The sequence below is a fragment of the Bos grunniens genome, chromosome 19 (genome assembly GCF_055505025.1).
Source record: "Bos grunniens cultivar Pamir isolate PY7600 chromosome 19, Bosgru_T2T1.0, whole genome shotgun sequence".
NCBI lineage: Eukaryota > Metazoa > Chordata > Mammalia > Artiodactyla > Bovidae > Bos > Bos grunniens.
The window spans coordinates 63,471,463-63,543,551 of NC_141183.1; the positions used below are offsets into that span (position 1 = coordinate 63,471,463).

The window sequence follows — 72,089 nt, forward strand, 5'->3', positions numbered from 1 at the left end:
GCATTTTTTCATGTGTTTGTTAGCCATCTGTATGTCTTCTTTGGAGAAATGTCTATTTAGTTATTTGGCCCATTTTTTGATTGGGTCATTTATTTTTCTGGAGTTGAGCTGCAGGAGTTGCTTGTATATTTTTGAGATTAGTTGTTTGTCAGTTGCTTCATTTGCTATTATTTTCTCCCATTCTGAAAGCTGTCTTTTCACCCTGCTTATAGTTTCCTTTGTTGTGCAGAAGCTTTTAAGTTTAATTTGGTCCCATTTGTTTATTTGTGCTTTTATTTCCAATATTCTGGGAGCTGGGTCACAAGGATCCTGCTGTGATGTATGTTGGAGAGTGTTTTGCCTATGTTCTCCTTTAGGAGTTTTATAGTTTCTGGTCTTACGTTTAGATCATACACATCACAAGCACGGAAAATGAAACTGTAATCAGAAATCTTCCAGCAAACAAAAGCCCAGGTCTGGACGACTTTAAAGCTGAATTCTACCAAAAATTTGGAGAAGAGCTAACACCTATCCTACTCAAACTCTTCCAGAAAATTGCAGAGGAAGGTAAACTTGCTAACTCATTCTATGAGGTCACCATCACCCTAATACCAAAACCTGACAAAGATGCCACCAAAAAAGAAAACTACAGGCCAATATCACTGACGAACATAGATGCAAAAATCCTTAACAAAATTCTAGCAATCAGAATCCAACAACACATTAAAAAGATCATAAACCATGGCCAAGTGGGATTTATTCCAGGGTTGCAAGGATTCTTCAATATCTACCGATAAATCGATGTAATACACCACATTAACAAATTGAAAAATAAAAACCATATGATTATCTCAATAGATGCAGAGAAAGCCTTTGACAAAATTCAACATCCATTTATGATAAAAACTCTCCAGAAAGAAGGAATAGAAGGAACATACCTCAACATAATAAAAGCTATATATGACAAACCCACAGCAAACATTATCCTCAATGGTGAAAAATTGAAAGCATTTCCTCTGAAGTCAGGAATAAGACAAGGGTGCCCAATTTCACCATTACTATTCAACATAGTTTTGGAAGTTTCGGCCACAGCAATCAGAGCAGAAAAGGAAATAAAAGGAATCCAAATTGGAAAAGAAGAAGTAAAACTCTCACTATTTGCAGATGACATGATCCTCTACATAGAAAACCCTAAAGATTCCACCAGAAAATTACTAGAACTAATCAATGAATATAGTAAAGTTGCAGGATATAAAATCAACACACAGAAATCCTTTGCATTCCTATATACTAATAATGAGAAAATAGAAAGAGAAATTAAGGAAACAATTCCATTCACCATTGCAACGAAAAGAATAAAATACTTAGGAATATATCTACCTAAAGGAACTAAAGACCTATATATATAAAACTATAAAACACTGGTGAAAGAAATCAAAGAGGACACTAATAGATGGAGAAATATACCATGTTCATGGATTGGAAGAATCAATATAGTGAAAATGAGTATAGTACCCAAAGCAATTTATAGATTCAATGCAATCCCTATCAAGCTACCAATGGTATTCTTCACAGAGCTAGAACAAAAAATTTCACAGTTTGTATGGAAATGCAAAATACCTCGAATAGCCAAAGCAATCTTGAGAAAGAAAAATGGAACTGGAGGAATCAACCTGCCTGACTTCAGGCTCTACTACAAAGCCACAGTCATCAAGAGAGTATGGTACTGGCACAAAGATAGAAATATAGACCAATGGAACAAAATAGAAAGCCCAGAGATAAATCCACACACATATGGATGCCTTATCTTTGACAAAGAAGGCAGGAATATACAATGGATTAAAGACAATCTCTTTAACAAGTGGTTCTGGGGAAACTGATCAACCACTTGTAAAAGAATGAAACTAGAACACTTTCTGACACCAAACACCAAAATAAACTCAAAATGGTTTAAAGATCTAAACGTAAGACCAGAAACTATAAAAATTATTAGATTTGAAGGAGCTGATACCTGGATACTGGGCTTGCCAATTGGCTCAGTGGTAAAGAACATACCTGGCAATGGAGAAAACATAAGAGATGCAGGTTCAGTCCCTGGGTTGGGAAGCTTCCTTAAAGAAGGGCATGCAAAGCATTCGAATATTCATGATTGGAGAATCCCATTAACAGAGGAGCCTGGAAGGCTACCATCCATAGTGTTGTAAAGAGTTGGACACAATTGAAGTGACTTTGCATGCACACACACACCTGGATACTAGAATGAGCATGATAAGAATGAAGGATTCACCATATATGCTATTATCCTAGACTCAGGGTAATATCTTTCCATGGGACATGTCAAAATCATTCCCTGATGTGAGTGTAATGATGATATATTTTTAAATATTTGAAAATTTTACTTTACAATTCATTTCTATAAACCATGTATGTATATACTTTTTCAAGTATGGTGGGAGATAGAAGAACACTTCCCCTTCTTACTAAAAGGAGACATATATTTTCTCAGCTCACTTATTGTGTAATAATTAGTTTCCAAATACTATGGAATACCATTGTTTTCATATATAAAATACATCTATATATTATTCTATTTCTTAGCTTTCTATTTTTTCCAGATAATGTATCTATCCATGAGCCAATACTATAGTTATTACAGTGTTTCAGATACCATTACTATATAAAAAATCATCCCAAAATTTAGTGGTTTAAAACACTAATATTCACTTTATCACTGAAGATGATCATAGTGAGTCAAGTTTGATCAGATAAGTTGGGTGCTTCAGGTTCACCATCACTCATGAGGTTTCAGATAGAAATTAACTGAAGCTGACACACTTTAAACGTGTTTTCATTCATATTCCTGGCATATAGACTGGAAAGCCCTGGATAATGAAGATTGGAATAGCCGGTACTTCTTGATATCTTAAGAATAAGGCCCTATGCCAGTACAGCTGGTATTTTAATGAGAAATGAACAAACACCAAAGCTTGGTAAATAAGAAAACGTATGTTTGCTTAGAGAAAAGGATCTGTGAGGACAGAGTGAGAAGGTGGTCATCTGCAAGCCAGGAAGAGAAGCCTCGCCAGAAATGAATCTTGCACTCACATTGATCTGAGATCTCTAGCATCTGAAACAGTGAAAAAAGTAATGTCTGTTGTTTAAGCTACACACTCTATAGTATTGTGTTATGACAAATCAGGCTAACTAATATTCAATACTGGGGGAAAAAATCATGATACCTCATCCAATCACCAGATGTGGATAACTTTCAAATCCAGAGATTTTTGAATCAAGGGGACATCCGGTATTTTTGAATAAGAACTCTGTTCTATAATCACAAAAAAGGTGGTATAGATCATCAACCTAATCTTACTCTGAGGAACCTGAGACCACTGACCACGTTAACTGTGCTCTGGGGGAATAGAAAAATTCAAATCTTTCTGAAATTTTCTTAAAGTAGGTTCTAAGCTAAAGCTCACTCTTGGGTGAAAGAAAGCCACTGTACTCCCTTGATCAGAAAGCTGACTGATGATTGTTGCATGCTAAGTGGCTACAGTCATGTCTGACTCTTTGCAACCCTATGGACCATAGCTGTATGGTCATGAAAAACATCTACTTCTGCTTTATTGACTATACCAAAGCCTTTGACTATGTGGATGACACAACTTGTAGAAAATTCTTAAAGAGATGGGAATACCAGACCACCTGATGTGCACCCTAAGAAATCTATATACAGGTCAAGAAGCAACAGTTAGAACTGGATAGGAAACAACAGACCAATTCCAAATTAGGAAAAGAGTACCTCAAGACTATATACGATCACCCTGCTTATTTAACTTATATGCAGAATGCATCATGAGAAATGCCAGGCTGAATGAAGTATAAGCTTGAATCAAGATTACTGGGACAAATATCAGTAACCTCAGATATACAGATGACACTACCTTTATGGCAGAAAGTGAAGAGGATCTGAATAGTCTCTTAATGAAAGTGAATGAGGAGAGTGAAAAAGTTGGCTTAAAACTCAACATTCAAAAAAGTGAAATCATGGCATCTAGTCCAATCACTTCATAACAGATGGGGAAACAATGGAAACAGTGACAGACTATTTTCTCGTGCTCCAAAATCACTGCAGATGGTGACTGCAGCCATGAAATTAAGACACTTTCTCCTTAGAAGAAAAACTATGACAAACCTAGACAGCATATTAAAAAGCAGAGACATTACTTCGCTGACAATGGTCCATCTAGTCAAAGCTATGTTTTTTTCCAGTAGTCATGTATGAATGTGAGAGCTGGACCATAATGAAAGCTGAGCATCAAAGCACTGATGCTTTTGAACTGTGGTGTTGGTGAATACCCTTTAGAGCCTCTTAGATTGAAAGGAGATCAAACCAGTCAATTATAAAGAAAATTAGCCCTGAATTTTCATTGGAAGGATTGGTGCTGAACCTGAAGCTCCAATACTTTGGTTACCTGATTGTGAACTGACTCATTGGAAAAGACCCTGATGCTGGGGAAAGATTGAAGGCAAGAGGAGAAGGGGAAGGCAGAGGATGAGATGGTGGGATGGCATCACCTACTTGATGGACATGAGTTTGAGCAAGCTCTGGGAGTTGGTGATAGACAGGAAAGACTGGTATGCTGTAGTCCATGGGGTCACAAAGAGTTTGACACGACCCAGTAACTGAACTAAATGTACTGGATCATAGCCCATAGGCTCCTCTGTCCATGGGATTTTCCAGGCAAGAATACTAGAGTGAGTTGCCATGCCCTCCTCCAGGGGATCTTCCCAACCCAGGGATCAATTGCGAGTCTGTTACATCTCCTGCATTGGCAGGTGAGTTCTTTGCCAATGGTGAAGAATCCGCCTGCAATGCAGGAGCTGCAGGAGATGTAGGAGATGTAGGTTCCATCCAAGGGTCCAAAGATCTCCTGGTGGAGGGCATGGCAACCCACACCATTATTCTTGCTTGGGAAATCCTATGGACAGAGGATCCTGGCGGGCTACAGAGGAACCCAAGTTTTCTGAGCATGTTTCTTTCTTTCTTTTGTTTTTCTAAAACACATTTTTATAATAAAATAAATACAAAGTAGAATTCAAATGAAACTTTTAAAATCTTGAAGCAAGCATAATTAGTGGCTGACTATTTGAGGCATTAGCTTTTAACTCATTTGTTTAAAATAGATTTAAGCAAAACAATACATACAGCAAGACTGGACTATGCCAAAATTATAATATTAATTTATAAACATTAATGGGTGCTGAATGGGGTATTTACCATTTTCCTCAATGTTTTGGCTCGGAAAGTCCCAAAAGAACAAGAATATTAGAGAAGCTCAGTCAGTTCAGTCCTCAGTCTTGTCCAACTCTTTGCAAATCCATGGACCGCGGCACGCCAGGCTTCGATGTCCATCAACAATGCCTGGAGCTTGTTCAAACTCATGTCCATGAAGTCAGTGATGTCATCCAACCATCTCATCCTCTGTCGTCCCTTTCTCTTTCTGCCTTCAATCTTTCCTAACATCAGTGTATTTTCCAAGGAGTCAGTTCTTCACATCAGGTGGCCAAAGTATGTGGATAGTTGTTGACCTGAAACCAATTGAATGCCAGATTTTTTCGGGGGGGTGGGGGTGGGGTGCAAATGAGTGTATATGGAATCAGGAAGAATTGTAATTTGGAACCTGCAGCCACAATGAACCATGTGCAACTTCTCTCAAGGCAAATGAAGGAGAATATTTTTAAAGAGGGGAGGAGGGAGTTGGGTGGAGGGCCTCTAATAAATAAAGAGCCCATGGCTTTTAATTTCCTGAGCCTTTGCCAGAAAAGAAGAGGCATCTTTCTTCTTCCTGTCAGGCTTTGTTATGTTTCAGGGCATATGTGTTACTTCTTATGACCTCCTAACTCTATTAAATTGACTTTCTATTTACTGTTTTGTGCATTTTACTGAAGGCGTTATGTCCATATTGGGTCACCAATGCTTGAATAAAGTTGGGATACTATAAAGGACTGAGTAGAAGTGTTTGATACTAATCTTTTCCAAAATAGCGAACAAAATGCAGCACCATATTTATGTGATATCAAACCGACAGAAAGCCAACTGATTGAGAAAATGGTAGATTAATACTCAAAATAACCATCTTATTGGGGTCTGGATGCCAGGTTTTTTGATAGAACAGAGGGGGCGGGGGGGGGAGGCATACGATGGTGAGGAAATAAAGAAAAAAGGCCATTAATCTTGAAAATATCTCCTAGAATTGTAAGCCTTAGACAGGGCAATGTGCAAATATCTTCCTTCCTGCCATCTATAGATGGACAGGGTTCTGAACAAATGCTCTTTAACAGTAAGACATAGAGCAGAATTCTCTGAGGTAGGCTGTTATGTATGATTATAGCAACAAAAGCACCAAAAAGCAAGTCAAAGAATCAGTTTCAATGGGGAGTCAGAACTGAATTTTCCCTGAAACAACTGTGGGAGCTGAAAAACATTCTGTATCATTAATCTTTACTCTGTTACTGTTTATTATTATTATTATTATTATTATTATTATATGGGGAAATCCTATAGGACAGATTTTTCACTGTGATCATCCATCATCCTCACTTTCCTAGGCGGGTCCTTTAGAGAACAACGAGGCTCAATGAAGTAATTTGTGGTTTTTCAGTTGTTAAGTCTTGTTATACTCTTTGCAAACCCATGGACTATAGCACACCAGTTTTCCCTGTGCTTCAGTATTTTCTGGAGTTTGCTTAAGCATACGTCCATTGAGTCAGTGATGCCATACGACCATCTCATCCTCTGTCACCCCATTCTCCTGCCCTCAATCTTTCCCAGCATTGGGGTCTTTTCCAGTTAGTCAGCTCTTCCCAGCAGGTGGCCAAAGTATTGGAGTTTCAGTTTCAGCATCAGTCCTTCCAATGAATATTCAGGACTGATTTCTTTTAGGCCCTTGCAGTCCAAGGGACTTTCAAGAGTCTTCTCCAACACTACAATTTGAAAGAACCAGTTCTTCAGTTTTCAGCCTTCTTTATGGTCCAAATCTCATATCTGTAAGAACACTGGGAGGGTCATACCATTGACTATAAGGACATTTGTTAGCAAAGAGATGTCTCTGCTTCTTAATATGCTGTGTAGGTTTGTTATAGCTTTGAAGTATCTATGTAATTAAAGCAATTACATAGATCAATTCGACAAACAGTGTCTATTATTTGAAAGACTGTGTAAGAAGTGAGAACATCAGCTATTACATACAGGGAAAAATAAGCAGGTTGCATTTTGAGAAAACTCAATTGTTTATTCTGCCAGCATCAGGATGTGCAATTTTAGAAATGTTTCTTTCCTTACCTGAATCTGTTTCTTGATATGCAAAATAAAAAGAATGAGTCTCTCATGGAACATTCAATTCTCAATGCCTAAGACTTTATTAATTTATTTATTTTTTCTTATTTCCTTGTAGATCAAATTCTAGTTTCCATGTACTTGAATTCATAGAAAACTTATTTATAACATAATATGAAATCCAGGATAGTTATTCTGCTTATAGTGAAAGATGTCCAATACTTTCTGGAGATTTCTGTGTTGTTTTGTTTTTTTTTTTCCTCAGTCACATTTTTTATTGCTTTTATTCATTTTTAATATAAATTTATTTTAATTGGAGGCTAATTACAATTTTGTATTGATTTTGCCATACATCAACATGAATCCTCCACAGGTATACACGTGTTCCCTATCCTGAACCCCCCTCCCACCTCCCTCCCCGTACCATCCCTCTGGGTCATCCCAGTGCACCAGCCCCAAGCATCCTGTATAATGCATTGAACCTGGACTGGCGATTCATTTCGTATATGATATTATACATGTTTCAATGCCATTCTCCCAAATCATCCCAGCCTCTCCCTCTCCCACAGAGTCCAAAAGACTGTTCTATACATCAGTGTCTCTTTTGCTCTCTCTCATACAGGGTTGTCGTTTCCATCTTTCTAAATTCCATATATATGCATTAGTTTACTGTATTGGTGTTTTTCTTTCTGGCTTACTTCATTCTGTATAAGAGGGTCATTTCATCCACCTCATTAGAACTGATTCAAATGTATTCTTTTTAATGGCTGAGTAATACTCCATTGTGTATATGTACCACTGTTTTCCTATCCATTCATCTGCTGATTTACATCTAAGTTGCTTCCATGTCCTGGCTATTGTGAACATAGCCTATGTGTGTTATTGTGTCCTGCTGTGATGAACACTGGGGTACACGTGTCTTTTTCAATTCTGGTGTCATCGGTGTGTATGCCCAGCAGTGGGCATTGCTGGGTCATAAGGCAGTTTTATTTCCAGTTTTTTAAGGAATTTCCACACTGTTCTCCATAGTGGCTGCACTAATTTGCATTCCCACTAACAGTGTAAGAGGGTTCCCTTTTATCCACGCTCTATCCAGCATTTATTGCTTGTAGACTTTTGGATAGCAGCCATTCTGCCTGGTGTGAAATGGTACCTCATTGTGGTTTTGATTTGCATTTCTCTGGTTTTGATGAACTCTTAAATCAATCAGCTAAGAACTTGGAAGTGAAACAACAGAAACAGAGTTCTAGTTCTGCAACTTACTTTTTTGTATAATTATCTTTTTGCGTAATTTATATCAAATCTTTTTTGTATAATTCTTCTGTGTATTATTTCTACTTCTTAATATCTTCTGCTTCTATCCATATCATTTCTGTCCTTTATTGTGCTCATCTTGCATGAAATGTTTCCTTGGTGTCTCTAATTTTCTTGAAGAGATCCCTAGTTTTCCCATTCTATTGTTTTCCTCTATTTCTTTGCATTAAACACTTTGGGAGGCTTTCTTATCTCTCCTTGCTATGCTTTGGAATTCCGCATTCAGATGGGTATATCTTTGCCTTTTTGCCTTTTACTTCTCTGTTTTTCTTAGCTATTTATAAGGCCTCCTCAGACAACCATTTTGCCTTTTTGCATTTCTTTTTCTCGAGGATAGTTTTGAGCACAGCCTCCTGTACAATGTTATGAACCTCTGTCCATAGTTCTTCAGGCACTCTGTCTATCAGATCTAATCCCTTGAATCTATTTGCCACTTCCACTGTATAATCATAAGGTTTTGATTTAGGTCATACCTGAATGGACTAGTGGTTTTCCCTACTTTCTTCAATTTGAGTCTGATTTTTGCAGTAAGGAGTTCATGACATGAACCACAGTCAGCTTCTGGTCTTTTTTTGCTGACTGTATAGAGCTTCTCCACCTTTGACTGCAAATAATATAATCAAACTGATTTCAGTATTGACCATTCATATGTAGTATGGACTCTTGTGTTATTGGCTGAGGGTGTTTGCTATGACCAGTGCATTCTCTTGGAAAATCTCAGTTAGCCTTTGCTCTGCTTCACTTTGTGCTCCAAGGCTAACCCTACCTGTTACTCCATGTATCTTTGCATTCCAGTCCCCTATGATGAAAAGGACATCTTTTATGGGGGTTAGTTCTAGAGGATCTTGTAGGTCTTCATAGAGCCATTCAACTTCAGCTTTTTTGGCATTAGTGGTTGGTTCATAGACTCGGATTACTGTGGTATTTAATGATCTGCCTTAGAAGTGAACAGAGATCATTCTGTTATTTTTGAGATTGTAACCAACTGCTACATATCAGACTCTTTTGTTGACTCTGAAGACTACTCCATTTCTTCTTAAGGATTCTTGCCCACAATATTAGCTATAATAGTCACCTGAATTAAATTCAACTACTCTGGTCCATTTTAGATCACTGATTCCTAAAATGTCAGTGTTCACTCTTGCCATCTCGTGTTTGACCACTCCCAGTTTACCTTGATTCATGGACCTAACATTCCAGGTTCCTATGTAATATTGTTCTTTACAGCATTAGAATTTACTTTCACCACAAGACACATCCACAACTGGTCATTGTTTCCACTTTGAATCAGCCTCTTTATTGTTTCTTAAGGTATTTCTCTGGAGCTATTTAGTCTTTCTGGAGCTATTTCTCTTCTCCAGTAGCATATTGGGCATCTACGGACTGGGGAGTTCAACTTCCAGTGTCACATCTTTTTGCCTTTTCATACTGTTCATGGGGTTCTCAATGCAAGAATGTTGAAGTGGTTTGCCATTCCCTTCTCCAGTGGACTATGTTTTTTTCAGAACCATTCAGAGCCAGACCTGCCTTTGAGTGTTTCAATGTCTTTTGCAGAGGCACATGTGTGCAGTGGCCTGCCTTGGGGACAGGTATACTTGCCACAGCAATCCTGGAAGACATAGCACATGGCATGACAAACATAGACTGTGTATTAAAAAGCAGCGACATCATTTTGCTGACAAAGGTCTGTCTCCAGTCAGTTCAGTGCTCAGTCATGTCTGACTCTCTGTGATCCCATGGACTCCAGCATGCTAGGCTTCCCTGTCCAACACCAATTCCTGGAGCTTATTCAAACTCATGTCCATTGAGTACATAATGTCATCCAACCATCTCATCCCCTGTCATCACCTTCTCCTCCTGCCTTCAATCTTTCTCAGCATCAGGGCCTTTTCAGATGAGTCAGTTCTTGGTATCAGGTGGCCAAAATATTGGAACTTTGATTTCCTTTAGGATTGACTGGTTTGATCTCTTTGCAGTCCAAGGGACTCTCAAGAGTCTTATCCACCATCACAGTTCAAAATCATCAATTCTTCGATGCTCAGCATTCTTTAATTATCCAGCTCACAGATCCAAATATGACTCCTTAAAGACCATAGCTTTGACTAGACAGACCTTTGTCAGCAAAGTAATGCCTCTGCTTTTTAATATGCTGTCTATATTGGTCATAGCTTTGCTTCCAAGGAGCAAACACCTTTTAAATTCATGGCTGCAGTCACCATCTGCAGTGATTTTGGAGCCCAATAAAATAAAGCCCGTCCCTGTTTCCATTGTTTCCCCATCTATTTGTCATGGAGTTATGGGACTGGATGCCATGATCTTAGTTTTATGAATGTTGAATTTTAAACCAACTGTTTCACTCTCCTATTTCACTTTCATTAAGAGGCTCTTAAGTTCTTATTTGCTTTCAGCTATCAGGGTGTTGTCATCTGCATATCTGAGGTTATTGATATTTCTCCTGCCAATCTTGATTAAGGCATTTCTCATGATGTACTCTGCATATAATTTAAATAAGCATGGTGACAATAGTTCCAGCTAGTCAAAGCTATAGTTTTTCCAGTAGTCATGTTCTGATGTGAGAGTTGGCTGAGAATTAAAGAGATGATGCTTTTGAACTGTGGTGCTGGAGAAGACTCTAGAGAGTCCCTTGGATGGCAAGAAGAGCAAATCAGTCAATTTTAAAGGAAATCAATCCTGAATATTAATTGAAAGGGCTGATGATGAAGCCAAAGATCCAATATTTTGGCCACCTCATGTGAAGAGCTGACTCTTCGGAAAAGCCCCTGATGCTAGAAAAGATTGAGGACATGAGGAGAAGGGAACAACAGAGGAGAAGATGGTTGGAAGACATCACCAGCTTAATGGACAAAAGTTTGAGCAAGCTCTGGGAGACGGTGAAGAACAGGGAAGTAAGGTGTGTTGTAGTTCATGGGGCCACAAAGAGTTGAACACGACTGAACAACTGAACTACAATAACATTACATATATCTGCCTTACACAAAGGCTTAAGCTTTTTAACTTCACTCCAGTGTCATCTTGGATTTGAGAATTTCAAATATACACTGATTAATAGAAAATAAAGAATAGTTTTTTACAGAAACTTAGGTCTTTGGTCTTAATGAATCACCTACTCTTTGCTATTTTAGGATGATGTTTTTCCAGTTGGTTCTCCAAAGGCCATTGGCCAGGAGAAGCCTCTGAAAATATACCATGCACTGGAAGGATCTCTCAGTTCTCTGGAGCATGATTCCTAGGTGAATTTTATCTTGAACCAGCAGCAGGGGGATTAATTGCTTTAATGGCTCAGTAAAGTGATTTGTTGTTCATTGTTCATTAAATGCTCATTCATGTCTACATTTCCCTGAGTGAAGACTTTTCCATGGGTATTGATGTTACTGCCAAGATGTAAAATATAAGTCATTACCTTAGCAGATATGAATCATATCAATATAGTCATATAAAGGCTTTGTAAAAATACAAAATAAAACCCATTTATTTAATTATCCAGCTCTTCACATTATTGGCTAAAGTTATTATCAAAAGTTTGCTAAATTAATCTGGCTAGTTGAACATAATAGTGAAGTTTTAAATTTGGTACTGAAATATATTTTCAATAAAATCTTTTCAGTTTGATGACATCAACCACATCAAATATATATTATTTAAGTCAACTCAGGATAATTATACAATCTGAACTAAGGGTTTAAAAGCACTGCGGTTCTAATGAGATGGATGAAACTGGAACCTAATATACAGAGTGAAGTAAGCCAGAAAGAAAAACACCAATACAGTATACTAACGCATATATATGGAATTTAGAAAGATGGTAACAATAACCCTGTGTACATGACAGCAAAAGAGACACTGATGTATAGATCAGTCTTATGGACTCTGTGGGAGAGGGAGAGGGAGAGGGTGGGGAGATTTGGGAGAATAGCATTAAAACATGTATAATATCATGTATGAAACGAGTCGCCAGTCCAGGTTCGGTGCACGGTACTGGATGCTTGGGGCTAGCGCACTGGAACGACCCAGAGGGAGGGTAGGGGAGGGAGGAGGGAGGAGGGTTCAGGATGGGGAATGCGGGTATACCTGTGGTGGATTCATTTCGATATTTGGCAAAACTAATACAATATTGTAAAGTTTAAAAATAAAATAAAATTTAAAAAAAAGGGAAAAAATAAAATAAAAGCACTGCAAACTATCATGCCTTGTATATGTAGTGAGGTGTATCCATGTGACAAAGCACTTCCAGCTGCAAGGACTAAGTGTGTCCTGATCTTTGCTCTGTGGTTATAGCAGGGTTGATAGGGTGACAATCTTGATTTATCTTAATTGAACTAAATTTCATCTATAAGGACCAAAGACAGAATTGGAGAAGCCTGGATTTGAAAATATAACAGAAGAGGAAATATAAAACCCAGGTAACACATTCACAAAAATTCATCTATGCTATGAGAATAGAGCAGAATAGAGTTATTTGAAATGAATTATGTATCTTTCTTAAGAAGCAGGATTTAACACATAACCTCAAACGTTTTATGCTAGAAGCTCCTGGAATAATATAATACACACTTTTTTTTAACTCCCTTTTGTAAAATATTATTGAATTAAAAAGAGAAGAGATACATTTATCCAATATTTTGTTTTAGAAGTATTCAAATGTGTGCTGAAATAGAGAAAACATATAGCAAAAGAGAACATGACAGTATAATGCGATATGAAAATGGTCTTTCTGTAACTTTTTTAAGATTGCTTTATATAGAGAATTTAGCAATAATTTTGCATTTCAATATATTTAAGATAATACAAATATTAATATAGCTCTTTATATACTGTTACCTTGTGAATGATCTCTTTAAATATCCTGGTTCTGTGTATTTTATTTATTGATAACTTTTTTATTGTGGTAAAATATACCTAACACATTATTGTTCATCCATTTTCACTCTCTATCTCCAGAACTTTATCATCATTTGAACTAAAACTCTGCACCCATTTAAATAATAACAATGGAACTCTTCTCTTCCACAAATCCTGGTAAGGACTGATAAACTTTCTGTCTCTGAGAATATGACTATTCTAGGAACCTCAAAAAGGCAGATCATAAATATTTGCCTTTTCTGTCTGGCTTATTGCACTTAGTATATGTTTTCAAGATGAATCCCTGATATAGCATATATTAGAATGTCCTTCTTTTTGAAGGCTAATATCCCATTTTTTATATATAGCACAATTTGTCCATTCATTCATTGTTGCTTCTTAGTCACTAAGTCATGTCCAAATCCTTTGTGACCCCGTGGACTGTAGCCCACAAGGCTCTTCTGTCCATGGAATGTCCCAGGCAAGAATACTGGAGTGTGTTGCCATTTCCTTTTCTAGGGGATCTTCCCAACTCAGAGATCAAACTTGCATTTCCAGCATTGGCAGGTGAATTCTTTACTGCTGAACTACCAGGGAAGCCCATTCATTAGTTGTTGGGAATTTGGGTTGTTTCCACCTCTGGGCAATTGTGAATAATATTCCTATGAATGTCCTGTACCAATATGGACTACAGTATTTTCTTCCGATTCTTTTTTTGAAGAAACCCCCATTAACATTTTTAGAATTAACTAATAACCTCTTCTTACAGAGGCAAACAAACTTATAATGTGAAAATGAGTTCAGAGACAATGATTTATTTGTTAGACTCACTTACCTGTACTTATAACTTATTAGACAGTGAATTTCAGTATCTGGGAAAATGGAATTCATTAATATTTTTATACACACAATTTACAGAATTTTAAGAAAATGTCAATATCTATACCTTTCTTTGCAATAACTATAAGAATATTTTCTCATTTTTAGGATCTTAACTTTAATATGAATGCAATAGATCACATCAATTTATGCACTCAGTTGTCCTCTTAATTATGGAAAGATGATTCCTCAGATTAAATTTAGTTTTAATGATATATTTCAAAGAAGAAAATGAGACTTGGAAAAAGACAGACAGGGGAATGTCCACAACGTCATATGAGTGGTTAAAATAGGGCAGTTTCCAGAATTGCAAAAGTTAATGACTCATTCAATCTACCTATCCAAAGGGAATGATTTTTTGGATAATTAGATAAAAGGGTGGGTTTGAGGGGAAACTGAAGTAAAACTAATTGTAGAGTCATGGTGCTAAAGTTACATGGGGAAACAAATAATAGTAAATCATATTTTTAATTTATTTAATGATTACTAGTCAGACCATTTTCACAGAGAGTATTTGTATTATCCTGTTGAATCCCTAAAACCATGCTATGTGGTAAGTGATATTATGTCTCATTATACAGATGGTATTGAATACTTGATCCAGGTCATGCAGTTAGTAAGTACAGATTGCAGGGTTAGAATTCCAAACCATAATTTTTTTTTTTTGAACTGCTTTTATTTTTTTATTAGATTTTTTATTATTTTGTTTATTTTATTTTTTAACTTTACAATATTGTATTGGTTTTGCCATATATCAACATGAATCCGCCACAGGTATACACGTGTTCCCCATCCTGAACCCTTCTCCCTCCCTCCCTCCCCGTACCATCCCTCTGAGTCGAGTCGTCCCAGTGCACCATCCCCAAACATCCAGTAACATTAATTTAAATCCCAAGTTCTCATAAAGCACAATACTGCCATCCAGAGCCACACCTGCAAAATTATAAAACATAAAAGCAAGTAAAACTTAACAAGACTATGTATGAGGTAGGAAATGTATGATACCTGGTCATTGCTTTTCTGTATTTGTCTTCAAAGCATGCTCAACTATATTTAGGGTTTACAGGCAGTATATTTCCCTTTATTATAAAGACATTGATTTGGAAAATTTGATGTTGCTTTATTTTTTTATTTATTATTATTATTATTATATTTTTTACTTTACAATATTGTATTGGTTTTGCCATACATCAACATGAATCTGCCACGGGTGTACATGTGTTCCCCATCCTGAATCCCCCTCACACCTCCCTCCTCATATCATCCCTCTGGGTCATCCCAGTGCACCAGGCCCAAACATCCTGTGTCCTGCATTGAACCTGGACTGGCGATTTGGTTTTTATATGATGTTATACATGTTTCAATGCCATTCTCCCAAATCATCCCACCCTCTCCCTCTCCCACAGAGTCCAAAAGACTGTTCTATACATCAGTGTCTCTTTTGCTGTCTCGTATACAGGGTTATTTTTACCATCTTTCTAAATTCCATATATATGCATTAGTATACTGTATTGGTGTTTTTCTTTCTGGCTTACTTCACTCTGTATAATAGGTTCCAGTTTCATCCACCTCATTAGAACTGATTCAAATGTCTTCTTTTTAATGGCTGAGTAATACTCCATTGTGTAAATGTACCACAGCTTTCTTATCCATTCATCTGCTGATGGACATCTAGGTTGCTTCCATGTCCTGGCTATTGTGAACACTGCTGCAATGAACATTGGGGTACACATGTCTCTTTCAATTCTGGTGTCCTCAGTGTGTATGCCCAGCAGTGGGATTGCTGGGTCATAAGGCAGTTCTATTTCCAGTTTTTTAAGGAATCTCCACACTGTTCTCCATAGTGGCTATACTAGTTTGCATTCCCACCAACAGTGTAAGAGGGTTCCCTTTTCTCCACACCCTCTCCAGCATTTATTGCTTGTAGACTTTTGCACAGCAGCCATTCTGCCTGGCATAAAATGGTATCTCATCGTGGTTTTGATTTGAATTTCTCTGATAATGAGTGATGTTGAGCATCTTTTCATATGTTTATTAGCCATCTGTATGTCTTCTTTGGAGAAATGTCTATTTAGTTATTTGGCCCAATTTTTGATTGGGTTGTTTGTTTTTCTGGAATTGAGCTGCAGGAGTTGCTTATATGTATTTGATATTAGTTGTTTGTCAGTTGCTTCATTTGCTATTATGTTCTCCCATTCTGAAGGCTGTCTTTTCACCTTGCTTATAGTTTCTTTTGTTGTGAAGAAGGTTTTAATTTTAATTAGGTCCCATTTGTTTAGTTTTGCTTTTATTGCCAGCATTCTGGGAGGCGAGTTATAGAGGATCCTGCTGTGATGTATGTCAGAGAGTGTTTTGCCTATGTTCTTCTCTAGGAGTTTTATAGTTTCTGTCCTTACATTTATATCTTTAATCCATTTTGAGTTTATTTTTCTGTATGGTGTTAGAAAGTGTTCTAGTTTCATTCTTTTACAAGTTGCGGACCAGTTTTCCCAGCACCACTTGTTTAAGAGATTGTCTTTTCTCCATTGTATATTCTTGCCTCCTTTGTCAAAGATGTTGCTTTAAAATTTATCTTTTTAAACAAAATCTGATGAACTGGTTAAATGTTTATTAAGACCTTCAATTTTTTTGCTGCATCATTTTTATGGTCACTGGTCAATCACTAAATTAAAACTATTACTTGCATTGGAAACAGGGTTTAGTATATAGACAGTTAAATAGAAACATATTAAAGTATAGATTGTGATCATATGTTGCAAAGGGGTCTGGACTGAAACTCAAATTTTCAGGGCTTGCAATTTCTAAGATCTTCTAATTGAAAGTGTTTCCCAAAATTTTATGCCTTGCATACCATATGTTTTTTTTTTTTTTCATTGTATGCTGTTGAATTTGGCATAGCATAGCTCAACTTAATTTGTTTTATTTATCCTTTTGGTAGAGGTATCATGAATGTGCATTTTTGAGCATTCTTTAAAGATGTATGTTCTCTGATTATATTTAAGAGATTTAAAGAATCTCACAAATGTTTGAAGCAATTTATTTTTACTCAAGTAAAATATTGATAAATCTACAATTTTATATCATTCTGAGTCAAATTAATACTTTATGAAGTTTAGAATACTAATGCTCATAAGAACATTTTAATAGTCAAATATTCATTGCTCACTTAAAATGGATAAGGTACAGTGAGAATCTGGGGATACAGTTATTAGTAAGACATGTTTACTGACCCAACAAATCCAACAGATGACAATGAAAAATCAGCTAAAACACATAAATGTTGAAAGTGCTCAAAAGTTCAAGTGTAAATCCTCAAAGGGTCTCCTCCTGGAAGTTACCTCTTTAGTGCTCATACAACCGCTATGAACTGTGAGTATTTATTTTCTATTACAAATACTTATGTAGCTTCCTCATTGTGAGTGGAGATATTTAATAATGTGTCCATACAGTGAAAGTCTTCCCAAGTGGCACAATGGTAAAGAATCTGCCTGCCAAGCAGGAGACTTACATTAAATCCCTGGTTTAGGAAGGTTACCTAGAGAAGGAAGTGGCAACTCACTCCAATATATTCATTCTGGGAAATGCCATGGACAGAAGGTTCTGGCAGGCTATAGTCCATGGGGTTGCAAAGAATCAGACACATTTTGGTAACTAATCAGGTACAACAACATACAATGAAATGCCAAAACTCTGAAGCCAGAGCTCCTTTAGGCAGCTGGTTTCTTTTATTTCTGCATCTTAAAGTTCAGAATTTGATTTCCTCATTTTCCTTTGACCAAAAATATAATATAAATCTTGATGCTGAAGTTACCTCTCATTCCACCTCCAGATGGACAGTTAGGAAATCTGAAATTCCTCTACTCCTTACTCATTCAGTGACTTCAAACTAAGGTGTTTACTGATTTCAAAGCATATTCTTTTCAGCTCATGGTCTTTGCCATTTTCTATCTGCCTTTTTTCAATCTTCTCTTATTTTCTCTTCTTTATATTTTTATTCTACCTCTAATGTTTGAGTAAAATTTGTCTTGTCAGAGGCACAATGAACATAAAAATCTCCTGTACTTCAAAAATGTCAGTCTATAAAGTAAATACTGAAATGGAGCACGTTTAAAACAATTACACACAAAAAAAAACTGATCCTGGATCATATCTGAAAGACCTAACAGACAATTTATTTTCCTTAAATGAGAATGAATATTTTGTATTTTATATAGACTAACAACAATAATAACATATCATTTGAACATAATAACTAGTCTAAACTATTGGCTACTTTAATAAATAAATAACCTCTAACATATATTCAGATCAGATTAGTCGCTCAGTCGTGTCCGACTCTTTGCGATCCCATGAATCGCAGCACGCCAGGCCTCCCTGTCCATCACCAACTCCCGGAGTTCACTCAGACTCACGTCCATCGGGTCAGTGATGCCATCCAGCCATCTAATCCTCTCTTGTCCCCTCCTCCTCCTGCCCCCAATCCCTCCCAGCATCAGAGTCTTTTCCAATGAGTCAACTCTTCGCATGAGGTGGCCAAAGTACTGGAGTTTCAGCTTTAGCATCATTCCTTCCAAAGAAATCCCAGGGCTGGTCTCCTTCAGAATGGACTGGTTAGATCGCCTTGCAGTCCAAGGGACTCTCAAGAGTCTTCTCCAACACCACAGTTCAAAAGCATCAATTCTTCGGCGCTCAGCCTTCTTCACACTAACATATATTAACTCATCATTAATATAAAGAGAATGAACCAGCAAAAATGTTAGTGTGCCATTTATAATAAAGGCTTCAATGACAAGAATTTGGAAACTCACATATCTTGAAATAATGGTGCCTTTTCAATAGCAATCGGAGTTGGGATGTGATTTTCCAAAGGTGCCTCCAGCTTATGCTCTAACAGTGGGTCATGTCCGGCTCATTGCCACGCTATGAATGATAGTCCACCAGGCTTCTCTGTCCATGGGATCCTCCAGGCAAGAATATTAGAGTGGGTTGACATTTTCTCTTGCAGGGAGTCTTCTTGATCAAGGGATGGAACTGATGTCTCTTATGTCTCCTACACTTGCAGGCAGATTCTTTACACTAGTCCTGCCAGGGAAGCCCAAGTAAGCAAAATCAAATGATGTTTCTAGATGTTTGGTAGCAAATTCTTTCCATTATAAAATGATTCAGCCTAAAATCTTTATTTTGTCATTCTTCATTGAGCTTGGCTAGCAATAATCAGTTCTAAACAATTTTGAAAAATAGTAAAAATGCTTGCATAGTACCCAATCCCTTATTTTTGTACTGTTCATTTTCCCCCTCCAATAGCTTATAATAAATTGTTATGTCCATTTTTCTCTTCAAAATGCATTATTCATTTTTTCCTTCCAAGTAGCTTGCAATAAATCTCTACTTAGTTTGTGTTTATGTATGTGTTTGAGTGTGTATGTATTCAAACAAAATGATGATTTTATTGTACTTTATTTTATTTTATTTTTTTGTACTTTCTTGAATAGTAAGATTTCATATATTTTATCTCTGTTCAGTTGATCTCTTATGAGTTTTGAAATTTAGTTTAAGTAAAATTTAATAAGCATCAAGGGCTTCTCTGGTGGATTTTACTTCATAGAATCCACCTGCAATTCAGGAGACCCCGGTCCAAACCTTGGGTCAGGAAGATCCCCTGGAGAAGAGACTGACTACCCATTCCAATATTCTTGCCTGGAGAAAGCTATGGACAGAGAAGTCTGGTGGGCTACAGTCCATGGGGTCGCAAAAGAGATGAACACAACTGAGTGACTAACCATAAGTATGAATAAGCATTGGAAGAGCATTCAAAATGTGCCTGTTCTCCAACTCTTGTGGTTGATTTATGTCTTGATTTTTGGAAATATAATATACAGAAGAGTATTACAAGTCCAACTTGTAATTTTATCCTGGAGAAGGAAATAGCAATCCACTCTAGTATTCTTGCCTGGAGGATTCCATGGACAAAGGAGCCTGGCAGGCTACAGTCTATGGGGTCACAAGGGTTGAACACGATTAAGTGGCTTAGCACATAATTTTATGCTCCATGACTAGGTATTAATTCATGTAAGTATGTAAATAAAGTTATTAGAGATGAGAGTGTTTTCCTGGTAGATTTTAGAAGGTCAAAATGCACTTAGGAAAAAAGAAATGATAACCCTGTATGCAAGATAGCAAAAGAGACACAGATGTATAGAACAGTCTTTTGGACCTTGTGGGAGAGGGAGAGGCTGGGATGATTTGGGGGAATGGCATTGAAACATGTGTAATATCATATAAGAAACGAATCACCAGTCCAAGTATGATACAGGATGCTTGGGGCTGGTGAACTGGGATGACCCAGAGGGATGGTATGGGGAGGGGGGTTCAGGATGGGGAACATATGTACACCCGTGACAGATTCATGTTGATGCATGTCAAAATCAATACAATATTGTAAAGTGATTAGTGTCCAATTAAAATAAATAAATTTAATTTTTTTCTTTTCTTTTTCCTTTTATTTATTTTTTAAATATAAATTTATTTATTTTAATTGGAGGTTAATTACTTTACAATATTATATTGGTTTTGCCGAAAAAAAAGAGTAAAAATGATATGTAAAATGAAAAAAAATATTTTCTTTGATAGGAGATATTCTAGAGAAAGCATCTTTTTCCTCATTCGGTACATAAACTCATAGATACACCCACTCATATATACTCCTCGACTAGAACACTGAAGCTTCATCACTGTAGTTGAAGCAAGGAATTTGATAAAATTAATGGAGTACTGTGGAAGGACATTACAAAGTGTCATGTTCTAAAGATTTACTCTGTGTGAGATACTGTGGAGAAAATTGTCCAGTAAGGCATCACATATTTGACACAAAGCTTGTGATCTCAGATTCATTACTGGCCCTTTGGTTTGCAGTCTCTGACACCTGATCAACAGCTTCAGAACACAATGGAAATAGGAAAAATGTGACTGAGTTTGCCCTCCTGGGGCTCACACAAAACCCTGAGATGCAAAAAGTTCTATTTGTTTCATTCTTACTCATCTACATTGTGACGATAATGGGCAATCTGCTTATCATGATGACCATCACAGCCAGCTGATCACTGGATTCCCCCATGTACTTTTTTCTGGCTTCTTTATCATTTATAGATGCTGTCTATTCTACCACCATTGCTCCCCAAATTATCACCTACTTGCCTCATGATAAAAATATTATTTCTTTCCAATCTTGTATGACTCAAGTCTTTATAGATCATTTAACTGCTGGTACTGAAGTCATTCTTCTGGTGGTGATGGCCTATGACCAATATGTAGCCATCTGCAAACCTCTTCATTATTTGATCATCATGAATCAGAAGGTATGTGTCCTCATGCTGCTGGTGGCCTGGACTAAAGGCTTTCTTCACTCACTGGTTCAATTGCTCTTTATTTATCAGCTCCCTTTCTGTGGCCCCAATATCATTGACAACTTCATGTGTGACATGTACCCTTTACTGAAACTTGCTTGCTCTGATACCCACCTCATTGGACTCTCTATGATAGTTAATGAAGGGGCAATTCACACTGTTGTCTTCTTCATCCTCTTAGTGTCCTATGGGGTCATAGTACACTCCCTGAAGACTCATGGTTTGGAAGGGAATCACAAAGCCTTCTATACCTGTTTATCTCATATAACTGTTGTCGTTCTATTCTTTGTTCCTTGTATCTTTCTGTATGCAAGGACTAATGCCAACTTTCCCATTGATAAATCCATAATGTTTGTTTCAATATTCATAACTCCCATGATGAACCCATTAATCTACACCCTGAGAAATGAAAAATGCCATGAGGAAGCTCTGGATTAAAAATGTGACTTTAGTTGGAAGAGGGGGTTATCCATCATATAGGATGTGAAGGTTATTCTTTTACATAATAAAGGAATAGTTTCACCTTCAGTGGTTATATTTAGAAGATTATTTCCTTTGTTTTATTTAGCCTGTTTATTCTGAAACAGCTATATAAATAAAACTTTATGTAAATGGAATATTTCACAGTCCTGAAAGACCAAGAGAATCACATATGTTTAATCTCTTATATACATAATCATACTATATTAAGATTCTTTAATGACAACATTTTTTGTGTCTATTTCACATTCTTATTTGTGGGTTACTGTACCATCCTAGTACAAAGAAATATGACCTAGTAGAATGTATTCACTATTAGAGAGTGTGAAATTTCAAATTAAAAATTCAGCTTGTGCCAGTAGCATACTGTCTTGATAACTGTGGGTTTGTAGTAGAGCCTGAAGTCAGGTAGGTTGATTCCTCCAGTTTGATTCTTCTTTCTCAAGATCGCTTTGGCTATTCGAGGTTTTTTGTATTTCCATACAAATTGTGAAATTATTTGTTCTAGCTCTGTGAAGAATATTGTTGGTAGCTTGATAGGGATTGCATTGAATCTATAAATTGCTTTGGGTACTATACTCATTTTCACTATACTGATTCTTCCAATCCATGAACATGGTATATTTCTCCATCTATTAGTGTCCTCTTTGATTTCTTTCACCAGTGTTTTATAGTTTTCTATATATAGGTCTTTAGTTTCTTTAGGTAGATATATTCCTAAGTATTTTATTATTTCCGTTGCAATGGTGAATTAAATTGTTTCCTTAATTTCTCCTTCTGTTTTCTCATTATTAGTGTATAGGAATGCAAGGGATTTCTGTGTGTTGATTTTATATCCTGCAACTTTACTATAGTCATTGATTAGTTCTAGTAATTTTCTGGTGGAGTCTTTAGGGTTTTCTATGTAGAGGATCATGTCATCTGCAAATAGTGAGAGTTTTACTTCTTCTTTTCCAATTTGGATTCCTTTTATTTCCTTTTCTGCTCTGATTGCTGTGGCCAAAACTTCCAAAACTATGTTGAATAGTAATGGTGAAAGTGGGCACCCTTGTCTTGTTCCTGACTTTAGAGGAACAAGAGGAACAACTTTTTTTTTTTTTCAAGACCATGAAATAATTTACTGCGACTCGGCCTGCCCCCGCTGGGCCAGGACAGGGCTGGAGGAGAGCGAGGCTGGGGGCCAGCGGCATCAGTTCACCAGAGTCTGTGCGAAGCATCCTGGGAGGCCCGTGGGCACTGTCCACTGGCCTGGGGGGCTGGGCTCTGGCGGCACCTCCCTCCACCCCTGAAATGCTTTCAATTTTTCACCATTGAGGATAATGTTTGCTGTGGGTTTGTCATATATAGCTTTTATTATGTTGAGGTATGTTCCTTCTATTCCTGCTTTCTGTTGACTTTTTATCATAAATGGATGTTGAATTTTGTCAAAGGCTTTCTCTGCATCTATTGAGATAATCATATGGCTTTTATTTTTCAATTTGTTAATGTGGTGTATTACACTGATTTTAATGTGTTGTTGGATTCTGATTGCTAGAATTTTGTTAAGGATTTTTGCATCTATGTTCATCAGTGATATTGGCCTGTAGTTTTCTTTTTTTTGTGGGATCTTTGTCAGGTTTTGGTATTAGGGTGATGGTGGCCTCATAGAATGAGTTTGGAAGTTTACCTTCCTCTGCAATTTTCTGGAAGAGTTTGAGTAGGATAGGTGTTAGCTCTTCTCTAAGTTTTTGGTAGAATTCAGCTGTGAAGCCGTCTGGACCTGGGCTTTTGTTTGCTGGAAGATTTTTGATTACAGTTTCAATTTCCCTGCTTGTGATGGGTCTGTTAAGGTTTTCTATTTCTTCCTGGTCGAGTTTAGGAAAGTTGTACTTCTCTAACAATTTGTCCATTTCTTCCACGTTGTCCATTTTATTGGCATATAGTTGTTGATAGTAGTCTCTTATGATCCTTTGTATTTCTGTGTTGTCTGTTGTGATCTCTCCTTTTTCATTTCTAATTTTATTGATTTGATTTTTCTCCCTTTGTTTCTTGATGAGTCTGGCTAATGGTTTGTCAATTTTATTTATCCTTTCAAAGAACCAGCTTTTGGTTTTGTTGATTTTTGCTATGGTCTCTTTTGTTTCTTTTGCATTTATTTCTGCTCTAATTTTTAAGATTTCTTTCCTTCTACTAACCCTGGGGTTCTTCATTTCTTCCTTTTCTAGTTGCTTTAGGTGTAGTGTTAGGTTATTTATTTGACTTTTTTCTTGTTTCTTGAGGTGTGCCTGTATTGCTATGAACTTTCCCCTTAGGACTGCTTTTACCATGTCCCACAGGTTTTGGGTTGTTGTGTTTTCATTTTCATTAGTTTCTATGCAAATTTTGGTTTCTTTTTTGATTTCTTCTGTGATTTGTTGGTTATTCAGCAGTGTGTTGTTCAGCCTCCATATGTTTGAATTTTTAATAGTTTTTCTCCTGTAATTGAGATCTAATCTTACTGCATTGTGGTCAGAAAAAATGCTTGGAATGATTTCTATTTTTTTGAATTTACCAAGGCTAGCTTTATGGCCCAGGATGTGATCTATCCTGGAGAAGGTTCCATGTGCGCTTGAGAAAAAAGGTGACAGAAATATAGATCAATGGAACAAAATAGAAAGCCCAGAGATAAATCCACGCACATATGGACACCTTATCTTTGACAAAGGAGGCAAGAATATACAATGGATTAAAGACAATCTCTTTAACAAGTGGTGCTGGGAAATCTGGTCAACCACTTGTAAAAGAATGAAACTAGAACACTTTCTAACACCACACACAAAAATAAACTCAAAATGGATTACAGATCTAAACGTAAGACCAGAAACTATAAAACTCCTAGAGTAGAACATAGGCAAAACACTCTCTGACATACATCACAGCAGGATCCTCTATGACCCACCTCCCTGAATATTGGAAATAAAAGCAAAAATAAACAAAAGGGGCCTAATTAACCTTAAAAGCTTCTGCACAACAAAGGAAACTATTAGCAAGGTGAAAAGACAGCCTTCAGAATGGGAGAAAATAATAGCAAACGAAGCAACGGACAAACAACTAATCTCAAAAATATACAAGCAACTCCTACAGCTCAACTCCAGAAAAACAAATGACCCAATCAAAAAATGGGCCAAAGAACTAAATAGACATTTCTCCAAAGAAGACATACAGATGGCTAACAAACACATGAAAAGATGCTCAACATCACTCATTATCAGAGAAATGCAAATCAAAACCACTATGAGGTACCATTTCACACCAGTCAGAATGGCTGCTATCCAAAAGTCTACAAATAATAAATGCTGGAGAGGGTGTGGAGAAAAGGGAACCCTCTTACACTGTTGGTGGGAATGCAAACTAGTACAGCCACTTTGGAGAACAGTGTGGAGATTCCTTAAAAAACTGGAAATAAAACTACGTTATGATCCAGCAATCCTACTGCTGGACATACACACTGAGGAAACCAGAAGGGAAAGAGACACGTGTACCCCAATGTTCATCGCAACACTGTTTATAATAGCCAGGACATGGAAGCAACCTAGATGTCCATCAGCAGTTGAATGGATAAGGAAGCGATGGTACATATACACAATGGAGTATTACTCAGCCATTAAAAAGAATACATTTGAATCAGTTCTAATGAGGTGGATGAAACTGGAGCCTATTATACAGAGTGAAGTAAGCCAGAAGGAAAAACACCAATACAGTATACTAACGCATATATATGGAATTTAGAAAGATGGTAACAATAACCCGGTGTACGAGACAGCAAAAGGACACTGATGCATAGAACAGTCTTATGGACTCTGTGGGAGAGGGAGAGGTGGGAAGATTTGGGAGAATGACACTGAAACATGTAAAATATCATGTAAGAAACGAGTTGCCAGTCCAGGTTTGATGCACGATACTGGATACTTGGGGCTAGTGCACTGGGACTACCCAGAGGGATGGTATGGGGAGGGAGAAGGGAGGAAGGTTCAGGTTGGGGAACACATGTATACCTATGGCGGATTCATTTTGATATTTGGCAAAACTAATACAATTATGTAAAGTTTAAAAATAAAATAAAATTTTAAAAGAATAAAAAATAAAAATTCAGCTTGTTAAATAGGTTAATCTAACAATAAAATTACTGAAAATTTCACAGACCATATTCATTGAAGGGATAAAGCCATGAGAAATGAACTTTGTCAACTGTATATTATAGCAGTAGTATATGGTGAATTTTTGTTCATTCAATACAAGTTTTGGGCTGAAAATATCAAAGTTTCAACTGTATTCTGTGCATCTAGATCAACTGCCATCTGATAATTAAAACATAATTTTACGTCATTCATATCACATTTAATTCCGGTCTTTCTATATATGGGTACAGATTTTTAAATCTCATAATGGATGTCTTCCCAATTCTCTGTAGCTCTTTGATTCTTTGATAATTTGGGGGATAAGATTCTGTATAACAAACATCATTATTTTTATTTTTATTTTGGCTGAGCTTGGCCTTCATTTGTGGTGTGTGGCCTCTTCATTGCAGTGTGTGGGCTTCCCTTGTTGCAGCCCCATGAGTTTCTTTAATTGGGGCACCTAGGCTCATGCCTGCCAATGCAGAAGACATAAAACTTGGGTTGATCCCTAGATCAGAAAGATCCTCTGGAGAAGGAAATGGCAACATATTCCAGTATTCTTGCCTAGAGAATACATGGACAGGGGAGCCTGGTGGGCTACAGTCCATAGAGTCACAAAAAGATGGACACGGCTGAAGAGACATAGCACACAGGCTCCATTGTGCAGGCTCAGTACTTTCAGGCTTAGTTGCCCTGTATCATGTGGGATCAAACCCACATTCCTTGCATTAGAAGGTGAATTCTTAATCACTGGACCACTAGGGAGGTCTCACAACGATCACTCTTTAAAGTTCCTTAAGGTTCATTATACTGTTCTTAGAACTCAACCCACAACTTAATACTAAGGTATTCAATCTGCCTTTATCCTTTTATCAATTTGTAACTGCATTTACTTAGTGTACTTAGCGATGTTAATACCTCCAATTATTGACACATATTGAACTAATGCCAGTTATATAATTTCATTTATTCCTCAGTGAAAGAAATAAGAAGTGCACTAGACCTTTTAATTTGAAAAGAATCTAATAGAGTGAGTTAACCACTTCAAAAATGACCATATTTGAGGGAACTGACACATGAATTTGACCATGCTCAAACAGAGTGAGGAAGATACAGATAAGAAAGCTGGACTCAAGATAAAAATCTTTGCATGTACTTCTCAAGTCCTTACTTGCTCTTAATACAAAAAAAAGAATTTTTTTCCTTAAATATGTTAAAGTTTTTTTTTCATATTTATGTCTTTAAAGTCACATAGTATATACATTTCAGATATGGTGTGCGATGGATATATACTTTTCTTTCTTAGCATAAGGATAAATAAATCTTGCCAGTACATTTATTGAATACAAATTATTTTCCTGACTACCTTGCAACACCACTAACTTCATACATATATACATACACATTATTCTATCTCTTAGCTGTCCATGTTGTTCAATTAATATCCATGAGCCAGTACTATAGTGCTTAAAATACTGCAGCATTTCAGATATCATTATCATATAAAACATCACTCCTAAATTGAGTGGTTTAAAGCAGTAACACTTTATTGTTTCAGATGTTTTCAGTGGGTCTGGAATTTGACCAGATCAATCTGCTACTTCAGTCTCAGCATCTTTCATGAGGTTTTAGTTAGAAATTGGCAGAGGCTGAAGTCATCTAAACAAGTTTCTTTACTCATATACTTGATACACAGGCTGGAGAGCATTGAACAATGGGGATTAGAACAGTTGGTACATCTTGAGATCACAAAAGTAAGGATCTAATCATATACAATTGATGTCCTAATAAAAAGTGGAAAGTACACCAGTGCCCACTCTCTCATGTTTGCTTAGAAGAAGGGCTCTATGAAACTGTGCACTGAAGAATTGATGCTTTTGAACTGTAGTGCTGGAGAAAAGACTCTTGAAATTGCCTTGGACTACAAAGAGGTCAAGCCTGTCAATCCTAAAAGAAATCAACACTGAATATTCATTGAAAGGTCTGATGCTGAAACTGAAGCTCCCTGGAAAACACCTTGCTGCTGGGAAAGCCTGAGGGCAGGAGGAGAAGAGGATGGCAGAGGATGAGATGGTTGGATGGCATCACTAACTCAATGAACAAGAGTTTGAGCAAACTGTGGGAGATAGTGAAGGACAGGGAAGCATGTCATACTGCAGTCCATGGAGTCACCAAGCTGGACACAATTTAGCCACTGAACAGCAACCCACGTGCTTCCCCTTCAAGTGTGTCAGGAACTACTACACTACAATGTGTCTCCTTTATAAAATTTCAGCTACAAATATCCAACCAATGTCTTTAAAGATCAGTCTTAGTTTCTTGCAAAAGAGACAGGATTTTCTGTGGTATGTTTAGGTCTATAGATGAGAAATTTTCTGCATTCTTAATGATTCACTTTGTCGTTCAAGAAGGTGGTGTCAATGTGTTGTAGTTTTCTCTGACTTGTTGCCATGTATTTCTGCACTACAAGTTTTTTCTTCATTTTGAATGACAAATTTATGCCTCTGCAGTTTTACAAAAGTCCAACATTAGTATTGTAACAGATATTTTTAAAAACAAAAATCCCTTCTTATTTCTTTCCTTATAGTGAAAATAAGTTCTAATGTAGGTCTTCATAAAAGGGATTGACTAATGTGAACTTTAGTAAAGTGGGAGATACCTGCATTCTTCCTTTCTGCAAGCAGAGAATGTTAGGTCGTCTTTCATTGTTACATAACTGTTTATAAATCAGAGCTTCTCTGACTACAATACTCCAACTCATGTTACTTCTCACAAATGTCACATTCCCTAACTCAGTGGTCTAGTGGAAGTATTTCCTCCATAATTTTGCATGGCTGTCTCTAAAGAGGCATTCTCCAATACAATGGAGAAAAGAGAGTCTCTTCAACAACATTCTCTTACACCATACAGAAAATAGCCCCCAAATGGATTAAAGATCTAGATGTAAGACTGCTGCTGCTACTGCTAAGTCACTTCAGTTGTGTCCGACTCTGTGTGATCCCATAGATGGCAGCCCACCAGGCTCTCCCGTCCCTGGGATTCTCCAGGCAAGAACACTGGAGTAGATTGCCATTTCCTTCTCCAGTGCATGAAAGCGAAAAGTGAAAGGAAGTCACTCAGTCGTGTCTGACTTTTTGCGACCTCATGGACTGCAACCTACCAGGCTCCCCCATCCATGGGATTTTCCAGGCAAGAGTACTGGAGTGGGGTGCCATCGCCTTCTCCAATGTAAGACTAAACACTGCAAAATTCCTAGAGGAAATCACAGGCAGGACACACTTTGACATAAATCACAGTAGGAGCTTTTGGATCTGTCTCCTGGATCTATTTTTGTTCTATGGCAACAGAACAAAAGACTTAAAAAAAAAAAAAAAAAAAGATGTTTTCAAAGTCCTATTCTTACTGACACACCTTGAATTCCATTTACTGTCCCAAGAAAAAGGCATTTGTATGAACTTCAACTCACCCTTGTCAGGCTTTCTTGTGTGGTTTTTAAAATAAGCCCATATCTTTAGTGGGCTAAAGAGGACCTTAAATTCAGGGTTTAACTCTGGCTTCTTTTCAAAGTAATGGCCCCACAGTAAATGGAACCCTTGCTAGTTCTCTAATGCTTTTAAACACATGTATTTTATATCTTTCTAACTCTGCTGGTGGTTTGTATTGAAATGCTTATTACAAAACAAACAGTCTTGCTTCTTCAGGTGACACATACTATCATTCTATTTATATTTAATTTTCTAGTTTGAGTATAAATGTAGCTTATAGGGAATTATCACAGATTATCACAGATTTTGAGTCACTATGGCATTTACATTTCCAGTGTCTTACTTTTATTGGAACATATAAATTCTGCTTCATTGAAGTGATCAAGCAAATTCTTTTACATCATTCACATAAGAAAAAAAGCATGAGTAGCTCTTTGCATTCCACAGGAAAAATCATAGAGAATTATACCTATGCATATACTATGTCTCCAGCTCTGAGTCATAATTAGTTCACTGTATTCTGGATCATATAAAATAGCTTTTCTAAATGATGGATAAGGTCTTTATATTTTGTTACTTACTGGTAAGAAAATAACCAGATGCTTAAATATATTTTATGTACCTAGGCTCAGGTGTTCTTTAAACTTAGATGTATTGTAGGTAATATTTAGAGTTGCTGGATTTCATCCATTTATTAGGTAAGTTGAAAAACACCAATTTGGGGTGAGACTCAGCACATAATAAGATCCCAAGCTGGTCCAGAGAAACATTTAATGATTCTTTATCTAATGCCCTTATGACCCACAAAGAGTGATATTTAGATATATGTGTGTGGAGATGCAAATACTCAAGGCAGCACATGCAAAATAGTTAACAATGGAAGCCCTCCAATCTCTGACGTAGAGTCAAGCTTGTTGGAAAAGTGATGTAACTTTAGTTTTTGTCATTATTTATTTCCGTAAGGTCTGCCCTGGGTTGGGCAGATCCCTGGAGAAGGGGATGGCGACCCATTCCAGTATTCTTGCCTGGAGAATTCTCATGGATAGAGGTATCTGGCGGGCTACAGTCCAAATGGGTCACAAAGAGTCGGACGTGACTGAATGATTAAGCACACTTCCTTTTATTACTTTAGCACCAAGTCTCCAAAGAGCACCTTCTATGTCTATTTATCCTTATCACCCCTAGAAATGATGCCTTTTGAAAATATCATCTTATATGCTACATATTTTCAAGTTCTTTCTCTGTACACTGATTTGCCACATCACAGATCTTTTTCTTTAGTGATTTAAAATTAGTGTGAGTGACTCTTTCACATTTAATTATGTCTGCACTCTATTTTCCCTGTGATTTTCACCTTCCTCTTCTCTATATCCATTTCAGGATTCCTCCACTGTCCTCAGTTTGAACCATAAGCTCCAGAGGTAATCATATTGAAAGTTGATGTTTATATCTTTTATTTAGAGTTAATTTGACATTTGTATATTCCCAGTACCTCAGTTGTGCTGCATATATTAATTATATTTAAACTTATAAGAACCTGCCACAGCTATATTAATCACATCTAGATTGAGTTTCTATGTTTTCTTTTTTATGTTACTTTATAATAGTCACTTTCAAATTAAAAGTCCTAAGTACCTGTTTCTCTATTTCTTTTTAAGAAAGATTCCTTTAGACAAAAGTTCTGAGTTTGAATTTTGTATACAGATGTTATCTAAGTTAAATGGAAACTAATTTATAGATTTGTTCTAAATCTGAATATTGTATGCAAATGTTATCTAAATTAAATGAAATTAGCAATAATCTCATTACATATGTCTGCTATACACAAGACAATCTTTTTAACTTCACTCTAGTGCCATCCTGCATTTGAGAATTGCAAATATATACTGATTAGTCGAAAATAAATGGTTGTTTGCATAAATGTATATATTTGCTATTAATAAGTTACTATTTGTTACTAGAATGACTCTCCTAAGGTGATTAGCCAGGGGAAGCCTCTGAAAATATACCACACACTGGAAGGATCTCTCAATTCTCTGGAGCATGATTCCTAGGTGAATTTTATCTTGAACCAGCAGCTTGGGGACTAAGTATTTTAACAGCTCAGTGAAGTGTTAAATGCCCACTCATATCTTCCTTTATCTGGGTGAAGACTTCTCCTTGGGTATTAATGTTACTGCCAAGATGTAAAATATAAGCCATTACGTTAGTAGATATGAACCAAATTGAAATAGTCATGCAAATGATTTAGAAAAATCCAAAATCAAGCCCATTTCTTTAATTATCAAGCTCTTCACATTATTTTTTTTTTAATTTAAAAAACTGGAAATAGAAATGCCCTATGACCCAGAAATCCCATTGCTGGGCATACACACTGAGGAAACCAGAATTGAAAGAGACACGTATACCCCAACGGTCATCACAGCACTCTTTATAATAGCCAGGACATGGAAGCAACATAGATGTCCATCAGCAGATGAATGGATAAGAAAGCTGTGGTACATATACACAATGGAGTATTACTCAGTCATTAAAAAGAATGCATTTGAATAAATTCTAATGAGGTGGTTGAACCTGGAGCCGATTATACAGAGTGAAGTAAACCAGAAAGAAAAACACCAATACAGTATACTAACACATATATATAGAATTTAGAAAGATGGTAACGGTAACCTGTATGTGAGACAGCAAAAGAGACACAGATGTATAGAACAGTCTTTTGGACTCTGTGGGAGAGGGAGGGGGGATGATTTGGGAGAATGGCATTGAAACATGTATAATATCATATATGAAATGAGTTGCCAGTCCAGGTTTGATGCATGATACAGGATGCTTGGGGCTGGTGAACTGGGATGACCCAGAGGGATGGTATGAGGAGGGAGCTGGGAGGGGGGTTCAGGATTGGGAGCACGTGTACACCCATGGTGGATTCATGTTGATGTATGGCAAAACCGATACAATATTGTAAAGTAATTAGTCTCTAATTAAAATAAATAAATTTAAAAAATCAATAGAAAAATTATTTATTTTGATTGGAGGTTAATTACTTTACAATATTGTATTAGTTTTGCCATACATCAACATGAATACACCACAGACGTACACGTTTTCCCCATCCTGAACCCCCCTCCCACCTCCCTCCCTGTACCATCCCTCTGGGTCATCACATTATTGACTAAAAGTATTATCAAATGTTTGTTCAACTAAGCGGGTTAGTTGAACATAATAGTGAAGTTTTGAATTTGATACTGAAATACATTTTCAATAAAATCTTTCAAATTTGATTACTTATCACCCACATTAACTGTGGATTCTTGAAGCCAACTCTGGATAATTTTCCAATCTGAACTGTGAAGTGTTTAAAAGCATTGAAGATGCTCCTGCTTTGTACAGGCAGAGAGATATATCTGTGTGCCCAAGCACTTCCAGCTGCAGGGACTAAGTGTGCCCTGATCTTTGTTCTGTGGTCACAGCAGGGTGGATGTGGTGGCAATTCTGACTTATCTTAATTGAACTAAATTTCATCTTCAAGGACCAAAGACAGAATTGGAGAAGTCTGGAATTGGAACAAATGACAGAAGAGGAAATAAGAAACCCAGGTAACACATTCACAAAAATTCTTCTCTGCTATGAGAATAGGGAAATTAAAGTTATTTGGAATGAATTAAGTATGTTTCTTCAGAAGCAGATTTTAAAGGATGATCTCAAGCTTTTTATGCCAGAAGCTCCTGGAATAATAAGCTACTTACATTTTTTCCATTTTGCAAAATATTATTGAATTAAGAATAGTAACAATATATTTATCCAATATTTTGTTTTACAAATATTTGATTTCTCTATTTTGGCATAGAGAAATAGAGAAAACACATAACAAAACATGGCAATATAATATAACCTGGAAATGGTCTTGATTATAACTTTTTAAAAAGTGCTTTATGTAATTTAGAGAATTTAATATAATTTTGAATTTTAAAGTGTCAACATTTAAGATAATAGATTAATATAGCTTTTTATAAATCATTATCTCATCCATGATTTCTTTAAATATGCTGGCTCTATTTTATTCATTAATAAATTTTTATTGTGGTAAAGTAAACCTTGAGCGCGGGCGGCTGCGACCGGTGCACTTGAGCGCAGCTGAGAGGAGTTACCCCATGTCCGAGGTAAGGAGCAGAAGCTGGGAGGACCCCATGCCCGAAGGGTGGTGGCCAAGAGGAGTTACCCCACGTCTGAGATCAGGGGCAGCGGCCGAGAGTGCCAGGCTGCAATGGCGCAGGAACGGCGGAGAAGAGCTACCCAAGTCCGAGGTGAGGGGGGGCGGTCCGGAGGAGCTACCCACGCCCCCACGCTTGAGGCCAGAGGCAGCAGCCAGGAGGACCAACCCCACGCCCAAGGCCAGGAGCAGCAGCCGGGAAGACCAAACCCACATCCAAGGAGCAGTGGCTGCGCGGGCACAGGAGGGCCTAGAGCTATTCCACATTGAAGAGCAAAAAGGGAAGCAGTGAGGAGATACCCCTCATCCAAGGTAAGGAGAAGCTGCTGCCCTTTGCTGGAGCAGCCGTGAAGAGATACTCCACGCCCAGGGTAAGAGAAACCCAAGTAAGATGGTAAGTGTTGCAAGAGGGCATCAGAGGGCAGACACACTGAAACCATACTCAGAGAAAACTAGTCAATCTAATCACACTAGCACCACAGCCTTGTCTAACTCAATGAAACTAAGCCATGCCTGTGGGGCCACCCAAGAAGGGGGGGGGGGTGGTCATGGTGGAGAGGTCTGACAGAATGTGATCCACTGGAAAAGGAATTGGCAAACCACTTCAGTATTCTTGTTTTGAGAATCCCATGAAGAGTAGAAAAGGCAAAATGATAGGCTACTGAAAGAGGAACTCCCCAGGTCAGTAGGTGCCCAATACGCTACTGGAGATCAGTGGAGAAATAACTCCAGAAAGAATGAATGGATGGAGCCAAAGCAAAAACAATACACAGTTGTGGATGTGACTGGTGATAGAAGCAAGGTCCAATGCTGTAAAGAGCAATATTGCATAGGAATCTGGAATGTCAGGTCCATGAATCAAGGCAAATTGGAAGTGGTCAAACAAGAGATGGCAAGAGTTAATGTTGACATTCTAGGAATCAGCAAACTGAAATGGACGGGAATGGGTGAATTTAACTCAGATGACTATTATATCTACTACTGCGGACAGGAATCCCTCAGAAGAAATGGAGTAGCCATCATGGTCAACAAAAGAGTCTGAAATGCAGTACTTGGGTACAATCTCAAAAATGACAAAGTGATCTCTGTTCGTTTCCAAGGCAAACCATTCAAAATCACAGTAATCGAAGTCTATGCCCCAACCAGTAATGCTGAAGAAACTGAAGTTGAACGGTTCTATGAAGACCAACAAGAATTTTTAGAACTAACACCGCTAAAATATGTCCTTTTCATTACAGGGGACTGGAATGCACAAGTAGGAAGTCAAGAAACACCTGGAGTACAGGCAAATTTGGCCTTGGAATATGGAATGAAGCAGGACAAAGACTAATAGAGTTTTGCCAAGAAAATGCACTGGTCATAGCAAACACCCTCTTCCAACAACACAAGAGAATACTCTACACATGGACATCAGCAGATGGTCAACACCTAAATCAGATTGATTATGTTCTTTGCGGCCAAAGATGGAGAAGCTCTATGCAGTCAACAAAAACAAGACCAGGAGCTGACTGTGGCTCAGATCATGAACTCCTTATTACCAAATTCAGACTGAAATTGAAGAAAGTAGGGAAAAGCACTAGACCATTCAGGTATGACCTAAATCAATCCCTTATGATTATACAGTGGAAGTGAGAAATAGATTTAAGGGCCTAGATCTGATAGATAGGGTGCCTGATGAACTATGGAATGAGGTTCGTGACATTGAACAAGAGACAGGGATCAAGACCATCCCCATGGAAAAGAAATGCAAAAAAGCAAAATGGCTGTCTGAGGAGGCCTTACAAATAGCTGTGAAAAGAAGAGAAGCAAAAAGCAAAGGAGAAAAGGAAAGATATAAGCATCTGAGTAAAGAGTTCCAAAGAAAACCAAGAAGAGATAAGAAAGCCTTCCTCAGCGATCAATGCAAAGAAATAGAGGGAAACTACAGAATGGGAAAGACTAGAGATCTCTTCAAAAAAATTAGAGATACCAAGGGAACATTTCATGCAAAGACAGGCTTGATAAAGGACAGAAATGGTATGAATCTAACAGAAGCAGAAGATATTAAGAAGAGGTGGAAAGAATACACAGAAGAACTGTACAAAAAAGATCTTCACGACCCAGATAATCACGATGATGTGATCACTTACCTAGAGCCAGACATCCTGGAATGTGAAGTCAAGTGGGCCTTAGAAAGCATCACTACGAACAAAGCTAGTGGAGGTGATGGAATTCCAGTTGAGCTATTTCAAATCCTAAAAGATGATGCTGTGAAAGTGCTGCACTCAATATGACAGCACATTTGGAAAACTCAGCAGTGGTCACAGGACTGAAAAGGTCAGTTTTCTTTCCAATCCCAAAGAAAGGCAATGTCAAAGAATACTCAAACTACCGCACAATTTCACTCATCTCACATGCTAGTAAAGTAATGCTCAAAATTCTCCAAGCCAGGCTTCAGCAATACATGAACCATGAACTTCCAGATGTTCAAGCTGGTTTTACAAAAGGCAGAGGAACCAGAGATAAAATTGCCAACATCCACTGGATCATGGAAAAAGCAAGAGAGTTCCAGAGAAACATCTATTTCTGCTTTATTGACTATGCCAAAGCCTTTGACTGTGTGGATCACATTAAACTGTGGAAAATTCTGAAAGAGATGGGAATACCAGACCACTTGACCTGCCTCTTAAGAAATCTATATGCAGGTCAGGAAGCAACAGTTAGAACTGGACATGGAACAACAGACTGGTTCCAAATAGGAAAAGGAGTTTGTCAAGGCTGTATATTGTCACCCTGCTTATTTAACTTTTATGCAGAGTCCATCATGAGAAACGCTGGACTGGAAGAAGCACAAGCTGGAGTCAAGATTTCTGGGAGAAATACCAAAAACCTCAGATATGCAGATGACACCACCCTTATGGCAGACAGTGAAGAGGAACTAAAAAACTTTCTTGATGAAGGTGAAAGAGGAGAGTGAAAAAGTTGGCTTAAAGCTCAACATTCAGAAAACGAAGATCATGGCATCCAGTCCCATCACTTCATGGCAAATAGATGGGAAAACAGTGGAAACAGTGTCAGACTTTCTTTTTTGGGCTTCAAAATCACTTCAGATGGTGACTGCAGTCATGAAATTAAAAGACGGTTACTCCTTGGAAGGAAAGTTATGACCAACCTAGATAGCATATTCCAAAGTCGAGACATTACTTTCCCAACAAAAGTCCATCTAGTCAAGGCTATGATTTTTCCAGTGGTCATGTATGGATGTAAGAGTTGAACTATGAAGATGGCTGAGCACCAAAGAACTAATATTTTTGAACTTTGTTGTTGGAGAAGAGTCTTGAGAGTCCCTTGGACTGCAAGGAAATCCAACCAGTCCATTCTGAAGGAGATCAGCCCTGGGATTTCTTTGGAAGGAATGATGCTAAAGCTGAAACTCCAGTACTTTGGCCACCTCATGCAAAGTGTTGACTCATTGGAAAAGACTTTCATGCTGGGAGGGATTGGGGGCAAGAGGAGAAGGGGACGACAGAGGATGAGATGGCTGGAATGCATCACTGACTCGATGGACGTGAGTCAGCGAACTCCGGGAGTTGGTGATGGACAGGGAGGCCTGGCGTGCTGCAATTCATGGGATCACAAAGATTCTGACACGACTGAGCGACTGAATGGAAGTTAACTGAAACCTTACACATTATTTTGCCTCCATCACCATTCTCCAAATACAGAAACTTATCATCATCTAAAACTAAAACTGTACACCCATTACACAGTAACTCTCTAACTCCTCAATTCCATAAGCCATGGTTACCCATAATGTGCTTGCTGCATCTGTCAGTATGACTATTCTGGGTATCTCATAAAAGGGAGATCAGAAAATATTTCCTTTTTTTTTTTTTTTTGGTCTGGTTGACTATACTTAGCTTATGTCTTCAAAATTCATCCATGTTATAACATGGATTAGAACATCCTTCCTTTTGAAAGCTGGTTTATATTCTATTGTCTGTACATAGCACAATTTGTCTATAACTTCATTACTTTTTGAGCATGTGGGTGGTTTCCACCTTTGGGTTATTGTGAATAATGCTCCTATGAACATGTACAAATATGCTATGTATTACATGGTATTATATCTCATTATCCAGATAGTGTTGAATCCTTGACCCAGGTTACGCAGGTAGCAAGTATGGATTTTGAGGCTGAAATTCCAAACTGTAATTTAGAATCCAAGTTCTCATACAATACAGTGTTGTCATCCAGGGCCACCCCTGAACAATTGTAAAACAAAATCAGACAAAAGTGGAATGGACTGATTGGATCTCCTTGCAGTCCAAGGGACTCTCAAGAGTCTTCTCCAACACCACAGTTCAAAAGCATCAATTCTTTGGTGCTCAGCTTTCCTCACAGTACAACCCAGGGCCACCCCCAAACAATTGTAAAACAAAACCAAACAAAAGTGACAAGAACTGTATATGAGGTATGCAGTGTACCGTCTCTGATAATTGTTTTCCGGTATTTGTGCTCAAAGTCTGCTCAATCATATTTAGGGTTTAGAGGTAGAATTTGTTTTCATTTATAATGAAAGTTATTTGTAAAATATAATATTGCTTTAAAGTGTATCTCTTAAAAAATCTGATGAGGTATTTAAGTATTTATTCAAACCTTCAAAGTTCTGCTACATTATTTTTATGATAAATTTTCAATAGTTAAGTAAAAACTCTTGCTAGTATTATAAATAGGTTTTATGATATAAACAGTTAAATAGAAACATTTGGACATGAGTTGCGATCATATATTGAAAAAGGATCTGGACTGAAACTCAAATTATCAAGGTCTATAAGTTCCAATATCCTGTCAATTAAAAGTTTTCATCAAAATTGTACACATTACATACCATATATAAATTATTTATTTTTTCATCTTATATTGTTGAATTTGGCATAGTGTAGATCTACTTAATTTTATTTTACTTATCATTGTGAGATAGTTATCATTGATTTATATTTTTGAGCATTTAAAAAATATATATGTTTTTATTGACTATGTTAAGAAAATGTGAAGAATCTCACAAGTGTTTGAAGGAAATATATTTATTTCTACTAATGTAAAATATTTATAAATTTTATAATTTTATATCATCCTGTGTCAAAATAAAAATTTGAAGAGTTTAGAATACTAGCTATGCTTTTTTTTTTTCTTCTTTTATACAGAATCTTTATTCTGAATGTCATTTGTGTATTGACAGGAAAGACCGTGTTAGTTCCCTTGACTTCCACATGGACATCATGGCATGGATAAAATCTTCTAAGATTCTGTGAAATGGACTTCTCTTTGTTTTCTTATAAATTAACTCAGGACCACAAAGGCTCACAGTCACTAAGTGGGCAGTCATTGCCTTGATAATAGAAGAGTCTATAAACTTTCAGGGAAGCTTCTATTGGGAGTAGAGTTCTTCTTGCCTATATTTAAGTGGCGAGAATTAGAGGAAAAGTTTCTTAACTTTGGTGCGTGTGTGCTCGTTGCCTTTGTGATGTTATGAACTGTAGCCCACCAGGCCCCTCTGTCCATGGGATTTTCCAGGCAAGAATACTGGAGTGCGTTGCCCTTTCCTCCTCCAGGCAATCTTCTTCTTTTATTTATTTATTTATTTATTTTAATTAATTTTATTTTATTTTTAAACTTTACATAATTGTATTAGTTTTGCCGAATATCAAAATGAATCCGCCACAGGTATACATGTGTTCCCCATCCTGAACCCTCCTCCCTCCTGCTTTTAAGAACCTTTTAAGAGCCAAATATTTATTGATAACTTAAAACACATAAGATACACTCAGATTCGGAAGATACAATCAATAACAAGACATGTTTACTGCATTGAAAAATGCAGCGGAAAACCAGCTCTAAGCACATAACTGCTTTAAATGGTCAACAGGTCAAAGGGTTATACTCTCCTACAAGAAGCTGTCTTTTGAATGCTCAGAAGAACTTCTATACACTGTGAATATTTATTTTCCATTACAAATGCATATTTACCTTCTGTGTTTTGAGTGGAGATATTTAATGAAATATATATATAATGAAATGCTGGAGTCTGAACACAGGGCTCCTTTCAGTTCAGTTCAGTTCAGTTCAGTTCAGTTCAGTCTCTGAGTTGTGTCTGACTCTTTGCGACCCCATGAATCACAGCATGCCAGGCCTCCCAGTCCATCACCATCTGCCAGAGTTCACTCAGACTCATGTCCACTGAGTCGGTGATGCCATCCAGCCATCTCATCCTCTGTTGTCCACTTTTCCTCCTGCCCCCAATCCCTCCCAGCATCAGAGTCATTTCCAATGAGTCAACTCTTCACATGACGTGGCCAAAATACTGGAATTTAAGCTTTAGCATCATTCCTTCCAAAGAAATCCCAGGGCTGATCTTCAGAATGGACTGGTTAGATCTCCTTGCAGTCCAAGGGACTCTCAAGAGTCTTCTCCAACACCACAGTCCAAAAGCATCAATTCTTCGGCACTCAGCTTTCTTCACAGTCCAACTCTCACATCCATACATGACCACTGGAAAAACCATAACCTTGACTAAACAGACCTTTGTTGGCAAAGTAACGTCTCTGCTTTTCAATATGTTATCTAGGTTGGTCATATCCCTCCTTTCAAGGAGTAAGCATCTTTTAATTTCATGGCTTAAGTCACCATCTGCAGCAATTTTGGAGCCTGAAAAGATAAAGTCTGATACTGTTTCCCCATCTATTTCCCATGAAGTGGTGGGACCAGATGCCATGATCTTTGTTTTCTGAATGTTGAGCTTTAAGCCCACTTTTTTCACTCTCTTCTTTCACTTTCATCAAGAAGCTTTTTAGTTCCTCTTCACTTTCTGCCATAAGGGTGGTATCATCTGCATATCTATGGTTAATGGTATTTTTCTCCACAATCTTGATTCCAGCTTGTGCTTCATCCAGCCCAGAGTTTCTCATGATGTACTCTGCATATAAGTTAAATAAGCAGGGTGACAATATACAGCCTTGACATACTCCTTTTCCTATTTGGAACCAGTCTGTTGTTCCATGTCTAGTTCTAACTGTTGCTTCCTGACCTGCATACAGGTTTCTTAAGAGGCAGGTCAGTGGTCTGGTATTCCCATCTCTTTCAGAAGTTTCCACAGTTTATTGTGATCCACACAGGTAAATGGCAACCCACTGCAGTATTCTTGCCTAGAGAACCCCATGGCCAGGGGAATCTGACAGGCTGCAGTCCATGGGGTCACAAAGAGTTGGACATGAGTTAACAACTGCACATTTTTTTATTCATGCATGTTAAAGTTCAGGCTTTGATTTTCTCATTTTTCTATGATCTGGAAGTATAAGGCTTCTGAGAAGGAAGTTTTGATGCTGATCTTGAGTTATCTGTCATTCCATCTGCAGTCTGATTACTCAGAAAATCTGAAATTCCTCTATCTCCTTCTCATTCAGTGTCTGCAAATGATACTTTTTTGTCAATTTCAAAGCATATACTATGCAGCTCATGATCTTTGCCATTTGCTATTTGCCTTTTTTTCAATCATTTCTTATTTTCACTTCTCTATACTTTTATTCTCCCTCTGATGTTTGAGTTCAAATTGGCTTGCCAGAGGCACTATGAAAATCTCAAGATCTTTACAAATGACAGTCTGGAAAATAAACACTGAGATGAAGCACATTTGAAGCAATTACATGAAAAATTGGTCCTACATCATATGTGAAAGACTCAACAATTTACTTTCCTTTAGTGAGAATTAATGTATTTCACACGGACTCATAACCCTAAGAACTTATAATTTGAATAAAATAACCAGTCTAAACTATTGGTTATTTTAATAAACAGGTGTCCTCTAACACATATAAATTCACCTGGTTAAAATAAAAAGGTTGTACCAGCAAAAATGTTAGGATTCCATTTAGGATAAAGCTTTCAATGACAAGAATTTGGAAACACACATATTTGGAAATAAAACTGCCTTCCCTGATAGTTCAGCAGGTAAAGAATCCACCTGCAATTCAGGAGACCCCAGTTCGATTTCTGGAAAAAGGAAGATCTGCTGGAGAAGGGATTGGTTACCCATTCCAGTATTCTTGAGCTTCCATGGTGTCTCAGATGGTAAAAAGTATGTCTGCAAAGCAGGAGACCTAGGTTTGACCCCTGGGTTGGGAAGATCCCCTGGAGAATGAAATGGCCACCCACTCTTGGAGAATTCCATGGAGAGAGGAGATTGGCAGGCTACATTCCATGGGGTCACAAAGAGTAGGACACAACTGAGCAACTTTCACTTCACTTTCAATAGGAATAGGAGTTGGGATGTGACTTTCCAAAATTGTCTTGTGCTCATACTCAGACATTCAGTCACATCCAGCAATTTGTGACCCTATGTACAATAGCCCACTAGGCTCCTCTGTCCATGTTATCCACCAGGCAAAAATTCTGGAGTGCGTTGCTATTTTCTTATCCAGGAAATCTTCTCACTCAAAGGATTGAGCCCATGTTTCTTACACCTCCTGAATTTGCAGGCATATTCTTTAACATTAGCCCCACCTGGAAAGTTCAAGCCTAAGGAAAATCAAATAATATTTCTAGGCTTTTGGAAAGAATTATTTCCATTATAAAATGATTTAATTTAAAATCTTAATTTTGATATCTTAATTCAGTTATGACTAGCAATGATCAGTTCTAAACAATTTTGGAAAGCAGAAAAAAAAATGTTTCTGTAGTACCCAATCCCTTACATTTTCTTTGTCCATTTTTCCCTCCAATACCTAGTTTGTAATAAATGTTTATTTTTTGTATGTATTATTTGGGTGTATATATATTCAAACAAAATAATTATGTCATTCTGCTTTCTTTAATAGAAAGATTTCATACATTTTTATCTGTGCTCAGTTACTCTCTGATGAGTTTTGAAATTTAGTTTAATTAGAGTTTAATAAGCACTGAGGGTTTCACTGGTGGCTCAGATGGTAAAGAATTGGCTTGCAATTGAGTGGACCCAGGTTCAATCCCTGGGACAGGAAATCCCTGAGAGAAGGGTATGGCTACCCACTCCAGTATTCTTGCCTGGAGAAACCTATGGACAGAGGAGCCTACTGGACTAAAGTTCATGCAGTTGCAAAAGAGAAAGACGCAGCTGAGTGACTAAGCATGAGCAAAAATAGGCATTGAAAAATAGGCAAAGAACCACTGCCTGGTTCTTTCACTGTTGTGGGTGACTTATTTATCAATTTTTGGAACTCAAAATTTTCAGAAAATTATTTATCTAAAGGTCAGCTTATAATTTTATGCCCTATGACTAGGTGTCACTTCACATAAAGATATAAAGAAAGTAATTAGACTTTGGCTATTTATATGGTAGATCTCAGAAGGCCAAAATGCACTTAGAAAAAAAAAAAAAAAGAAATGATATGTAAAGCAAAAAAATAGTTCTTTGTGAAAGATATTCTGGAGAAATCATCTTTTTTCTCACTTGGTCCATAAACTTACAGATATACTCACTCATATAACAACCCAGTTGGAATACTGAAGTCTCATTAGTGGATTTGAAGCCCAGATTTGATAAAATGAATGGAGTGCTGTGTAAGGATATTGCAAAGTGTCATGTTCCAAAGGCTTGCTCTGTGTGAGATCCGATTGAACAAACACTCTCGAGAACAGCATTCCATATTTTGTACAAAGCATGTGATCTTCTCAGATTCATTACTGACCCCTTGGTTTGCAGCCTCTGATACCTGATCAACAGCTTCAGAACACATGGAAAATAGGAACAATGTAAGAGAGTTTGTCCTCCTGGGGCTCACACAAAACCCTGAGATGCAAAAAAGTTCTATTTATTTTATTCTTACTCATGTATATTATGACAATAATGGGCAATCTGCTTATCATGGTGACTCACAGCCAGCCGATCACTGGATTCCCCCACGTACTTTTTTCTGGCTTCTTTGTCGTTTATAGATGCTGTCTATTCTACCACCATTGCTCCCCAAATGATCATCGACTTGCTTAAGGACAAAAAGACTATTTCCTTCCAGGCTTGTATGACTCAGATCTTTATAGATCATTTAACTGATGGTACTGAAGTCACTCTTCTGGTGGTGATGGCCTATGACCAATATGTAGCCATCTACAAACCTCTTCATTATTTGATCATCATGAATCAGAGGGTATGTGTCCTCATGCTGCTGGTGGCCTGGACTGGAGGCTTTCTGTACTCACTGGTTCAATTGCTCTTTATTTATCAGCTCCCTTTCTGTGGCCCCAATGTCACTGACAACTTCCTGGGTGACATGTAGCCTTTACTGAAACTTGCTTGTGCTGATACCCACCTCATTGGACTCTCTATGAAAGCTAATAGAGGGAAATTTGCAGTGTTGTCTTCTTCAGCCTCTTAGTGTCTTATGGGGTCATAGTACACTCCCTGAAGACTCATGGTTTGGAAGGGAATCACAAAGCCTTCTACACGTGTACATCTCATATAGCTGTGGTCATTTTATTATTTGTTCCTTGTATCGTTCTGTATGCAAGGCCTAATGCGAACTTTTCCATTGATAAATCCATGATGGTGGTCGTAACTTTCATAACTCCTATGTTGAATTCTTTAAGCTACACTTTGAGAAATGCATAGATGAAAAATGCCATGAGGAAACTCTGGAGTAAAAATGTGATCTTAGTTGGAAGAGGGAGTTTTCCATCATGTAGGATGTGAAAGTAGTTTTTTTTTTTTTTTTCCCCAGAATAAAAGAATTGTCACTCTCAGTGACTATATTTCGAAAATCATTTCCTTTGGTTTATCTATCCTGTTTATTCCGAAACCACTATATAAATTAAACTTTAAGTGGAATATTTTATAGTCCTGAGAGGCCAAGAGAATCACATAAACCTCTAGATATATAACATACTGTATTAAGATTCTTTAGTAACAACAACTTTTTTTCTATTGGAAGATTTTATTTGTGGGTGTTGATACTTGTCTGGTACTGAGAAATATGACCTAGTAGAAAGATCTCTTTCAGTCCAAGAAAGAGAAATTGGAAATTTAAATTTCTGATTGCTAAAAAAATTATTAATCTATCAATAAAAATAAATCAAGTAATTTAAAATTTCACAGACTTTGTCCATAGAGGAAGATAAAATAATTAGAAATTAACATTCTTTATTCTGTAATGGTGGTGTATGGTGGATTTTGTCTATTCAAATCAAGTTTTGCACTGAAAATTTCAAATTTTCAACTCCATTCTGTGCAGCTTTTTCAGTTGACCTCCTCTGATTCCAGTTAAGCTATTTCAAATTCTGAAAGATGATGCTGTGAAATTTCTGCACTTAATATGCTAGCAAATTTGGAAAACTCAGCAGTGGCCACAGGACTGGAAAAGTTCAGTTTTTATTCCAATCCCAAAGAAAGGCAATGTCAAAGAATGCTCAAACTAATGCACAATTGCTCTCTTCTCACACGCTAGTAAAATAATGCTCAAAATTCTGCAAGCCAGGCTTCAGCAATATTTGAACCGTGAACTTCCAGATGTTCAAGCTGGTTTTAGAAAAGGCAGGGGAACCAGAGACCAAATTGCCAACATCTGCTGGATCATCGAAAAAGCAAGAGAGTTCCAGAAAAACATCTATTTCTGCTTTATTGACTCAGCCAAAGCCTTTGACTGTGTGGATCACAATAAACTGTGGAAAATTCTTCAAGAGATGGGAATACCAGACCACCTTATCTGCCTCTTGAGAAATTTGTATGCAGGTCAGGAAGCAACATTTAGAACTGGACATGGAACAACAGACTGGTTCCAAATAGGAAAAGGAGTACATCAAGGCTGTATATTGTCACCCTCTTTATTTAACTTATATGAACTTATATGCAGAGTACATCATGAGAAACGCTGGATTGGAAGAAGCACAAGCTGGAGTCAAGATTGCCAGGAGATATATCAATAACCTCAGACATGCAGATGACACCACCCTTATGGCAGAAAGTGAAGAGGAACTAAAAAGCCTCTTGATGAAGGTGAAAGAGGAGAGTGAAAAAGTTGGCTTAAAGTTCAACATTCAGAAAACAAAGATCATGGCATCTGGTCCCATCACTTCATGGGAAATAGATGGGGAAACAGTGGAAACAGTGTCAGACTTTATTTTTGGAGGCTCCAAAATCACCGCAGATGGTGACTGCAGCCATGTAACTAAAAGACACTTACTCCTTAGAAGAAAAGTTATGACCAACCTAAATAGCATATTGAAAAGCAGAGACATTACTTTTCCAACAATGGTCCGTCTGGTCAAGGCTATGGTTTTTCCAGTGGTCATGTATGGATGTGAGAGTTGGACTGTGAAGAAAGCTGAGTGCCGAAGAATTGATGCTTTTGAACTGTGGTGTTGGAGAAGACTCTTGAGAGTCCCTTGGACTGCAAGGAGATCCAACCAGTCCATTCTGAAGGAGATCAGCCCTGGGGTTTCTTTGGAAGGAATGATGCTAAAGCTGAAACTCCAGTACTTTGGCCACGTCATGTGAAGAGTTGACTCATTGGAAAAGACTCTCATGCTGGTAGGGATTGGGGGCAGGAGCAGAATGGGACGACAGAGGATGAGATGGCTGGAATGCATCACTGACTCGATGGACCTGAGTCTGAGTGAACTCCGGGAGTTGGTGATGGACAGGGAGGCCTGGCATGCTGTAATTCATGGGGTTGCAAAGAGTTGGACACAACTGAGTGACTGTACTGAAACTGAACTGATACTTGAAATACCTTTAACTCATTCATATCACTCCAGAGTCTGTCTACTTTAAACTATCTTGGTACAGGTTTTTAATGCAATAAATGTTTAACATTTTGGATATATGTTTTTTTGTTTTATGTAATGAATGGCTTTCTGACTCTCTGTAAATGATGTTAGTTCCTTCAGTGATGAAATCAAATTGTCCTCTCTTTTTGCAGTAGCCTTTGGCAGTTTGGGGAATCAAATACTGTATTACAAAGATCATTATTTCCTCCCCCCCCCCCCACCCGGCTTCACTGGGTCTTCACTGCAGTGCACAGGCTTTTCTAGTTGCAGCCCACAGGCTTCTTTAATTGTGGCACTCTGTCCCCAGAATGCTTTGCTCAGTAGTTGTGTTGCATGGGCTCAGGCTGTAGGCTTAGATGCTCCACAGCTTTTGATATCTTAGTTCTCCATCCAGGGATCAAACCCATGTCTCCTGAGTTAGAAGAAAGATATGTAACCACTGGTCCACCAGGGAAGTCCCACGACTTAGAGACTGAATAGTAACAACATGTGATGATGGATCTGCAAGCTGGGAAAAAGGTGTTCACCAGCTTCCAACCCTGCAATAGCCTTGATCTGGGACTTTCAACTTCCAGAACTGTGAAAAAACATTTGCCAGTCTTCTAAGCTACACAGTCTATAGTATTTTTTTAAGGCAAACCAAACTGGCTAAAATGATGGTGATAATAAGGCTGCTGCTCATGTATAATACAGGTTTGGTGAACAGAGGTCTGAATTGAATCTGATTCAATTCAGGGAAAAAACAAAAACAACAAAAAGCAAAACAAACAAACAAACAACTAGCCAATCCAATCACCAGGGATGTGGAAAATTTCCAAATCCAGATCCTTGAATAAAGGAGACATAAGATATTTTTAAATAATAACCTTGTAATATCACCATTATACGTCGGGTAGATCTTCAATCTAATCTTTCTCTGAGGGATCTGAGGTCACTGACCAGAGTGTAATTGTGATCAGGACAAATCAATTCCATTCAGTCGCTCAATTGTGTCTGACTTCTTGCGACACCATAGACTTCAGCACACAAGGCTTTCTGTCCATCTCTAACTCCCAGAGCTCTCCCAAACTCATGTCTGTTGAGTCAGTGATGCCATCCAACCATCTCATCCTCTGTTGTCGGCTTCTCCTCCTGCCTTCAATCTTGCCCAACATGAGGATCTTTTCCAATGAGTCAGTTCTTTGCATAAGGTGGCCAAAGTATTGGAGTTTCAGCTTCAACATCAGCCCTTCCAATAAATATTCTGGACTGATTTCCTTTAGGATTCACTTATTGGATTGCCTTGCAGTTCAAGGGACTCCCAAGAGTCTTCTCCAACACCACAGTTCAAAAATATCAATTCTTTGCTGCTCAGCTTTCTTTATAGTCCAATTCTCATATCCATACATGACTACTGGAAAAACCATAGCTTTGACTAGATGGACCTTTGTAGGCAAAGTAATGTCTGTTTTTTAATATATTGTCTGGGTTTGTCATAGCTTTTCTTCCAAGGAGCAAGTGTCGTAATTTCATGGCTGCAGTCACCATCTGCAGTGGTTTTGGAGACCAAAAAGGTAAAGTCTGTCACTGTTTCCATTTTTTCCCCATTTATTTGCATTGAAATGGTGGGGCAAGATGCCACGATCTTAGTTTTCTGAATGTTGAGTTTTAAGCCAACTTTTGCACCTTCCACTTTCACTTTCAACAAAAGGCTCTTTAGTTCTTCTTACTGGAAATTATTTGAAGTAGATTCTAAGCTAAAGCTCATGGCTGTTTGCCAGAATGCCACTCTTCTCCACTGATCAGAAAACAAATTGATATGTTTGGTAACAAATACGCTGTCATATTTTATTCCAGAAAATATAGGTTTATTTCAGAACAGCAAGAATTGCAATTGGCGACCTAGATAGTCAGGGACAGGGAAACTTGGTGTGCAGTTCATGGGGTTTGCAAAGAGTCAGACACGACTTAGTGACAGAACAACAACAACCATGGCAAACCATGTGCAATTTTTCCCAAGGCAAGGGAATGCTTTTAGAGAAGGGAAAAGAGAGTTAAGGGGTGGGGATCTAGTAAATAAAGAGCCTGTGGCTTTTCATCGGTTAAGCCCTTGCCAGCAAAGAGGAACATTTCTTCTCCCTTTTGTTTTGCTATGTTATAGGCTATAAGAGTTCCCCATTCTGGTTTCCCAGCTCCATAATTAAGTATTTGTTTATTCATTTATTTTAATGTGAGAGAATCTTGGCCCAAAGCTCTCCTAGTGGGTCAGTTCTGAATATCTGATAGACTACATGTATTCTAAAGAAGGTGTACATTTCCATATTGAGTTCTTGGTGTTTGAGCAGTTTTCATAGTGACTGAGTAGAAGTATTTGGAACTAATTTATCGTTTCACATTGGTAAGCAAAAAGCAGATCCACATTGTTGTGCAACCAAAGAGATTTGATGAATTCAGGGACTAAGTCTTATCCTGTTCCCATCTAAGTTACTTGTTTGGTTTAGGAAGCAAATGAAGAGACTGGATAAGTCAGTGTGGAAACTGGAAGCTTTAACAAAAAATTCTATATTACTAATCTTTACCTTGTATTACTTTTCTTTATATGAGTAAATCCTATAAGAGTGTCAAGAGATTTATTTTTGTATCTCTTGTATTTGTATTTTGTATCTCTCAATCTCTTTAATTCACTCCTCAGATCTTACTTGGGAAAAAAAAAAAAACACATGAAGCTCATAGAAGTAATGGCATAGATCATGTGGGCATGTCTTTTGTTTTAATTAGTCTGTAACAAATGGGAATATCAGCTATTCCATGTAGGGAGAAGATAAAACAGGTTAGAATTTAATGAAAACTTAATTCTTGCTTTAAACTGCTTGAACAAAATATGCAATTTTAGAAATGTTTCTTTCTTTCATAGGTCTCAGTTTTTCCATATGCAAAACAAAATGAATGAATAACTTTCAAATACAGTAATTACTCTCTCATGTTCCTGCTCAGTCACTCAGTAGTGGTCCACTCTTTGTGATCCCATGGACTGCAGCCTGCCAGGTTCCTCTTTCCATGGGATTTCTCAGACCAGAAAACTGGAAGGGGTTACCATTTCCTTCTCCAGAGGATCTTCCCACTCAAGAATTGAACTTGAGCCTCATGCATTGGCAAGCAGAATCTTTACCACTGAGACCCCATGGAGCTCACAGCCTTACCTGCTTACTGTGGTGACTATGATATACAGCCAGACTTTGCACACTCTGTGAAGTATTCCTTCCTGGTCTTCTTGTCATTGGTAGACACCTGCTATTCCTCTTCACAATCCGTAAAATGCTAGCTGATTTACTCTCTGATTCAAAAGTTGTGTAATTCAGAGACTTCCCTGGTGATCTAGTGATTAAGAGCCCACACTTTCACTCCAGACTCATGGGGTTCGATCCTTGGTTGGAGAACTAAGATCTCCAAAAAAGAAAAGAAAACCTATATAATTCAGTGGCTGAAGGTAACAGGATTGTGGAAGAGGAATAGCAGGTTGTCTGTGACAGTGCCAATGTAGGTGATAAGTATCATCAAAAACAGAATTCTTTGTATCTAAGGATTCTGTGCAGCTCCCATTAGAATGAATTGAGTCACTTGAATTGTATCTTCTTTCATTTCAGTGATATGATGAATTCGGAAGTGGGGACTTAATGAAATAAGACAATGTTTTCAACACCAAGGTGATAAGAAGTTAATGCTTTGGGTTTTCAGATATGTCCAAAACATTTCAGCAATAAGAAAATATTTGTTCCCATGGTATGCAAAAGGAAAAAAAAAACATGTTACTTTCTCCATTTCACTGACAGTATTTTTTATTTATTTATTTTAACTTAATTTTTATTTATTTGCTTGTTTTAATTGGAGGCTAATTAGTTTACAATATTGTCATGGGTTTTGGCATACATTGACGTGAATCAGCCACAGGTGTACGTGTGTCCCCCATCCCAAAGCACCTTCCCACCTCTGTCGCCATCCCATCCCTCTGGGTTGTCCCAGTGCACCGGTTTTGGGTGCCCTCTTTCACGCATCAAATTTGGACTGGTGATCTATTTCACATATGGTAATGTACATGTTTCAATGATATTCTCTCAAATCATTCCACCCTTGCCTTCTCCCACTGATATTATTTTATTTTATTTTTAAATTTTTAATCATAAAATAATTGCTTTACTATGTCGTGTTGGTTTCTGCCATACAACAACATGTATCAACCATAAGTATACATATAGCTCCTCTCTTTTGAGCCTCTCTCTTAATTCCCCCACCGTCTCACCCCTCTGGGTCATCATAGAGCACCAGGCTGAGCTCCCTGTGTTATACAACAACTTCCCACTAGTTATATATTTTTAAGCATGGTAATGTATATATTTCAATGCTACTCTCTCCATTTGTCCCACCATCTCCTTCCCCTATTGTGTCTACAAGTCCATTCTTTATGTCTGTGTCTCTATTTCTGCCCTGCAATCAAGTTTATCAGTACCGTTTTCCTAGATTCCATATCCAGGACATGGAACCAACTTAGATGTCCATCAATAGATGAATGGATAAAGAAGTTGTGGTACATATATACAATAGGATGTTTCTCAGCCATAAAAAGAACTGAATTTGAGTCAATTGAACTGAGATGGACGAACCTAGAGCCTGTTATACAAAGTGAAGTAAGTCAGAAAGAGAAAAACAAATATCGTATCAGAGTGAACTTTAAGGCTGTTTTATTCAGCTTATTATGAGGCTTAAAATGCTAAAGTTCTTCTTCTACATCTTATGAAAAGTGGTCCCTGGGTCTTTGCTGGATGCCATCTAGGCACAGAGAGCTCACGATGTAATAACCTGGTTGCTTCTCAGCCAGTAAGAAATGTGAAAAACACTTCTTTAGATATTAAAGAAGGTACTTGTGCAGCTGTTTGTTCTGGTTCGGCACACCGTTGATACAAAGATGAAGTCTAACTCGCTCTCCTCTTCCACATAGAAACCACTTAAATGAGCCTAGGAGACAAGGTCTGTGTCTTGTTCACCACTTTATCACCAGCACTTGGTTCAGGGTCTGGCTCATACTGATGTTCAATAAAACTAAGTGAATAGATGAGTTTGTAGACTTTCATTTCCTCTGTGTTTTCTTTTTCTCTAGCTAAGACCAAGAAAATCATTTAGTTTCTTACTTCAGGGAAAAATAAACCTGAATAAATGGTTGGAATGTATAAAAATACATAGTTCTCTCACCCATTGAGATCTCTCACTCTCTCCACCCTAAACATCGGTCTTCCTTGGTCTGTTTCAATTGACTCACTTACCTTCTGGCCAAGAGGTAGCCCTAGCTGAACATTAGAGGGTAGGTGAGAAGGGAAAACAAACAAACAAACAAGGATGTCATGGTTACTGTCCTGGTTCCCTGTTGTGGTTTGTCAAAGGCTGGATGCCTTTAACTGAGGCTATACCATTTTGAATGAACCAAGTTCCTAAGATCTTCCTCTTCCCTTGGGAAAAATTGTCAGTGATTACGAAAATTCATTGTACACTATTTAAGCTGATGTGAAAAGGTCGAGTTGTTCTCAAATGGGAAAAAAAACATTGTATAATTAAAGTTTAGTGTTATTTACCAATAAGCTGGAGGATCAGAAAGATTAAATAATGAAGTCATAGAACATGTAAGTCAGCATTAGGCCCAGATACTCTTATTCCATGTCCTGTGATCTTTACATTATACAGAATTCCTTTGTGTTGATGCTAGATGAGGTTTCGTCTATAAAAACTATATATATATATATATATATATATATATATATATATATATATATATGCCATAGTAAGTGACGCTTCATTAGGTTAACACTTACTAGGAGCATTTATATGTCTTTTTTTTTTTTTTTTTCCCAAAAGCACCCAATGAAATATTTGAGAAAACAATATCACTATTAGAAGCACTGTTTATAATAGCCAGGACATGGAAGCAACCTAGATGTCCATCAGCAGATGAATGGATAAGAAAGCTGTGGTACATATACACAATGGAGTATTACTCAGCCATTAAAAAGAATACATTTGAATCAGTTCTAATGAGGTGGATGAAACTGGAACCTATTATACAGAGTGAAGTAAGCCAGAAAGAAAAACACCAATACAGTATACTAATGCATATATATGGAATTTAGAAAGATGGTAATGACAACCCTGTATGCGAGGCAGCAAAAGAGACACAGATGTATAGAACAGTCTTTTGGACTCTGTGGGAGAGGGAGGGGGATTGATTTGGGAGAATGGCATTAAAACACATATAATATATAAGAAATAAATCGCCAGTCCAGGTTTGATACAGGATGCAGGAAGCTTGGGGCTGGTGCACTGGGATGACCCAGAGGGATGGTATGGGGAGGGAGGAGGGAGGGGGGTTCAGAATGGGGAACACATGTACACCCGTGGTGGATGCCTGTTGATGTATGGCAAAACCAATACAATATTGTAAAGTAAAAAATAATAATAATAATAATAATAATAATTTAAAAAAGCAAGTTGGTGTTGCACTTAATTCCTTGAAACTTGTGTGTGTGTATATATATATATATATATATATATATATATATATATATATATATATATATATATTAAAAGAAGAGTGGGCATCATTACTCTACATTTAACCAAGGAAAATACATCTTGGCTAAATAAATTATCTGGCCTTCCCAGGCGGCTCAGTGGTAAAGAATTTGCCCACAATGTAGGAGATCTGGGTTTAATCCCTGGGTTGGGAAGATCCTTTGGAGAAGGGAATGGCAGCTCACTCTGGTATTCTTGCCTGGAGAATTCCATGGACAGATGAGGCTGGCAGGCTACCATCCATGAAAGAGGCGGACAAAACAGAGCAATTAACTTATAAGACTGTGTTGAAAATTAATTTTGGATCTTTTCAAAAATGAAGTCAATAAGCTATCAAATTACAAAAATATATATGTCATGGAGGGGTTATAGTTTCCCCTTTTGTTGGAAATGTCTAACATCCTACTACATATGTACCATATACTTTATTGAGGAAATCAATGGACATCATGTTGTAACAATATTCAGCAAATATATTTTGGCTATGGAAACATGATGGAGAGTAAGAACACTAGCTTTAGTATCAGGAGTGATGAGTTTTATTTCACACTATGCCATTATTCTCTTCTTTAGCCTTAAATAGTTCACCCCATTTTCACAAGTAGTTTACATAGGTAAATTGCAGTGTGTTTTCAATTTCTGTGATTCTGGCCAAGCCAGTGCTTTTATTGCCATACATATTGTTATATTTGCTTCTACTTAAGTTAGAAATAAAACAGGAAGGCTTATGAGAGCACAGTCCACCTTCCAAAATCTTTCCATTACTGGTAAACAACTTAGAAGATGTCTTTCTGAGATGAAAATGCCTTTTTGAATTGGACTAAAAGGATATGGACTCTGCACTTTTTTTTTTTTTTTTTTTAAAGCATGACTTACTATCAGGCTAGTCTTTGGATTTAATATGATGAGTAATGGCAAGGTGACCCAACATGCCATTTCTTGGTCATCTGTTTTCTTTTTTGTTTGTTTGCTTTTAATATTTATTTATTTATTTTATATTGGTTTCATGGGATCTTTTTTGCTGTGTAGGGGACCTTTAGTTGTGCATGTGAACACCTAGTTATTACATGCATGTTAGATCTAGTTCCCTGACCAAATATTGAACCTGGGACCCCTGCATTCATTATTCAGAATCATAGCCACTGGACCAACAAGGAACCCCCTAGCTCTGCTCTTGAGTGCTTTGAGAACACAAACAGAACCTCTGCAAGTTAGGTATTATGATTATCCTCATTTCACAAAGAAGAATAAATTTCAAAAAAGGTAAGTAATCTATCCAATTTCAGAGACGGAATTAGTATTCAGATCTGCATCCTTCTAAATCCAAATTTTATTCTTTTCAACCATTTAAAAGGGTATCAGACAAATGACAGAATTCTAGCAGGACCTCTCTTGTTTTGTAGTAACTAAAATGTTTTCCATAGTAATTACATACTTTCATAATGTGCCTGTGTATAGAAGCAATTGGTTCTCAGAAAGTTATATGGCCTACTATCTAAGATGGTATCTAAGATGGTGTGGAATATAAAGAAGACACTTACATATATCCTCTTAATGTATTCTTAGCACAACTGATATGAAATTTATATTGAATTTCTTATTTTCTTGGGAAACATTATAGATTATAAAAATTATCAAACATGGGGAAAAAAGTTGAGATGTTTTCAAATGATCAAAACAACATTACAAAATTAAAGTTTAGGGTTCTTATATACAGAAAAGATGGCAGTTAAGAAATATTATATAATTAAATCATAGAATATGGAAGTCAGCATAGGATCCAAAACTTTAATTCCACATCTTCTGATCTTTCATTATACAGAATTCCTGGGACTTGGTATATAATTATGATTTAGTATATAAAAATCCTTTTGATTACATGCCATAAGAAGTGACCCTTCATTAAGTCAACAATTATTTGTACAATTAAATGCAAGCTTTCTCTGAAGCACACAGTAAAATATATTTTTAAAACAGTTTTGTTATAGAAAGATGGTTTTATACTTAGTTCCTTGAATCTGAAATCCTCCTTGAAATCTGCTTTTGGAGATTATTTATAAGGAATACACATATTTAAAAAAATCATGCTATATTTAATCAAGGAAAGTACTTCTTGACTAAACAATTTACCTATGTTATATGACTTTATTACAATTAATTTAAACTCTTTTCAAAAATAAATTCTGCTATCAAAATATAAATGCATAAATATTTCACAGATATGTTTATAATCTCCTTCTTTGTTAGAAAAATCCAGCCTCCTACTATGTGGGTACCACATACTTAATTGAATAAATCAATATACATCATGATGTGAAAAAATTTAGCAAGAGTATCATGGTAAGGAAAACATGATGGTGAATAACAGAACTAGTGTCAGGATCAGGAGCCATGAGCTTTATTTCTCACTCTGCCATCATGTTCTTCCTTAACCTTAAACAGTTTTCCCTATTTCTATGAGTAGTTTACCGAGGTAAATTGCAATGATGTACCAAAATTTTGTTGTCCTGGCAAAACCAATGTGCTTATTAACATAAATATTGTTATATTTTCTCCTACTTCAATTAGAGTTAAAATTGGAAGGCTTATGAGACCACAGTCCACCTCCCAAAATCTTTCCATTTCTGGTAAACAACTTAAGAGATGTCCTTCTGGAACGAAAAATTCCTTGGATTGGATTAATACAACATGAGGTCTGCCCTTGAGTGTTTTGTCATTTTGAGAACATATTTCTCTGTATATTGGAATAAATGGAGCTGTCATAAGAACACTTTTACAGGTATGTGGTTCTTGTTAAATTTATCCCTGAATCTATGAAATGTCTAACTATATCTCATCTAGTTTCTTATTAACAGTGGCAAGATCCAGTATAATTTTTCCTGCTTCCATTCTAGTTAACCAGTCAAGCTTGAGAATCTGTGTGGCTGTCTCCTCAGGGTTCTAAAAAACTTTATTTTGGGATTTATATTTTGGAAACAAATTTTTCTGGTACAGAGCTAGGAATTTCTCTTTTGAGAAATTATTTTCATATACATCCTTTACCTAAAGCTGTTCTACTTCCATTCCGTGCTTCTCTAAGTCCTTAGGAGTCTGGCTAGACAGGTGTAGAAATTCTAAAGCAATCTCTCTGCCCAGAATGTAGCTATTTATGTATAGGCTGCCTCACACTCAATGGGCCATTGCGAATGGATCTTTATGAGGTTGTGAATGTTGACTGTGTCAGTACATGCTAAATCTCTGATCTGATTCTGTCTTTCATTCAAGAGTTGGAAAAAAATGTTCAAGACATTTTCACAGTGACACTTCAGAGAAATCCATATCACTTATAGTTCTGTAGAAAGTTTCAGACTCATTCAAACTGTCTTTGGCATCTGCCATCACAAATAGCATTAAAGAACTCTAATATTGGAGTGTCCAAGTAAGCTAGGGTTGTCCATGTGATTTCAATTCTTTTTTAATCTATTTTTCATGACACAGGCTGCTCATAGTCACACATTCTCTGGAGTTAATCAAGAGTTATGTACAACTTATTTTCCTTCTTATTAACACAAAAATATTTGAACATGGTATGAATATGGCTCCATATAGGAATACTTCTGAGTTAGACTTAATTACATTTATTTACCAAATAATTTCAAATACTGGTATTTATTTCCTTCAGTAGATAGTTGAATTGGGCCTTACAGCAGTGGTAACATAATGTGTCAAACCACTTAAAATAATAACTTTAAGATAAGGTTCCTCACCCAGAATTTAATGGCCTGGCTTCTTATTTCTCCTTGGCAGATGATATTTTTATTCCCTGTCTTGTATTTTCTTGTTATAAATTGTGAATATTATTGCTTAATTTTTCTATTTCATATGAATATTAGAGTTAATTTTAAATAAGTGAAATAAATGTATTTTCCCATCTCTAAGTATAATTAAATAATATAATCATTTTCATCTTTATCATGTTAATCTAATTCCAGAATTCACACAAGAAACAACTATTTTGAAGAGGTACTGAAAACTTCACCTGAAGTGCCAATATTATAATAGTGTTCATATTTAACAGTTAAGATATAATTAAAAACATTTTATAATGATTTGAATAATTGGTAGATTAAAAAAACAAATTATTATAATAGAATTTAAAGATCAGATTTACCCAACTGAATGTTTAATTTATACACTACTAAATATTCAGTCTTATTATTAAGCTCATATATTTCAAATACCTAAATTCATAAATGGTCAACAGTTTTGTTTTCTTTGTTTTTGTTTTTTTTTTTTGGTCTCATCATATTATTTTGTCTTCATGTAAACTCAAAGAGGAGTTCAAAATTAAATATAAGTGACATAAAAAAGTTCTTCTCTGTTCAGTTTACCTCATGACAAAATTAAGTTGTTGGAAAAGTCTGCTACTGATGATGAAATACGCTTGAGGCCCTATTAGCCACAGATAAGAAACTTTACAGAAAATGCCCACAATAGGATATGTGGTAATTCTTTTAAGGTTCATCAAAAGGTACTATTTATAAACCAACAAAGACACTCATTGTAGCTGGGATAGTTGGCATTTTCAAATCTTGAAAGTTATTTCTTGGTGAGCTAACAGAAGTTAGGCATAGACTTATATCAGACACATGCATAGGTAAGACTTTTTTCCAAGGAAATCATATAATCAAAGACTTTCAGATTTAAATTGATCTTACAAATCATATTATCACCCATATCCTCACCTATCTGACATTAAATTGTGTCTTTCTCAGCATAGAATACATCAAGAATTATATATTCAAGTACAACGCTACTAATTTATGTGGTGGTGGTTTAGTCACTAAGTCATATACGACTTTTGCAACCCCATGCATTATAGCCTGCCAGGCTCCTCTGTCCATGGGATTCTCCAGGCAAGAATACTGGAGTGGGTTGCCATTTGTAGAAATATTTTGAAGTCTTTTCTTCTTTACTGATATTTATTTAATGCGATGCAAACAGCCGCCTCCTTGGGAAAGACCCTGATAATGGGAAAGATTGAAGGCAAAAAAAGAAAAGGGCAGTAAGAGAATGAGATAGTTGGATGCCGTCACTGACTCAGTGGACATGAACTTGGGCAAACTCCAAGAGTTAGTGAGGCACAGGAAGGCCTGACTTGCTGTGGTCCATGGGGTTGCACAGTCAGACTCAACTCAAGGACTGAACAACAAAAACATGTATTTAAATTAGTAAAAAGAATATAGGGAGGAGCTAAGATGGCGGAGGAGTAGGATGGGGAGAACACTTTGTCCCCCACAAATTCATCAAAAGAACATTTAAACGCTGAGTAAATTCCACAAAACAACTTCTGAAAGCCGGCAGAGGACATCAGGCACCCAGAAAAGCAACCCAAGTCTTCGAAAGGAGGTAGGGAAAAATATAAAAGACAAAAAAAAGGGACAAAAGAGGGAGGGATGGAGTTCCGTCCCGGGAAGGGAGTCTTAAAAAGAGAGAAGTTTCCAAACACCAGGAAACCTTCTCACTGCCGAATCTGTGCGGAGCGTTGGAAGCACAGAGGGCAACATAACAGGGAGGAAAAATAAATAATTAAAACCCGCACATTGCGAGCCCTACGGTAACTCCCCCAGCGGAGAAGCAGTGCAGACGCCTGCATCTGCCATTAGCAAGCGGGGGCTGGGCAGGGAGGTGCAGCGCAGGCTGCATCGCAAGAATCTGGCCCGAATACCTGGAGCACTATCTGAGCAAAATAATTTGGGCTAGCAAACCAGACTGTGGGATATCTACCAAGCGAAAAGCCATCCCTAACCTATGACACCGCCAGGCCCACACACGGAATAAAGGACTGAACAGAGATAGCTGGTGGCAGACCATCCCCCTCCGGTGATAGGCAGCCAGAGCCGGAAGGGGACAATCGCAGCCCCAGAGAGACATTATCTATAAAACTGTAAGCAGGCTTCTTTGCTAACTAAAGCTTCTTGGGGGTCTGGATGGTCAACATCTGCCTGAGAAGGTGTGCCGGTGCACAACTAGATAACCGAGCGGAAGGGAGGCGATAAGTCGCAGCAATCACGCGCGCAAAACACCTCATCACCTGAGCTGCTCGGATCTGGGAAGGGCACAAAACCCAGGCCCAACTGAGAGTCTGCGCTTCTGAGGACTACCTGAGTGCCTGAACCTGAGTGGCTTGGACCCGGGAAGTACAGGAAGCCCAGGGCGGGCCACGGATGGTTCGCGGCGGAGCAACCTAGAGCCTGAGCAGCGTGGGCAGAGAGGCTACACGCGCTGTGAACTGGGGGCAGACCAGTGTGGCTGAGGCACTGCGAGCACACGCCAGTGTTATTTGTTTGCAGCATCCCTCCCTACCTCCCCTCAGTGCGACTGAACAAGTGAGCCTATTAAAAAAAAAAAAAAAATTTAAGTCGTCTATTATTCCTTTAATTTCCGCTTTTATAACCGATTACTTTGCAAAAAAAAAGAAGACCCTATTTTTTTTAAAGCAAACTTCATATATATATTTTTTTAATAATTTTTTTGACTTTTTTTTCTTTTCCCTTCTTTTCTTTAACATTGTATTTTTGAAATTCCAAACTCTACTCTAGATTTTTAATTTTAGCTTTTTAGTATTTGTTATCAATTTTGTACCTATAGTTTTTTTTTTGTTTTTGTTTTTATACAATTTCTGTGACCCTTTTTTATTTTTTCTTTTTCTTTTTCTCTGTTTCTTTCTCTTCTTCTTTTAAATAACATTGTATATCTGAAATTCCAAACTCTATTCTAGATTTTTAATTTATGCTTTTTGGTATTTGTTATCAATTTTGTACCTGTATTTTTTTTTTAATATAATTTATGCGACCATGTTTGTTCTTTTTTTTTTTTTTTTTCTCTCTCTCTCTTTCTTTTTCTTCTTCTTTTTTTAACATTGTATTTTTGAAATTCCAAACTCTACTCTTGATTTTTAACTTTTGCTTTTTGGTATTAGTTATCAATTTTGTACCTATATTTTCTGTATAATTTTTGCGACCTTGTTTGTTTTTGTTTGTTTGTTTTTTCTCTCTTTCTTTTCCTTCTTCTTTTCCTTAACATCGTATTTTTGAAATTCCAAACTCTACTCTAGATTTAAAATTTTTGCTTCTATGTATTTGTTACCAATTTTGCACCTTTAAGAACCCAATCTTCAGTACCCATTTTTCACTAGGGAGAGAGATTACTGGCTTAACTGCTCTCTCTCCCTTTGGACTCTCCTTTTTCTCCACTAGATCGCCTGTGTCTCCTCCCTAACCCCTCTCTACTCTACCCAACTCTGTGAATTTCTGTGTGTTCCAGACAGTGGAGAACACTTAGGGAACTGATTACTGGCTGGATCTGTCTCCCTCCTTTTCATTCCCCCCATTTATCCTCCTGGCCACCTCTGCCACCTTCTTCCTTCTTCTCTTCTCTATATAACTCTGTGAACAACTCTGAGTGGCCCAGTTGTGGAGTGCACATAAGGAAGAGATTACTGAATAGCCCACTCTCTCCTCTATTGACTCCACCTCATCTCATTCGGGTCACCTCTAACTCCCGCCTCACTCTTCTCTTCTCCATATAACGCTGTAAACCTCTCTGGGTGAAACAAGTTTCAGGGCAAGACATACCAAGCAAATTCTCCAGCAGCAAGGAACACAGCCCTGAGCTCCAAGATACACGCAGCCCAAAGTCACCTCAAAACCATAGACATCCCATAACTCATTACTGGACATTTCATTGCACTCCAGAGAGAAGAAATACAGCTCCACCCACCAGAACACCGACACAAGCTTCCCTAACCAAGAAACCTTGACAAGCCACCTGTACAAACCCACACAGAGCGAGGAAACGCCACAATAAAGAGAACTCCACAAACTGCCAGAATACAGAAAGGACACCCCAAACAGCAATTTAAACAAGATGAAGAGACAGAGGAATACCCAGCAGACAAAGGAACAGGATAAAAGCCCACCAAACCAAACAAAAGAAGAAGAGATAGGGAATCTACCTGATAAAGAATTCCGAATAATGATAGTGAAATTAATCCAAAATCTTGAAATCAAAATGGAATCACAGATAAATAGCTTGGAGATAAAGATTGAGAAGATGCAAGAAAGGTTTAACAAGGACCTAGAAGAAATAAAAGAGAGTCAATATAAAATGAATAATGAAATAAATGAAATTAAAAACACTATGGAGGCAACAAATAGTAGAATAACAGAGGCAGAAGATAGGATTAGTGAATTAGAAGATAGAATGGTAGAAATAAATGAATCAGAGAGGATAAAAGAAAAACAAATTAAAAGAAATGAGGACAATCTCAGAGACCTCCAGGACAATATTAAATGCTACAACATTCAAATCATAGGGGTCCCAGAAGAAGAAGACAAAAAGAAAGACCGTGGGAAAATACTTGAGGAGATAATAGTTGAAAACTTCCCTAAAATGGGGAAGGAAATAATCACCCAAGTCCAAGAAACCCAGAGAGTCCCAAACAGGATAAACCCAAGGTGAAACACCCCAAGACACATATTAATCAAGTTAACAAAGATCAAACACAAAGAACAAATATTAAAAGCAGCAAGGGAAAAAAAAAAAAAAACAAATAACACACAAGGGAATTCCCATTAGGATAACAGCTGATCTTTCAATAGAAACTCTTCAAGCCAGGAGGGAATGGCAAGACATACTTAAAGCAATGAAAGAAAATAACCTACAGCCCAGATGATTGTACCCAGCAAGGATCTCATTCAAATATGAAGGAGAAATCAAAAGCTTCTCAGACAAGCAAAAGCTGAGAGAATTCAGCACCACCAAACCAGCTCTCCAACAAATACTAAAGGATATTCTCTAGACAGGAAACACAAAAACAGTGTATAAACTCGAACCCAAAACAATAAAGTAAATGGCAACGGGATCATACTTATCAGTAATTACCTTAAATGTAAATGGGTTGAATGCCCCAACCAAAAGACAAAGACTGGCTGAATGGATACAAAAACAAGACCCCTACATATGTTGTCTACAAGAGACCCACCTGAAAACAGGGGACACATACTGACTGAAAGTGAAGGGCTGGAAAAAGATTTTCCATGCAAATAGGGACCAAAAGAAAGCAGGAGTAGCAATACTCATATCAGATAAAATAGACTTTAAAACAAAGGCTGTGAAAAGAGACAAAGATGGTCACTGCATAATAATCAAAGGATCAATCCAAGAAGAAGATATAACAATTATAAATATATATGCACCCAACACGGGAGCGCCGCAATATGTAAGACAAATGCTAACAAGTATGGAAGGAGAAATTAACAATAACACAATAATAGTGGGATACTTTAATACCCCACTCACACCTATGGATAGATCAAATAAACAGAAAATTAACAAGGAAACACAAACATTAAACAATACAATAGACCAGTTAGACCTAATTGATATCTATGGGACATTTCATCCCAAAACAATGAATTTCACCTTTTTCTCAAGCACACATGGAACCTTCTCCAGGATAGATCACATCCTGGGCCATAAATCTAGCCTTGGTAAATTCAAAAAAATAGAAATCATTCCAAGCATCTTTTCTGACCACAGTGCAGTAAGATTAGATCTCAATTACAGGAGAAAAACTATTAAAAATTCCAACATATGGAGGCTGAACAACACGCTGCTGAATAATCAAGAAATCACAGAAGAAATCAAAAAAGAAATCAAAATTTGCATAGAAACTAATGAAAATGAAAACACAACTCAAAACCTGTGGGACACTTTAAAAGCAGTCCTAAGGGGAAAGTTCATAGCAATACAGGCATACCTAAAGAAACAAGAAAAAAGTCAAATAAATAACCGAACGCTACACCTAAAGCAACTAGAAAAGGAAGAAATGAAGAACCCCAGGGTTAGTAGAAGGAAAGAAATCTTAAAAATTAGGGCAGAAATAAATGCAAAAGAAACAAAAGAGGCCATAGCAAAAATCAACAAAGCCAAAAGCTGGTTCTTTGAAAGGATAAATAAAATTGACAAACTATTAGCCAGACTCATCAAGAAACAAAGGGAGAAAAATCAAATCAATAAAATTAGAAATGAAAATGGAAATATCACAACAGAAAACACAGAAATACAAAGGATCATAAGAGACTACTATCAACAACTATATGCCAATAAAATGGACAACGTGGAAGAAATGGACAAATTGTTAGAGAAGTACAACTTTCCTAAACTCGACCAGGAAGAAATAGAAAATCTTAACAGACCCAACACAAGCACGGAAATTGAAACTGTAATCAAAAATCTTCCAGCAAACAAAAGCCCAGCTCCAGACGGCTTCACAGCTGAATTCTACCAAAAATTTAGAGAAGAGCTAACGCCTATCCTGCTCAAACTCTTCCAGAAAATTGCAGAGGAAGGTAAACTTCCACACTCATTCTATGAGGCCACCATCACCCTAATACCAAAACCTGACAAAGATCCCACAAAAAAAGAAAACTACAGGCCAATATCACTGATGAACATAGATGCAAAAATCCTTAACAAAATTCTAGCAATCAGAATCCAACAATACATTAAAAAGATCATAAACCATGACCAAGTGGGCTTTATCCCAGGGATGCAAGGATTCTTCAATATCCACAAATCAATCAGTGTAATACACCACATTAACAATCTGAAAAACAAAAACCATATGATTATCTCAATAGATGCAGAGAAAGCCTTTGACAAAATTCAACATCCATTTATGATAAGAACTCTCCAGAAAGCAGGAATAGAAGGAACATACCTCAGCATAATAAAAGCTATATATAACAAACCCACAGCAAACATTATCCTCAATGGTGAAAAATTGAAAGCATTTCCTCTAAAGTCAGGAACAAGACAAGGGTGCCCACTTTCACCATTACTATTCAACATAGTTTTGGAAGTTGTGGCCACAGCAATCAGAACAGAAAAAGAAATAAAAGGAATCCAAACTGGAAAAGAAGAAGTAAAACTCTCACTGTTTGCAGATGACATGATCCTTTACACAGAAAACCCTAAAGATTCCACCAGAAAATTACTAGAACTAATCAATGATTATAGTAAAGTTGCAGGATATAAAATCAACACACAGAAATCCCTTGCATTCCTATACACTAATAATGAGAAAACAGAGAGAGAAATTAAGGAAACAATTCCATTCACCATTGCAACAGAAAGAATAAAATACTTAGGAATATATCTACCTAAAGAAACTAAAGATCTATATATAGAAAACTATAAAACACTAGTGAAAGAAATCAAAGAGGACACTAATAGATGGAGAAATATATCATGTTCATGGATTGGAAGAATCAATATAGTGAAAATGAGTATACTACCCAAAGCAATTTATAGATTCAATGCAATCCCTATCAAGCTACCAACAGTATTCTTCACAGAGCTAGAACAAATAATTTCACAATTTGTATGGAAATACAAAAAACCTCGAATAGCCAAAGCTATCTTGAGAAAGAAGAATGGAATTGGAGGAATCAACCTACCTGACTTCAGACACTATTACAAAGCCACAGTTATCAAGACAGTATGGTACTGGCACAAAGACAGAAATATTGATCAATGGAACAAAATAGAAAGCCCAGAGATAAATCCACGCACATATGGAAACCTTATCTTTGACAAAGGAGGCAAGAATATACAATGGATTGAAGACAATCTCTTTAACAAGTGGTGCTGGGAAAACTGGTCAACCACTTGTAAAAGAATGAAACTAGAACACTTTCTAACACCTTACACAAAAATAAACTCAAAATGGATTAAAGATCTAAATGTAAGACCAGAAACTATAAAACTCCTAGAGGAGAACATAGGCAAAACACTCTCTGACATACATCACAGCAGGATCCTCTATGACCCACTTCCCAGAATATTGGAAATAAAAGCAAAAATAAACAAATGGGACCTAATTAAACTCAAAAGCTTCTGCACAACAAAGGAAACTATTAGCAAGGTGAAAAGACAGCCTTCAGAATGGGAGAAAATAATAGCAAATGAAGCAATGGACAAACAACTAATCTCAAAAATATACAAACAACTCTTCCAGCTCAACTCCAGAAAAATAAATGACCCAATCAAAAAATGGGCCAAAGAACTAAATAGACATTTCTCCAAAGAAGACATACAGATGGCTAACAAACACATGAAAAGATGCTCAACATCACTCATTATCAGAGAAGTGCAAATCAAAACCACTATGAGATACCATTTCACGCCAGTCAGAATGGCTGCGATCCAAAAGTCTACAAGCAATAAATGCTGGAGAGGGTGTGGAGAAAAGGGAACTCTCTTACACTGTTGGTGGAAATGCAAACTAGTACAGCCACTATGGAGAACAGTGTGGAGATTCCTTAAAAAACTGGAAATAGAACTGCCTTATGATCCAGCAATCCCACTGCTGGGCATACACACTGAGGAAACCAGAAGGGAAAGAGACACGTGTATCCCAATGTTCATCTCAGCACTGTTTATAATAGCCAGGACATGGAAGCAATCTAGATTCCCATCAGCAGAGGAATGGATAAGAAAGCTGTGGTACATATACACAATGGAGTATTACTCAGCCATTAAAAAGAATACATTTGAATCAGTTCTAATGAGATGGATAAAACTGGAACCTATTATACAGAGTGAAGTAAGCCAGAAAGAAAAACACCAATACAGTATACTAACGCATATATATGGAATTTAGAAAGATGGTAACAATAACCCTGTGTACGAGACAGCAAAAGAGACACCGATGTATCAGTGTCAGTCCTATGGACTCTGTGGGAGAGGGAGAGGGTGGGGAAATTTGGGAGAATATCAGTGAAACATGTATAATATCATGTATGAAACGAGTTGCCAGTCCAGGTTCGATGCACGGTACTGGATGCTTGGGGCTGGCACACTGGGACGACCCAGAGGGAGGGGAGGGGAGTGAGGAGGGAGGAGGGTTCAGGATGGGGAACGCGGGTATACCTGTGGCGGATTCATTTCGATATTTGGCAAAACTAATACAATATTGTAAAGTTTAAAAATAAAATAAAATTTAAAAAAATAATAAATTAGTAAAAAGAATATAAATATTAATTAGAAGTAAATTAGAATAAACAATTCACATTTGCATCAAAAATTTTCTCTACTGTATTTTACAATTTAAAAATGTTTCTATGATACTGCACATTTTAAAAAATCTCTTGAAAAGTTAAAAGTGAATTCACTCAGTCGTGTCTGACTCTTTGCGACCCCATGGACTGCAGCCTACCAGGCTCCTCAGTCCATGGAATTTTCCAGGCAAGAGTACTGGAGTGGGTTGCCATTTCCTTCTCCAGTGCATCTTCCCGACCCAGGGATTGAACCCAGGTTTCCTGCGTTGCAGGCAGACGCTTATCCATCTGAGCCACCAGGGACGCTATTCTTGGTATTTAGTATTCTTGGGCTTCCCTTGTGGCTCAGCTGGTAAACAATCCACCTGCAATGCAGAAGACCTGAATTTGATCCCTGGGTTGGGAAGGTCCCCTGGAGAAAGGAAAGGCTACCCACTCCAGTGTTCTGTCCTGGAGAATTCCATGGACTGGATAGTCCATGGGGGTCGCAAAGAGTCAGACACAACTGAGCGACTTTCACAACATGTAATCTTGAAAACTACACATTATTAAAGCAGATGCACTGCATTCCAAGCATACTTTTTTTTTTTTTTTAACACTATTGAGCACTCCATGGTGGTGGTGGTGGTTTAGTCGCTAAATCATGTCTGACTCTTGCGATGTCATGGACTGTAGCCTGTCAAGCTCCTCTGTCCATGGGATTCTCCAGGCAAGAATACTGGAGTGTGTTGCTGTTTCTTTCTCCAGGGGAGAAAATTCCCAACCCAAGAATTGACCCTGGGTCTCCTGCATTGCAGGAAGATGTTTTACCAATTGAACTATGAACATTACATGCTGTTTCTGCATTTCCCGCAACTCTTAATATTTGTACTGAGCATATGGGTGAATAAAGATTTTTCTTCTTTAAAAATATTTTCCATTAGAAGTTATTTATGAAGGAGTATTGCAGAATTAAAGAAAATTGAAAAAGTAATTCATATTTCTTCAGAGTACTTTAAAAAACACTTCTACTATATTAATTACATCTAACTCTTAGTTCATGTCCACTATATCCTTTTCTGATCTGTTGGGGGTATCCCACCTCAGAATAAGGGAATGCAATGAAGATACTGCACTTCGGTTCCTCATGAGTATAATATCCAGTTTCTAAACAACTTTTATTGGAGTATATTTGATTTACAATATTGTATTCCTTTTGGATAATTATAAAGCTCTTTAGGGAAAGACATACTGTTAGCAGAATATATTTTATTGTATTTATTTTTGTCTTGCCTTTTATTTGAAAAATATATTTTTCCCAATTTCACATTCTGTTAGTAATGCAATATCCTGTAATCAAGAATGATGGGATAATCCAACGTAAAGATAGGATGGGAATCCAGGAGAATGCAACTAAGAAAAATATAAAAATTGAGACAATCATAACTATCATGAATGGATGACTGTTGCTGTTTGGTAATGAAATTAAAAGTATTAAGGGCATTTAACAGCTGGTTGTAGAAAAGGCAGAGGAACCAGAGATCAAATTGCCAACATCCTCTGGATAATGAAAAAAAAAAACAAGAGAGTTCCAGAAAAAAACATCTATTTCTGTTTTATTGACTATACCAAAGCCTTTGACTGTGTGGATCACAAGAAATTGTGGAAAATTCCGAAAGAGATGGGAATACCAGACCACCTGACCAGCCTCTTGAGAAACTTGTATACAGGTCGGGAAGCAACAGTTAGAACTAGACATGGAACAAAGACTGGTTCCAAATAGAAAAAGGAGTATGTCAAGGCTGTATATTATCACCCCGCTTATTTAACTTATATGCAGAGTACATCATGAGAAACGCTGGGCTGGAAGAAGCACAAGCTGGAGTCAAGATTGCTGGGAGAAATGTCAAAAACCTCAGATATTCAGATGGCACCACCCTTATGGCAGAAAGTGAAGAGGAACCAAAAAGCCTCTTGATGAAAGCAAAAGAGGAGAGTGAAAAGTGGGCTTAAAGCTCAACATTCAGAAAACAAAGATCATGGCATCTGGTCCCATCATTTCATGGGAAATAGATGGGGAAACAGTGGAAACAGTGTCAGACTATAGTTTTTTTGGGCTCCAAAATCACTGCAGATGGTGATTGCAGCCATGAAATTAAAAGACGCTTACTCCTTGGAAGGAAAGTTATGACCAACCTAGATAGCATATTCAAAAGCAGAGACATCACTTTGCCAAAAAAATGTCCGTCTAGTCAAGGCTATGGTTTTTCTAGTAATCGTGTATAGATGTGAGAGTTGGACTGTGAAGAAAGCTGAGTGCAGAAGAATTGATGCTTTTTTTTTTTTTTTTTTTAACTGTAACCAGAAATCTTACAATAAGAATTGATGCTTTTGAACTGTGATGTTGGAGAAGACTCTTGAGAGTCCCTTGGACTGCAAGGAGATCCAACCAGTCCATTCTACGGGAGATTAGTCCTGGGTGTTCTTTGGAAGGAATGATGCTAAAGCTGAAATTTGAGTACTTTGTCCACCTCATGCAAAGAGTTGACTCATTGGAAAAGACTCTGATGTTGGGAGGGATTGGGGGCAGGAGGAGAAGGGGATGACAGAAGATGAGATGCCTGGATGGCTTCACCGACTCAGTGGACATGAGTTTTGGTGAACTTCGGGAGATGGTGATTGACAGGGAGGCCGTTCGTGCTGCTACTCATGGGGTCGCAAAGAGTTGGACACGACTGAGTGACTGAACTGAACTGAACTGAACTGTACAGGGAAACTGCATAAATTTGTGAACAGATGTGCATTTATACACTTAGTGAATGTTTAATAAATTTTTTGAATGAGTGTGCTGTATTAGGTACTTATCTTTTAAATTTTTTAAAATGCATTTATTTTTTATTTTATTATAAATTTATTTATTTTAAATATAAATTTATTTATTTTAATTGGAGGCTAATTACTTTACAATATTGTACTGGTTTTGACATGCATCAACATGAATCTGCCATGGGTGTACATATGTTCCCCATCCTGAACCCACCTCCCACCTCCCTCCCCATACCATCCCTCTGGGTCATCCCAGTGCACCAGCCCCAAGCATCCTGTATCATGCATCAAACCTGGACTGGTGATTCATTTCATATATGATGTTTTACATGTTTCAATGCCATTCTCCCAAATCATCCCACCCTCGCCCTCTCCTACAGAGTCCAAAAGACTGTTCTATACATCTGTGTCTATTTTGCTGTCTCGCATACAGGGTTATCGTTACCATCTTTCTAAATTCCATATATATGCATTAGTATACTGTATTGGTGTTTTTCTTTCTGGCTTACTTCACTCTGTATAATAGGTTCCAGTTTCATACACCTCATTAGAACCGATTCAAATGTAATTTTTTAACTTAAATTTATGTATTTTAATTAGAGACTAATTACTTTACAATATTCTATAGGTTTTGCCATACATCAACATGAATCTGCCACAGGTATACACGTGCTCGCAATCCTGAACCGCCCTCCCACCTCCCTCCCCATACCATCCCTCTGGGTCGTCTCCGTGCACCAGCCCCAAGCATCCAGTATCATGCATCAAACCTGGACTGACGATTTGTTTCATGTATGATATACATGTTTCAATGCCATTCTCCCAAATCATCCCACCCTCTCCCTCTCCCACAGAGACCAAAAGACTGTTCTATACATCTGTGTCTCTTTTGCTGTCTCACATACAGGGTTGTCATTACCATCTTTCTATATATCATATATATGCATTAGATAACTGTGTTGGTGTTTTTTGTCTGGCTTACTTCATCTATATAATAGGTTCCAGTTTCATCCACCTCATTAGAACTGATTCAAATGTATTCTTTTTAATGGCTGAGTAATACTCCATTGTGTATATGTACCACAGCTTTCTTATCCATTCATCTGCTGATGGAAATCTAGGTTGCTTCCATGTCCTGGCTCTTATAAACAGTGCTGCGATGAACATTGGGGTACACGTGTCTCTTTCAATTCTGGTTTCCTCGGTGTGTATGCCCAGCAGTGGGATTGCTGGGTCATAAGGCAGTTCTATATGGTATTTTTCACAGAGCTAGAACAAATAATTTCACAATTTGTATGGAAATACAAAAAACCTCGAAGAGCCAAAGCAATCTTGAGAAAGAAGAATGAAACTGGAGGAATCAACCTGCCTGACTTCAGGCTATACTACAAAGCAATAGTCATCAAAACAGTATGGTACTGGCACAGAGACAGAAACATAGATCAGTGGAACAAATTAGAAAGCCCAAAGATAAATCTACACACCTATGCACACATTATCTCTAACAAAGGAGACAAGCATATACAATGGAGCAAAGACAATCTCTTTAACAAGTGGTGCTGGGAAAACTTGACAACCATTTGTAAAAGAATGAAACTGGAACACTTTCTAACACCATACACAAAAATAAACTCAAAATAGATTAAAGATCTAAATGTAAGACCAGAAACTATAAAGCTCCTAGAGGAAAACATAGGTAAAACACTCTCTGATTTAAGTCATAGCAAGACCCTCTGTGACCCACCTCCCAGAGTAATGGAAATAAAAATAAACAAATAGGACCTAATTAAAATTAAAAGCTTTTATATAACGAAGGAAACTATAAGTAAGGTGAAAAGACAGCCTTCAGAATGGGAGAAAATAACAAATTAAGCAAATGACAAATAATTAATCTCAAAAATATACAATCAATACCTGAAGCTCAATTCCAGAAAAATAAGTGATCCAATCAAAAATTGAGCCAAAGAACTAAACAGACATTTCTCCAAAAAAGATATACATATGGCTATCAAACACATGAAAAGATGTTCAATATCACTCATTATCAGAGAAATGTAAATCAAAACCACAATGATGTACCATATTATGCCAGTCAGAATGGCTGCTATTAAAAAATCTACAAACAATAAATGCTGAAAAGAGTACGGAGAAAAGGGAACTCTCTTACACTCTTGGTGTAAATGCAAACTAGTACAACCATTATGAAGAACAGTGTGGAGATTCCTTAAAAAACAGGAAATAGAACTGCCATATGATCTAGCAATCCCACTGCTTGGCATACAAACTGAGGAAACCAGAATTGAAAGAGACATGTGTACCTCAATGTTCATCAAACACTGTTTACAATACCCAGGACATAGAAGCAACCTAGATATCCATTGGCAGATGAATGGATAAGAAAGTTGTGGTACATATACACAATGGAATATTACTCAGCTTTTAAAAAGAGTGCATTTGAATCAGTTCTGATGAGGAAGATGAAAGTGGAGCCTACTATACAGAGTGAAGTAAGTCAGAAAGAAAAACACCAATATAATATATTAACATATATATTATATATGTTATATATATATATAACATATATATATTATATATATATATATATAGTCACCCTGTTTATTTAATTTATACGCAGAATACATCATGAGAAATATTGGGCTGGAAGAAGCACAAGATGGAATCAAGATTGCTGGGAGAAATATCAAGAACATCAGATATGCAGATG

General features: G+C 37.3%; 2 pseudogenes; both read left to right on the top strand.

Moving 5' to 3' along the window:
* The first annotated feature begins 17,733 nt into the window (after positions 1–17,733).
* On the top strand, positions 17,734–22,261 carry LOC147352819 (olfactory receptor 4A15-like; annotated as a pseudogene).
* Positions 22,262–43,777: 21,516 nt separating this feature from the next.
* Positions 43,778–44,787, top strand: LOC147352820 (olfactory receptor 4A15-like; annotated as a pseudogene).
* Positions 44,788–72,089: the final 27,302 nt, after the last annotated feature.